Source organism: Engystomops pustulosus, chromosome 6 (assembly GCF_040894005.1).
Source record: "Engystomops pustulosus chromosome 6, aEngPut4.maternal, whole genome shotgun sequence".
NCBI classification, from domain to species: domain Eukaryota; kingdom Metazoa; phylum Chordata; class Amphibia; order Anura; family Leptodactylidae; genus Engystomops; species Engystomops pustulosus.
Genome location: NC_092416.1, coordinates 3004258 through 3076346, shown reverse-complemented (window position 1 = coordinate 3076346; position 72089 = coordinate 3004258). Strand labels below are relative to the sequence as shown.

The 72089-nt window shown below is 52.6% G+C and overlaps 2 protein-coding genes across 9 annotated transcripts in view; one reads left to right on the top strand and one right to left on the bottom strand.

Moving 5' to 3' along the window:
• The window catches only part of CIC (capicua transcriptional repressor), an 89854-nt gene extending 61893 nt beyond the window's left edge, over nt 1–27961 (bottom strand). For 5 of the 8 annotated variants that reach the window (XR_011848168.1, XR_011848169.1, XM_072113761.1 and 2 more), the window contains exons 1-2: nt 27818–27961; nt 9066–11863 (exon numbers count right to left, since the gene is read on the bottom strand). Coding sequence is in view for 6 of the 8 variants with exons in the window: in XM_072113761.1 (XP_071969862.1) it covers nt 9066–11832 (2767 nt within the window). In the remaining 2 variants the exon portion in view is untranslated. Of the gene's footprint in view, nt 1–9065; nt 11864–27224; nt 27721–27817 lie in introns of those variants that run through there. The other 3 variants (XM_072113763.1, XM_072113764.1, XM_072113758.1) reach the window with 2 other exon arrangements.
• A 16341-nt stretch (nt 27962–44302) lies between these two features.
• LOC140065252 (uncharacterized) lies at nt 44303–67214 on the top strand. Its single transcript, XM_072112850.1, has 2 exons — nt 44303–44926; nt 67035–67214. Exons 1-2 carry the CDS (start codon nt 44303–44305, stop codon nt 67212–67214), a joined length of 804 nt encoding a protein of 267 aa, XP_071968951.1.
• The last annotated feature ends 4875 nt before the right edge of the window (nt 67215–72089 follow it).

Here is a 72089-nt window from a genome sequence, read left to right as displayed (position 1 = left end):
GCAGAGAGCACAGAGCACAGCAGTGTGAGGTCTGATTACACATCTCTCCAGGGACAATACATAACACTGGCTGCAGAGAGCACAGAGCACAGCAGTGTGAGGTCTGATTACACTTCTCTCCAGGGACAATACATAACACTGGCTGCAGAGAGCACAGATCACAGCAGTGTGAGGTCTGATTACACATCTCTCCAGGGACAATACATAACACTGGCTGCAGAGAGCACAGAGCACAGCAGTGTGAGGTCTGATTACACATCTCTCCAGGACAATACATAACACTGGCTGCAGAGAGCACAGAGCACAGCAGTGTGAGGTCTGATTACACATCTCTCCAGGGACAATACATAACACTGGCTGCAGAGAGCACAGAGCACAGCAGTGTGAGGTCTGATTATACATCTCTCCAGGGACAATACATAACACTGGGTGCAGAGAGCACAGAGCACAGCAGTGTGAGGTCTGATTACACATCTCTCCAGGGACAATACATAACACTGGCTGCAGAGAGCACAGAGCACAGCAGTGTGAGGTCTGATTACACATCTCTCCAGGGACAATACATAACACTGGCTGCAGAGAGCACAGAGCACAGCAGTGTGAGGACTGATTACACATCTCTCCATGGACAGTACATAACACTGGCTGCAGAGAGCACAGAGCACAGCAGTGTGAGGACTGATTACACATCTCTCCAGGGACAATACATAACACTGGCTGCAGAGAGCACAGAGCACAGCAGTGTGAGGTCTGATTACACATCTCTCCAGGGACAATACATAACACTGGCTGCAGAGAGCACAGAGCACAGCAGTGTGAGGTATGATTATGTATCTCTCCATGGACAATACATAACACTGGCTGCAGAGAGCACAGAGCACAGCAGTGTGAGGACTGATTACACATCTCTCCAGGGACAATACATAACACTGGCTGCAGAGAGCACAGAGCACAGCAGTGTGAGGTCTGATTACACATCTCTCCAGGGACAATACATAACACTGGCTGCAGGGAGCACAGAGCACTGCAGTGTGAGGTCTGATTACACATCTCTCCAGGGACAATACATAACACTGGCTGCAGAGAGCACAGAGCACAGCAGTGTGAGGTCTGATTACACATCTCTCCAGGGACAATACATAACACTGGCTGCAGAGAGCACAGAGCACAGCAGTGTGAGGTCTAATTACACATCTCTCCAGGGACAATACATAACACTGGCTGCAGAGAGCACAGAGCACAGCAGTGTGAGGTCTGATTACACATCTCTCCAGGGACAATACATAACACTGGCTGCAGAGAGCACAGAGCACAGCAGTGTGAGGTCTGATTACACATCTCTCCAGGGACAATACATAACACTGGCTGCAGAGAGCACAGAGCACAGCAGTGTGAGGTCTGATTACACATCTCTCCAGGGACAATACATAACACTGGCTGCAGAGAGCACAGAGCACAGCAGTGTGAGGTCTAATTACACATCTCTCCAGAGACAATACATAACACTGGCTGCACAGAGCACAGGGCACAGCAGTGTGAGGTCTAATTACACATCTCTCCAGAGACAGTACATAACACTGGCTGCAGAGAGCACAGAGCACAGCAGTGTGAGGTCTGATTACACATCTCTCCAGGGACAATACATAACACTGGCTGCAGAGAGCACAGAGCACAGCAGTGTGAGGTCTAATTACACATCTCTCCAGAGACAATACATAACACTGGCTGCACAGAGCACAGGGCACAGCAGTGTGAGGTCTAATTACACATCTCTCCAGAGACAGTACATAACACTGGCTGCAGAGAGCACAGAGCACAGCAGTGTGAGGTCTGATTACACATCTCTCCAGGGACAATACATAACACTGGCTGCAGAGAGCACAGAGCACAGCAGTGTGAGGTCTAATTACACATCTCTCCAGGGACAATACATAACACTGGCTGCAGAGAGCACAGAGCACAGCAGTGTGAGGTCTGATTACACATCTCTCCAGGGACAATACATAACACTGGCTGCAGAGAGCACAGAGCACAGCAGTGTGAGGTCTGATTACACATCTCTCCAGGGACAATACATAACACTGGCTGCAGAGAGCACAGAGCACAGCAGTGTGAGGTCTGATTACACATCTCTCCAGGGACAATACATAACACTGGCTGCAGAGAGCACAGAGCACAGCAGTGTGAGGTCTAATTACACATCTCTCCAGAGACAATACATAACACTGGCTGCACAGAGCACAGGGCACAGCAGTGTGAGGTCTAATTACACATCTCTCCAGAGACAGTACATAACACTGGCTGCAGAGAGCACAGAGCACAGCAGTGTGAGGTCTGATTACACATCTCTCCAGGGACAATATCCAACACGGACTGGAATATGAATCCATTTCCACAGTCCTGCTGTTACTAACAACATACACAGAGGTTTAGTTACACCTATTTCAAAGGACAATATATAACACAGGCTGCAGGGAGCACAGAACACAGCAGTGTTAGGACACAGCCCTAGTGTCAGAGCCGAGGGTCCCCCTGTCAGAGCCGAGGGTCCCCCTGTCAGAGCCGAGGGTCCCCCTGTCAGAGCCGAGGGTCCGCCTGTCAGAGCCGAGGGTCCCCCTGTAAATACTTAGCAGGAAACTTCCTAAAGTCGGGTGATGAGGACATGGACAAAACAAGAGCCCAGAAAATGACCTTGTGCCCGACCAGGCGCTGACCCTGACCCGGGGTCAATATGTAAATGCATCTGCAATGACCTCTGGGCACCTGCATTAATACTACGAGTAAAAATGGAACCTACTGGGCGGAGGACGGAAGGGGGCGCCTCCGTTTCAAGCTTTTTTCGGAAACAGTCGCCCCAGTTACCTGTTGCCGAGAAACAGATTTGCTAGTGATGACGGCAACATGGATCCCTTAACCCCCGCTCTGCCGCACAGACACCCACGGGGCAGAGCTCAAAGAAGAGCATTATAAGCTCACATATAACAACGAGCCGCCATCCAGAGAGCCGGCCAGGGGCACACCAGAACCATGAGCCGCCATCCAGAGAGCCGGCCAGGGGCACACCGGAACAATAAGCCGCCATCCAGAGAGCCGGCCTGGGACACACCGGAACAATAAGCCGCCATCCAGAGAGCCGGCCAGGGGCACACCAGAACCATGAGCCGCCATCCAGAGAGCCGGGACACACCGGAACAATAAGCCGCCATCCAGAGAGCCGGCCAGGGGCACACCGGAACAATAAGCCGCCATCCAGAGAGCCGGCCTGGGACACACCGGAACAATAAGCCGCCATCCAGAGAGCCGGCCAGGGGCACACCAGAACCATGAGCCGCCATCCAGAGAGCCGGGGCACACCGGAACAATAAGCCGCCATCCACAGAGCCGGCCAGGGGCACACCAGAACCATGAGCCGCCATCCAGAGAGCCGGGGCTCACCGGACAATGAGCCGCCATCCACAGAGCCGGGGCACAGCGGAACAATAAGCCGCCATCCAGAGAGCCGGGGCACTTCAGAACAATGAGCCGCCATCCACAGAGCCGGTCCGGGGCACACCAGAACCATGAGCCGCCATCCACAGAGCAGGAGCACACCGGAACAATAAGCCGCCATCCACATAGCCGGCCAGGGGCACACCAGAACCATGAGCCGCCATCCAGAGAGCCGGGGCTCACCGGACAATGAGCCGCCATCCAGAGAGCCGGCCAGGGGCACACCAGAACCATGAGCCGCCATCCAGAGAGCCGGGGCTCACCGGACAATGAGCCGCCATCCACAGAGCCGGCTAGGGGCACACCAGAACCATGAGCCGCCATCCAGAGAGCCGGGGCTCACCGGACAATGAGCCGCCATCCACAAAGCCGGCCAGGGGCACACCAGAACCACGAGCCGCCATCCAGAGAGCCGGGGCACACCGAAACCATGAGCCGCCATCCAGAGAGCCGGGGCACACCAGAGCAATAAGCCGCCATCCAGAGAGCCGGGGCACACCGGAACCATGAGCCGCCATCCAGAGAGCCGGGGCACACCAGAACCACGAGCTGCCATCCAGAGAGCCAGGGGCACACCGGAACCATGAGCCGCCATCCAGAGAGCCGGGGCACACCGGAACCATGAGCCGCCATCCAGAGAGCCGGGGCTCACCGGAACCATGAGCCACCGTCCAGAGAGCCGGGGGCACACCAGAACCATGAGCTGCCATCCAGAGAGCCGGGGCACACCAGAACCATGAGCCGCCATCCAGAGAGCCGGGGCACACCAGAACCATGAGCTGCCATCCACAGAGCCAGGGCACACCGGAACCATGAGCCGCCATCCACAGAGCCAGGGCACACCGGAACCATGAGCCACCATCCATAGAGCCGGGGGCACACCAGAACCATGAGCTGCCATCCAGAGAGCCGGGGCACACCGGAACCATGAGCCGCCATCCAGAGAGCCGGGGCACACCAGAGCAATAAGCCGCCATCCAGAGAGCCGGGGCACACCGGAAGCATGAGCCGCCATCCAGAGAGCCGGGGCACACCAGAACCATGAGCCGCCATCCAGAGAGCCGGGGCACACCGCAACCATGAGCCGCCATCCAGAGAGCCGGGGCACACCGGAACCATGAGCCGCCATCCAGAGAGCCGGGGCACACCGGAACCATGAGCCGCCATCCAGAGAGCCGGGGCACACCAGAACCACGAGCTGCGGTACACGGAGCCGGGGCACACCGGAACAATAAACCGCCATCCAGAGAGCCGGCCCAGGGCACACCAGAGCAATAAGCCGCCATCCAGAGAGCCGGCCCGGGGCACACCGGAACATTGCGCCGCCCCCAGAACAATGTTGCAAAACTACAATTCCCAGTATGTCCTGACAACTACAACTCCCAGCAAACCTTCGTATCTACGGATCGCAGCTCGTCATGACAACCACCGGGTCCCCTGAAAGAAGTGACTAGATTCAATGTAAATGCAGAACTCAGCGAGACACCATTCAGGAGCCCGGGAAAGCTGGGTGATAACAGGAATATAGGCTTCCAAGTCACATCCATAGGTGCAGCATGAGGACAGGCTCTTAGGCTGTGCCATGGGATGTTCTGGCCGCACCTACACTGCTGTGCTCTGAGCTCTGTGCAATGAGCTTCTCACTGCTTTTACTCTTCACCCTTCCTAAAAGCTACAGCAGGGGAGAGGAACGGACTACGGAGCAGTTCTGAACACAGAGCACAGCAGTGTGAGGAGACGCCCGCAGTACTCTCGTGAATTATATATCCATGTATAACAGTCCTGCTGCTACTAACAACATTCACGAAGATACAATTATACATGTCTGCGGAGAGAATACCCAACAATGGCTGCAAGGTTCACAGAGCACAGCAGTGTGAGGTCTGATTACACATCTCTCCAGGGACAATACATAACACTGGCTGCAGAGAGCACAGAGCACAGCAGTGTGAGGTCTGATTACACATCTCTCCAGGGACAATACATAACACTGGCTACAGAGAGCACAGAGCACAGCAGTGTGAGGTCTGATTACACATCTCTCCAGGGACAGTACATAACACTGACTGCAGAGAGCACAGAGCACAGCAGTGTGAGGTCTGATTACACATCTCTCCAGGGACAATACATAACACTGGCTGCAGAGAGCACAGAGCACAGCAGTGTGAGGTCTGATTACACATCTCTCCAGGGACAATACATAACACTGGCTGCACAGAGCACAGAGCACAGCAGTGTGAGGTCTGATTACACATCTCTCCAGGGACAATACATAACACTGGCTGCAGAGAGCACAGAGCACAGCAGTGTGAGGTCTGATTACACATCTCTCCAGGGACAATACATAACACTGGCTACAGAGAGCACAGAGCACAGCAGTGTGAGGTCTGATTACACATCTCTCCAGGGACAGTACATAACACTGACTGCAGAGAGCACAGAGCACAGCAGTGTGAGGTCTGATTACACATCTCTCCAGGGACAATACATAACACTGGCTGCAGAGAGCACAGAGCACAGCAGTGTGAGGTCTGATTACACATCTCTCCAGGGACAATACATAACACTGGCTGCACAGAGCACAGAGCACAGCAGTGTGAGGTCTGATTACACATCTCTCCAGGGACAATACATAACACTGGCTGCAGAGAGCACAGAGCACAGCAGTGTGAGGTCTGATTACACATCTCTCCAGGGACAATACATAACACTGGCTGCAGAGAGCACAGAGCACAGCAGTGTGAGGTCTGATTACACATCTCTCCAGGGACATTACAGAACACTGGCTGCAGAGAGCACAGAGCACAGCAGTGTGAGGTCTGATTATACATCTCTCCAGGGACAATACATAACACTGGCTGCACAGAGCACAGAGCACAGCAGTGTGAGGACTGATTACACATCTCTCCAGGGACAATACATAACACTGGCTGCACAGAGCACAGAGCACAGCAGTGTGAGGTCTGACTACACATCTCTCCAGGGACAATACATAACACTGGCTGCAGAGAGCACAGAGCACAGCAGTGTGAGGTCTGATTACCCATCTCTCCAGGGACAATACATAACGCTGGCTGCAGAGAGCACAGAGCACAGCAGTGTGAGGTCTGATTACACATCTCTCCAGGGACAATACATAACACTGGCTGCAGAGAGCACAGAGCACAGCAGTGTGAGGTCTGATTATACATCTCTCCAGGGACAATACATAACACTGGCTGCACAGAGCACAGAGCACAGCAGTGTGAGGTCTGATTACACATCTCTCCAGGGACAATACATAACACTGGCTACAGAGAGCACAGAGCACAGCAGTGTGAGGTCTGATTACACATCTCTCCAGGGACAGTACATAACACTGACTGCAGAGAGCACAGAGCACAGCAGTGTGAGGTCTGATTACACATCTCTCCAGGGACAATACATAACACTGGCTGCAGAGAGCACAGAGCACAGCAGTGTGAGGTCTGATTACACATCTCTCCAGGGACAATACATAACACTGGCTGCAGAGAGCACAGAGCACAGCAGTGTGAGGTCTGATTACACATCTCTCCAGGGACAATACATAACACTGGCTGCACAGAGCACAGAGCACAGCAGTGTGAGGTCTGATTACACATCTCTCCAGGGACAATACATAACACTGGCTGCACAGAGCACAGAGCACAGCAGTGTGAGGTCTGATTACACATCTCTCCAGGGACAGTACATAACACTGGCTGCAGAGAGCACAGAGCACAGCAGTGTGAGGTCTGATTACACATCTCTCCAGGGACAATACATAACACTAGCTGCAGAGAGCACAGAGCACAGCAGTGTGAGGTCTGATTACACATCTCTCCAGGGACAGTACATAACACTGGCTGCAGAGAGCACAGAGCACAGCAGTGTGAGGTCTGATTACACATCTCTCCAGGGACAATACATAACACTGGCTGCAGAGAGCACAGAGCACAGCAGTGTGAGGTCTGATTACACATCTCTCCAGGGACAATATATAACACTGGCTGCAGGGAGCACAGAGCACAGCAGTGTGAGGTCTGATTACAAATTCCCCAGGGACAATACATAACAGTCTGGATGGTCACACCTGCTGTCAATCACACAGTAGCCCCTCCCACATCCACCGCTCAGGATTGTAAGCATCTGGTGCTCCCTGTACTCCCTTGTACGGTGGATTTTCTAGGGAACACATGTCACCCCTCAGCTCTGTACCCTCCTGCAGCGGCGGTGTCACCCTCTACAGAAATAGATGGGTAACGCTCCTCGTATGGCGCCCGCACCCACACCTCCTCTACAGGGTGAGATCTCACTCCCAGCCTCGTCACATTCACAGCTCAGGGTCACGAGCCCAAAACTGGAGGGAAGAGAAGATTTAGTGGGAGAAACGCCAACCACAACACAGGGGGCGCCACTGAGAAGGTATCAGCCACGTAACGGGGGCACAGACACAATGTAATCCCACAAAATCAAACAGGGAAAAAATGGGAAACAAAAACCATAATGTAGAAAGCATAAAATGTTACAATAAAAGTGTTATGTAATACTACAATACATCAAATCAATAAAATTATCCATTTTTCATCACCTTACCTTTTGTGCGACCCTCCCCAGTGCCACAGTCCTGCGCTACGGCAAGGCTTTTAGACAGTGTCAAATACCTACCTACAATATATATGTCTTTCAATGGAACCTGCTTTACATCATCAGTCTCCTAATCCCCTCTGGCAGCTGCTGCGGGCACACTACACAGAATCAGTCTCCTCCTCCCTCTGGCAGCTGCTGCAGGCACACTACACAGAGTCAGACTCCTCCTCCCTCGGGCAGCTGCTGCGGGTGCACTCTACACAGGATCAGACTCCTCCTCCCTCTGGCAGCTGCTGGGATCACTCTACAGAGGATCAGACTCCTCCTCCCTCGGGCAGCTGCTGCGGGTGCACTCTACACAGGATCAGACTCCTCCTACCTCTGGCAGCTGCTGGGAGCACACTACACAGAATCAGTCTCCTCCTACCTCTGGCAGCTGCTTGGAGCACTCTACACAGAATCAGACTCCTCCTCCCTCTGGCAGCTGTTGGGATCACTCTACAGAGAATCAGACTCCTCCTCCCTCTGGCAGCTGCTGGGGGCACTCTACAGAGAATCAGACTCCTCCTTCCTCTGGCAGCTGCTGCTGCTGCTGCTCTACACAGGATCAGTCTCCTCCTCCCTCTGGCAGCTGCTGGGAGCACTCTACACAGAATCAGACTCCTCCTCCCTCTGGCAGCTGCTGGGAGCACTCTACAGAGAATCAGACTCCTCCTCCCTCTGCCGGCTGCTGGAGAGAACTATCCCTATTGGCTACCCTGTAGTTAGCAGAGGTTCACAATGCAGAGACCTGACTGTGGGAGGATGGACTGAGCATGTGTGACCCCCCCCCCCCTCCCCGGCAAGAAGGAGGAGGGGTACAGGGAATACACTGCGTACCCCAGAGGGCACATACTGTGTAAGACAATGAACCCCAGGAGCAGATTACATAACTTGGCTGACAAGGACCCCACTATTACCCCAACATGTCTGAGGACGTCTCTTACCTGTGCCCGGCCGTCCCATGATGATCTCCTTCTTGGGTGCAGGGTGGCTGCTGTAGTCACTGGGGACAATGACTGGCAGCAGGGCGGCAGGGGATGGATGGAAGGCGACAGGCTGGAATGGTGAGGAGACGCTGAAAACAGCCGGAGGGTGATCAGAGGTCCCAGACGAGGTGCAAGGGGGCGACTCTCCGGTGCTGCTCTGCCCAGATGAGCGTGCCATGTTCTGGATCTGGGTGGCGTTGATGGGCACTGGGATCTGTAGCTGAGTCTTACATGGATGCTCCTTGGAGCAGACTTTTACCAGCCTGGGACTCCCACCTCCTGTGACTGCTCCCCCCATGGCACGAGGTCCCCCATCAGAAGGCTTTTCCACAAACTTTGAAGGTAGCGGGACATCCGGGTTACGGACAATAACAGGAGAGTCTCTCTGCACAGCTGGAACCCTGCGGACAGTGGGGCTGGGGTCAGAGGTCAGGCCAGCAGGGGGCGACAGGAGCAAAGACGGGGAGGCCTGCTGGGATCGGTAAGAGATGGCGGGTGACACAGATCGAAATCCGGCAGGTGTAGAGGGGGTTGGGGTGTGAGAGACAGAGTCCACCCCCGAGTCCATGCTATCGGTCTTCTGGAAGTCTGCAGCGGAGCTGGTGCTGCCATGGTGGGAGTCTGGCTTCCTCTTGCTGGGGCTCATGGGCACGGTGAAGGTGAGGTTGGTCTGGAATGAGGGCAGGATGCCGGCCGGCTGCCTCTCTCGGTGGTGGGAGTGGTGCAGCATCTCTGGGGTCAGCACAGCTTGCCCTTTGGGGGTACTGGCGCTGACGTGCCGGCTGCGAGCCGCTCGCTGTATGACAGGGGAGGCATTGATGGGACTGAAATTGGCGGGTCTGAAGCCGAAAAGAGGTGATGGTGACGGGGAGGGCGTCGGGGAGAATGGAGACTGGTTGGAGACAGGTGAGAACGATGGCGTTCCGGAGCGGGAACTTCCCAGAGACACTAACATATTTGCAGCTTCGCACTCGTCAAAGTCAAATCGGGAGAGGTCTGCGGGAGCCACCAGTCGGGGGCGCGAGTCGGTGCGGATGCTGCTGACTTCACTGTCCCGCGAGGTATCGTCCCACTCAAACTCTGCGCTCCCCTCGCGGCCGCCCCGTCCTTCGGACAGGCCCTCCATCTCCTTTGTCCTCATGGACAGATGGCGGGAGCAGTAGCCCCTGCGCTGCGACTCCTTCATGCAGCCGTCCCGGGAGCACAGCCGCCTCCACTGCTTCCCATTAAACTTCTTCCGGATCCCGTTGGGGGTGCAGACGACGTCTCCTTTCTTGTACTTCTGTTGTGCTGCAGTTAGAGGTGTGCGGGAGCGGGATCCGGGCGTACTACACTTATCTAAGGACACGCTGCTGCAGCTGCTGCGGCTGCCTGCATCTGGGCTCAGTAACGGGGACGGCTGCTCCGGCAGGCGCCCGATGATGCCATACGCCGGGGACTTGGGTGGAGAGAGGATGCAGTGCTGTACAGAGGACAACTTCTCCTCACTGACCGGCATGCTGAAGCTGATGGTGGAGACCTCAGCGTCCTCCAGGTGCTTCTGTTCTGACACCGCCATCTCCGCTGACCCGCCGGGCGGTGGCTCGATGGAGTGAGTTGTGGGGAATCTTCCCAGGCTTTGCTGTGGCTTCTCTTCTGTGGCCGCTCGGGGAACCATCAGTATGGTCTCTTTACACCAGGGGAAGCGCACGAGCCGGATACTATTGTGGGGGACCCAGCCGTAGTCCCGCTCCCTTCTCCCCGGGCTCTGCTGAAAGCACACTTTATAAGACAGCGGATTCTGAATAATTTCTACAACAGTCCCTTCCCGGAAAGTCGTGCTCTCCGGTCCCACACAGGCACAAACCGCAGAGCCCACTTCTACCTCCCCGGGATTCGGGATCTGGTCTTGGAGAACAGGTTCCTGCATGATGTTCAGGAATGTTATGGTCTGCGATCCTGGGAACAGAACTCCGAGCTCCTGGTTCCGGCGGACTTGTTTTACTTGGCAGAGATGGAAGGCATCCTCTTTCCTGGCCAGGACCTTCTGGGGTTGTAGACCTCGCACTTCAATCTCTGGCCATGACACGGCTGGTGGCTCCAGCTCTGTCTGGACCTTCTCAGGCTCCTCTTCTAGATCTCCAGAGTGCTCGCTGGCCGTGTCTGTACTAGAAGACCTCACTGAGGGGCAGATGTCCTCCGTTTCTATGGCCGGTGTTGCTGACTGTTCCAGGATGCACTCCGGTGGTGGTGGAGGACCCTCACTGCTACTAGAGGAATCTTCTTGGCCGTCTTGTGACCCTTGGCCCTCCACGTACTTTCTCTTGGGTGCTTTGGACTTGAAGGTTGCAGTCTTCCTGCTCAGGGGCATGTCCCAGCGGGGCGGCTCGTACACCCCTTTACTTATCACTTGCTCGTTGTTGGATGTCTCCATGCACACCTGTGATGTTCCCGCCTGCGTCTTGGCCTCCATGGTCTGCTCCGGGTTATGTGACGGCAGCTCCTGCTCTGTGGCCCGGGTCCCGCTTAGATCTGTGGCTGTAGCTTCCACCTTCACCTGCATCTTCCGTGCACCTACAAATGTCAGGTGGTGCGGGGGCTCCTCGGCAGCTCCCTCTGATGCCTCCTCCTCGGTGGCCTCTTCCTCCTGCCTCCCTTCCTCCAGCTTTCTCTTCTGTTTCTTGCTGCGGGTGGAGTTTGTTGCTTTGCTGCTTCCTGGGCCTGCAGCTTTCTTTATTGGTTTCATCTTTGGGGGATCTCTCTCAGAAAGACGGCACCTGCAGAGGAAAAAGACAGAAATCAGATACTTAGAGCAAAGAAGAAAAAGAGGGACATAAAGTACAGGCGGGTCACCCCTGCCCACTGCCCCTGCAGGACCCCCAAACCCGGAGAAAGATGGATGCAGTCACCAGGTAGATCATCCATAGAACAAGACTGTCCAGCACAACTCAAAAGTGTAGCCCACCCTCAATTATGGGTCCTAGGTGTCACATCTCAGGATAGGAGGGGTCCTAGGTGTCACAGCTCAGCATAGGAGGGGGTCCTAGGTGTCACAGCTCAGGATAGGAGGGGTCCTAGGTGTCACAGCTCAGCATAGGAGGGGTCCTAGGTGTCACAGCTCAGGATAGGAGGGGTCCTAGGTGTCACAGCTCAGGATAGGAGGGGTCCTAGGTGTCACAGCTCAGGAGAGCAGGGGTCCTAGGTGTCACAGCTCAGGATAGGAGGGGTCCTAGGTGTCACAGCTCAGGATAGGAGGTGGTCCTAGGTGTCACAGCTCAGCATAGGAGGGGTCCTCGGTGTCACAGCTCAGGATAGGAGGGGTCCTAGGTGTCACAGCTCAGGATAGGAGGGGTCCTAGGTGTCACAGCTCAGGATAGAAGGGGTCCTAGGTGTCACAGCTCAGCATAGGAGGGGTCCTAGGTGTCACAGCTCAGGATAGGAGGGGGTCCTAGGTGTCACAGCTCAGCATAGGAGGGGGTCCTAGGTGTCACAGCTCAGCATAGGAGGGGGTCCTAGGTGTCACAGCTCAGGATAGGAGGGGTCCTAGGTGTCACAGCTCAGGATAGGAGGGGTCCTAGGTGTCACAGCTCAGGATAGAAGGGGTCCTGGGTGTCACAGCTCAGGATAGGAGGGGTCCTAGGTGTCACAGCTCAGGATAGGAGGGGTCCTAGGTGTCACAGCTCAGGATAGGAGGGGTCCTAGGTGTCACAGCTCAGCATAGGAGGGGGTCCTAGGTGTCACAGCTCAGGATAGGAGGGGTCCTAGGTGTCACAGCTCAGGATAGGAGGGGTCCTAGGTGTCACAGCTCAGGATAGGAGGGGTCCTAGGTGTCACAGCTCAGGATAGGAGGGGTCCTAGGTGTCACAGCTCAGCATAGGAGGGGTCCTAGGTGTCACAGCTCAGCATAGGAGGGGTCCTAGGTGTCACAGCTCAGCATAGGAGGGGTCCTAGGTGTCACAGCTCAGGATAGGAGGGGTCCTAGGTGTCACAGCTCAGCATAGGAGGGGTCCTAGGTGTCACAGTTCAGGATAGGAGGGGTCCTAGGTGTCACAGCTCAGGATAGGAGGGGTCCTAGGTGTCACAGCTCAGGATAGGAGGGGTCCTAGGTGTCACAGCTCAGCATAGGAGGGGGTCCTAGGTGTCACATCTCAGGATAGGAGGGGTCCTAGGTGTCACAGCTCAGCATAGGAGGGGGTCCTAGGTGTCACAGCTCAGCATAGGTGGGGGTCCTAGGTGTCACAGTTCAGGATAGGAGGGGTCCTAGGTGTCACAGCTCAGGATAGGAGGGGTCCTAGGTGTCACAGCTCAGGATAGGAGGTGGTCCTAGGTGTCACAGCTCAGCATAGGAGGGGTCCTAGGTGTCACAGCTCAGCATAGGAGGGGGTCCTAGGTGTCACAGCTCAGGATAGGAGGGGTCCTAGGTGTCACAGCTCAGCATAGGAGGGGTCCTAGGTGTCACAGCTCAGCATAGGAGGGGTCCTAGGTGTCACTGCTCAGGATAGGAGGGGTCCTAGGTGTCACAGCTCAGCATAGGAGGGGTCCTAGGTGTCACTGCTCAGGATAGGAGGGGTCCTAGGTGTCACAGCTCAGCATAGGAGGGGTCCTAGGTGTCACAGCTCAGGATAGGAGGGGTCCTAGGTGTCACAGCTCAGGATAGAAGGGGTCCTAGGTGTCACAGCTCAGGATAGGAGGGGTCCTAGGTGTCACAGCTCAGCATAGGAGGGGTCCTAGGTGTCACTGCTCAGGATAGGAGGGGTCCTAGGTGTCACAGCTCAGCATAGGAGGGGTCCTAGGTGTCACAGCTCAGCATAGGAGGGGTCCTAGGTGTCACAGCTCAGCATAGGAGGGGTCCTAGGTGTCACAGCTCAGCATAGGAGGGGTCCTAGGTGTCACAGCTCAGCATAGGAGGGGTCCTAGGTGTCACAGCTCAGGATAGGAGGGGTCCTAGGTGTCACAGCTCAGGATAGAAGGGGTCCTAGGTGTCACAGCTCAGGATAGGAGGGGTCCTAGGTGTCACAGCTCAGCATAGGAGGGGTCCTAGGTGTCACTGCTCAGGATAGGAGGGGTCCTAGGTGTCACAGCTCAGCATAGGAGGGGTCCTAGGTGTCACAGCTCAGCATAGGAGGGGTCCTAGGTGTCACAGCTCAGCATAGGAGGGGTCCTAGGTGTCACAGCTCAGCATAGGAGGGGTCCTAGGTGTCACAGCTCAGCATAGGAGGGGTCCTAGGTGTCACAGCTCAGGATAGGAGGTGGTCCTAGGTGTCACAGATCAGGACTGCTCTGTTGAAGCCCCTGCACTGGTGAATTGTGACCCCAGTGACCGCCCTTGGAGTTTCCAATATCTCTGCTTCCTGTCAGTGAATGCCTCCATTTGTGCTCTGAGAGGTGAGCCTGGCGCCGGTCACATGATCATCACGAAACTGCATGAAATCTGCTAAAATTGTCAATTTGTCCTGACACCAGCCGTGCGGACAACTACCCCCAGCAGGCACATCACGGGATCTCGTATCATTGGGTTGGGGATGAATATGGCGCCATATAGTGCACCCTACGGGCAGTCTACACTCCCGCTGCCACCTCTGCCTCCATATCCAGCTCATCCATAATAAATGACTATTATTTTCTTGTCCCATTGATGCATTTTTTACCCCGGTTCGGTCCACGCTGCGGGGGGGAAGGGGGGGGTGATGTAAGAATGGCGCGCGGTGGTGGTATATCGGATGAGCCGTGTCCTGTATATGACGGCTGTGCCCCCACGTCTGTAAGTGCAGACAGGGCTGAAGGCAGGAGCCCATCCCCCCGCTCCCCTCCCCCAGCTCTTCTCTGCCAGGATCTGGAGCAGCAGGGAAGGGGTTAAGTATATGATACGACTGGGGGGGGGATATGTTATCGCTCGGCTAGTCATACACACGCCGCAGCGGTCCCACACACGCATGTACATACATACACGGATGTATACCTGAGCGCAGCCTCCACGTAGCGATGCCGCACACGCCGCTAAGATGGCTGCACGGACCCCCAGCCACGCGTTTCAGACACCTGATTGGCAGCTGTACAGCCGGGATGAGGATAGCCATAGTGCGGGGGTCTGCGCTCCCACCCCCCATGATGTAATCACCAGGTTGATAGATGTCGGCCATCGCAGACAATCTGAGGCTACGAAACACCTGGGAGCGCGCCCCCCCCCCCCACAACGCCAGGAGGTCTCACGTCACAGAGGGGCACAGAGCACGCGTGTGCCGTACACGGAGGGCAGGCTCATCCTCATACTAAGATGCAGATGGGGACACGCACCCACGCACCCGACGCCAAGACACCCACACAGACTGCCGAGATGTGAGCACCCGCAACCACACCGCATCACACAGACATGTAGGGGGGGACACGGCATCACACAGACATGTAGGGGGGGACACGGCATCACACAGACATGTAGGGGGGGACACGGCATCACACAGACATGTAGGGGGGAGGACACGGCATCACACAGACATGTAGGGGGGAGGACACGGCATCACACAGACATGTAGGGGGGAGGACACGGCATCACACAGACATGTAGGGGGGAGGACACGGCATCACACAGACATGTAGGGGGGAGGACACGGCATCACACAGACATGTAGGGGGGGGACACGGCATCACACAGACATGTAGGGGGAGGACACGGCTTCACACAGACATGTAGGGGGGACAAGGCATCACACAGACATGTAGGGGGACACGGCATCACACAGACATGTAGGGGGGACACGGCATCACACAGACATGTAGGGGGGGACACGGCATCACACAGACATGTAGGGGAGGACACGGCATCACACAGACATGTAGGGGGAGGACACGGCATCACACAGACATGTAGGGGGGAGGACACGGCATCACACAGACATGTAGGGGGGACACGGCATCACACAGACATGTAGGGGGGGACACGGCATCACACAGACATGTAGGGGGGGACACGGCATCACACAGACATGTAGGGGGGACACGGCATCACACAGACGTGTAGGGGGAGGACACGGCATCACACAGACATGTAGGGGGGGACACGGCATCACACAGACATGTAGGGGGGGACACGGCATCACACAGACATGTAGGGGGGGACACGGCATCACACAGACATGTAGGGGGGGACACGGCATCACACAGACATGTAGGGGGGGACACGGCATCACACAGACATGTAGGGGGGGACACGGCATCACACAGACATGTAGGGGGACACGGCATCACACAGACATGTAGGGGGAGGACACGGCATCACACAGACATGTAGGGGGGACACGGCATCACACAGACATGTAGGGGGAGGACACGGCATCACACAGACATGTAGGGGGAGGACACGGCATCACACAGACATGTAGGGGGAGGACACGGCATCACACAGACATGTAGGGGGAGGACACGGCATCACACAGACATGTAGGGGGGACACGGCATCACACAGACATGTAGGGGGGGACACGGCATCACACAGACATGTAGGGGGGGACACGGCATCACACAGACATGTAGGGGGGACACGGCATCACACAGACATGTAGGGGGAGGACACGGCATCACACAGACATGTAGGGGGGGACACGGCATCACACAGACATGTAGGGGGGACACGGCATCACACAGACATGTAGGGGGAGGACACGGCATCACACAGACATGTAGGGGGAGGACAAGACATCACACAGACATGTAGGGGGAGGACACGGCATCACACAGACATGTAGGGGGGGACACGGCATCACACAGACATGTAGGGGGGGACACGGCATCACACAGACATGTAGGGGGGGACACGGCATCACACAGACATGTAGGGGGGGACACGGCATCACACAGACATGTAGGGGGGGACACGGCATCACACAGACATGTAGGGGGGGACACGGCATCACACAGACATGTAGGGGGGGACACGGCATCACACAGACATGTAGGGGGGGACACGGCATCACACAGACATGTAGGGGGGGACACGGCATCACACAGACATGTAGGGGGGGACACGGCATCACACAGACATGTAGGGAGGACACGGCATCACACAGACATGTAGGGGGGGACACGGCATCACACAGACATGTAGGGGGAGGACACGGCATCACACAGACATGTAGGGGGGGACACGGCATCACACAGACATGTAGGGGGGGACACGGCATCACACAGACATGTAGGGGGGAGGACACGGCATCACACAGACATGTAGGGGGGGACACGGCATCACACAGACATGTAGGGGGGGACACGGCATCACACAGACATGTAGGGGGGACACGGCATCACACAGACATGTAGGGGGGGACTCGGCATCACACAGACATGTATGGGGGGACACGGCATCACGGCATAGTAGTATTGGGGTCACCAGTATAGTAGTATTGGGGTCACCAGTATAGTAGTATTGGGGGTCACTAGAATAGTAGTATGGGGGTCACTAGTACAGTAGTATTGGGGTCACCAGTATAGCAGTATTGGGGGTCACCAGTATAGTAGTATTGGGGGTCACCAGTATAGTAGTATTGGGGGTCACCAGTATAGTGGTATTGGGGTCACCAGTATAGTAGTATTGGGGTCACTAGTATAGTAGTATTGGGGGTCACCAGTATTGCAGTATTGGGGTCACCAGTATTGCAGTATTGGGGTCACCAGTATAGTAGTATTGGGGGTCACCAGTATAGTAGTATTGGGGGTCACTAGAATAGTAGTATGGGGGTCACTAGTACAGTAGTATTGGGGTCACCAGTATAGCAGTATTGGGGGTCACCAGTATAGTAGTATTGGGGGTCACCAGTATAGTAGTATTGGGGGTCACCAGTATAGTGGTATTGGGTTCACCAGTATAGTAGTATTGGGGTCACTAGTATAGTAGTATTGGGGGTCACCAGTATTGCAGTATTGGGGTCACCAGTATTGCAGTATTGGGGTCACCAGTATAGTAGTATTGGGGGTCACCAGTATAGAAGTATTGGGGTCACTAGTATAGCAGTATTGGGGGTCACCAGTATAACAGTATTGGGGGTCACCAGTATAGTAGTATTGGGGTCACTAGTATAGTAGTATTGGGGTCACCAGTATAGTAGTATTAGGGTCACTAGTATAGTAGTATTGGGGTCACTAGTACAGTAGTATTGGGGTCACCAGTATAGTAGTATTGGGGTCACTAGTACAGTAGTATTGGGGTCACCAGTATAGTAGTATTGGGGATCACCAGTATAGCAGTATTGGGGTCACCAGTATAGTAGTATTGGGGTCACCAGTACAGTAGTATTGGGGTCACCCGTATAGTAGTATTGGGGCCACCAGTATAGTAGTATTGGGGCCACCAGTATAGTAGTATTGGGGTCACCAGTATAGTAGTATTGGGGCCACCAGTATAGAGCACAGTGATTATATGTAGTGAGCCCTAGTATAGCAGTATTGGGGTCACCAATATAGTAGCATTGGGGTCAGCAGTATATTAGCATTGGGGTCACCAGTATAGTAGTATTGGGGTCACCAGTATAGTAGTATGGGGGTCACCAGAATAGTAGTATGGGGGTCACCCGTATAGTAGTTTTAGGGTCACCAGTATAGTAGTATTGGGGGTCACCAGTATAGTAGTATTGGGGTCACCAGTATAGTAGTATTGGGGTCACCAGTATAGTGGTATTGGGGTCACCAGTATAGCAGTATTGGGGGTCACCAGTATAGTAATATGGGGGTCACCAGTATAGTAGTATTGGGGTCACCAGTATAGCAGTATTGGGGGTCACCAGTATAGTAATATGGGGGTCACCAGTATAGTAGTATTGGGGTCACCAGTATAGTAGTATTGGGGTCACCAGTATAGTAGTATTGGGGTCACCAGTATAGGGGTCACCAGTATAGCAGTATTGGGGTCACCAATATAGTAGCATTGGGGTCAGCAGTATATTAGCATTGGGGTCACCAGTATAGTAGTATTGGGGTCACCAGTATAGTAGTATGGGGGTCACCAGAATAGTAGTATGGGGGTCACCCGTATAGTAGTTTTAGGGTCACCAGTATAGTAGTATTGGGGGTCACCAGTATAGTAGTATTGGGGTCACCAGTATAGCAGTATTGGGGGTCACCAGTATAGTAATATGGGGGTCACCAGTATAGTAGTATTGGGGTCACCAGTATAGCAGTATTGGGGGTCACCAGTATAGTAATATGGGGGTCACCAGTATAGTAGTATTGGGGTCACCAGTATAGTAGTATTGGGGTCACCAGTATAGTAGTATTGGGGTCACCAGTATAGGGGTCACCAGTATAGTAGTATTGGGGTCACCAGTATAGTAGTATTGGGGTCACCAGTATAGTAGTATTGGGGTCACCAGTATAGTAGTATTGGGGTCACCAGTATAGGGGTCACCAGTATAGTAGTATTGGGGTCACCAGTATAGTAGTATTGGGGTCACCAGTATAGTAGTATTGGGGTCACCAGTATAGTAGTATTGGGGTCACCAGTATAGTAGTATTGGGGTCACCAGTATAGTAGTATTGGGGTCACCAGTACAGTAGTATTGGGGCACCAGTATAGGGGTCACCAGTATAGTAGTATTGGGGTCACCAGTATAGAAGTATTGGGGTCACCAGTATAGTAGTATTGGGGTCACCAGTATAGTAGTATTGGGGTCACCAGTATAGTAGTATTGGGGCATCAGTATAGTAGTATTGGGGTCACCAGTATAGAAGTATTGGGGTCACTAGTATAGTAGTATTGGGGTCACCAGTATAGTAGTATTGGGGTCACCAGTATGGCAGTATTGGGGTCACTAGTATAGTAGTATTGGGGGTCACCAGTATTGCAGTATTGGGGTCACCAGTATATTAGCATGGGGGTCACCAGTATAGTAGTATTGGGGGTCACTAGAATAGTAGTATGGGGGTCACTAGTACAGTAGTATTGGGGTCACCAGTACAGTAGTATTGGGGTCACCCGTATAGTAGTATTGGGGTCACCAGTATAGTAGTATTGGGGTCACCAGTATAGTAGTATTGGGGTCACCAGTATTGTAGTATTGGGGCACCAGTATAGTAGTATTGGGGGTCACCAGTATAGTAGTATTGGGGGTCACCAGTATAGTAGTATTGGGGGTCACCAGTATAGTAGTATTGGGGGTCACTTGTATAGTAGTATTGGGGTCACCAGTATAGTAGTATTGGGGGTCACCAGTATAGTAGTATTGGGTTCACCAGTATAGTAGTATTGGGGGCACCAGTATAGTAGTATTGGGGGTCACCAGTATAGTAGTATTGGGGTCACCAGTATAGTAGTATTGGGGTCACCAGTATAGTAGTATTGGGGGTCACCAGTATAGTAGTATTGGGGGTCACCAGTATAGTAGTATTGGGGGTCACCAGTATAGTAGTATTGGGGGTCACCAGTATAGTAGTATTGGGGGTCACCAGTATAGTAGTATTGGGGGTCACCAGTATTGCAGTATTGGGGTCACCAGTATTGCAGTATTGGGGGTCACCAGTATTGCAGTATTGGGGTCACCAGTATAGTAGTATTGGGGGTCACCAGTATAGTAGTATTGGGGTCACCAGTATAGTAGTATTGGGGTCACCAGTATAGTAGTATTGGGGTCACCAGTATAGTAGTATTTGGGTCACCAGTATAGTAGTATTGGGGTCACCAGTATAGTAGTATTGGGGGTCACTAGAATAGTAGTATGGGGGTCACTAGTACAGTAGTATTGGGGTCACCAGTACAGTAGTATTGGGGTCAGCAGTATATTAGCATTGGGGTCACCAGTATAGCAGTATTGGGGGTCACCAGTATAGTAGTATTGGGGGTCACCAGTATAGTAGTATTGGGGGTCACTAGTATAGTAGTATTGGGGTCACCAGTATAGTAGTATTGGGGGTCACCAGTATAGTAGTATTGGGGGTCACCAGTATAGTAGTATTGGGGGTCACCAGTATAGTAGTATTGGGGGTCACCAGTATAGTAGTATTGGGGTCACCAGTATAGGGGTCACCAGTATAGTAGTATTGGGGTCACCAGTATAGTAGTATTGGGGTCACCAGTATAGTAGTATTGGGGTCACCAGTATAGTAGTATTGGGGGTCACCAGTATAGTAGTATTGGGGGTCACCAGTATAGTAGTATTGGGGGTCACCAGTATAGTAGTATTGGGGTCACCAGTATTGCAGTATTGGGGTCACCAGTATTGCAGTATTGGGGTCACCAGTATTGCAGTATTGGGGTCACCAGTATAGTAGTATTGGGGGTCACCAGTATAGTAGTATTGGGGTCACCAGTATAGTAGTATTGGGGTCACCAGTATAGTAGTATTGGGGTCACCAGTATAGTAGTATTTGGGTCACCAGTATAGTAGTATTGGGGTCACCAGTATAGTAGTATTGGGGGTCACCAGTATAGTAATATTGGGGGTCACCAGTATAGTAGTATTGGGGTCAGCAGTATATTAGCATTGGGGTCACCAGTATAGCAGTATTGGGGTCACCAGTTTAGCAGTATTGGGGGTCACCAGTATAGCAGTATAGGGGTCACCAGTATAGCAGTATTGGGGATCACCAGTACAGTAGTATTGGGGCACCAGTATAGGGGTCACCAGTATAGTAGTATTGGGGATCACCAGTACAGTAGTATTGGGGCACCAGTATAGGGGTCACCAGTATAGTAGTATTGGGGTCACCAGTATAGGGGTCACCAGTATAGTAGTATTGGGGTCACCAGTATAGTAGTATTGGGGTCACCAGTATAGTAGTATTGGGGATCACTAGTATAGTAGTATTGGGGTCACCAGTATAGTAGTATTAGGGGTCACCAGTATAGTAGTATAGGGGTCACCAGTATAGTGGTATTGGGGTCACCAGTATTGCAGTATTGGGGTCACCAGTATTGCAGTATTGGGGTCACCAGTATAGTAGTATTGGGGTCACCAGTATAGCAGTATTGGGGGTCACCAGTATAGTAGTATTGAAGTCACTAGTATAGCAGTATTGGGGGTCACCAGTATAGTAGTATTGGGGTCAGCAGTATATTAGCATTGGGGTTACCAGTATAGCAGTATTGGGGGTCACCAGTATAGTAGTATTGGGGGTCACCAGTATAGTAGTATTGGGGTCACCCGTATAGTAGTATTGGGGTCACCAGTATAGTAGTATTGGGGGTCACCAGTATAGTAGTATTGGGGGTCACCAGTATAGTAGTATTGGGGGTCACCAGTATAGTAGTATTGGGGGTCACCAGTATAGTAGTATTGGGGGTCACCAGTATAGTAGTATTGAAGTCACCAGTATAGCAGTATTGGGGTCACCAGTATAGTAGTATTGGGGGTCACTAGTATAGCAGTATTGGGGTCACCAGTATAGCAGTATTGGGGGTCACCAGTATAGTAGTATTGGGGGTCACCAGTATAGTAGTATTGGGGTCACCAGTATAGTAGTATCGGGGTCACCAGTATAGTAGTATTGGGGGTCACCAGTATAGTAGTATTGGGGGTCACCAGTATTACAGTATTGGGGGTCACCAGTATAGGGGTCACCAGTATAGTAGTATTGGGGGTCACCAGTATAGTAGTATTGGGGGTCACCAGTATTGCAGTATTGGGGGTCACCAGTATAGGGGTCACCAGTATAGCAGTATTGGGGTCACCAGTATAGCAGTATTGGGGTCACCAGTATAGTAGTATTGGGGGTCACCAGTATAGTAGTATTGGGGTCACCAGTATAGTAGTATTGGGGGTCACCAGTATTGCAGTATTGGGGGTCACCAGTATAGGGGTCACCAGTATAGCAGTATTGGGGTCACCAGTATAGCAGTATTGGGGTCACCAGTATAGTAGTATTGGGGTCACCAGTATAGTAGTATTGGGGGTCACCAGTATAGTAGTATTGGGGGTCACCAGTATAGTAGTATTGGGGGTCACCAGTATAGTAGTATTTGGGTCACCAGTATAGCAGTATTGGGGGTCACCAGTATAGTAGTATTGGGGGTCACCAGTATAGTAGTATTGGGGTCACCAGTATAGTGGTATTGGGGTCACCAGTATAGTAGTATTGGGGTCACCAGTATAGTAGTATTGGGGTCACCAGTATAGGGGTCACCAGTATAGTAGTATTGGGGTCACCAGTATAGTAGTATTGGGGTCACCAGTATAGTAGTATTGGGGGTCACCAGTATAGTAGTATTGGGGGTCACCAGTATAGTAGTATTGGGGGTCACCAGTATAGTAGTATTGGGGGTCACCAGTATAGTAGTATTGGGGCACCAGTATAGTAGTATTGGGGCACCAGTATAGTAGTATTGGGGGTCACCAGTATAGCAGTATTGGGGTCACCAGTATTGCAGTATTGGGGTCACCAGTATAGTAGTATTGGGGGTCACCAGTATAGTAGTATTGGGGGTCACCAGTATAGTAGTATTGGGGTCACCAGTATAGTAGTATTTGGGTCACCAGTATAGTAGTATTGGGGTCACCAGTATAGTAGTATTGGGGGTCACCAGTATAGTAATATTGGGGGTCACCAGTATAGTAGTATTGGGGTCAGCAGTATATTAGCATTGGGGTCACCAGTATAGCAGTATTGGGGTCACCAGTTTAGCAGTATTGGGGGTCACCAGTATAGTAGTATAGGGGTCACCAGTATAGCAGTATTGGGGGTCACCAGTATAGGAGTATTGGGGGTCACCAGTATAGTAGTATTGGGGATCACCAGTACAGTAGTATTGGGGCACCAGTATAGGGGTCACCAGTATAGTAGTATTGGGGTCACCAGTATAGTAGTATTGGGGATCACTAGTATAGTAGTATTGGGGGTCACCAGTATAGTAGTATTGGGGATCACTAGTATAGTAGTATTGGGGTCACCAGTATAGTAGTATAGGGGTCACCAGTATAGTAGTATAGGGGTCACCAGTATAGTAGTATTGGGGTCACCAGTATAGTAGTATTAGGGGTCACCAGTATAGTAGTATAGGGGTCACCAGTATAGCAGTATTGGGGTCACCAGTATTGCAGTATTGGGGTCACCAGTATAGTAGTATTGGGGTCACCAGTATAGCAGTATTGGGGTCACCAGTATTGCAGTATTGGGGGTCACCAGTATAGTAGTATTGGGGGTCACCAGTATAGTAGTATTGAAGTCACTAGTATAGCAGTATTGGGGTCACCAGTATAGTAGTATTGGGGTCAGCAGTATATTAGCATTGGGGTCACCAGTATAGCAGTATTGGGGGTCACCAGTATAGTGGTATTGGGGTCACCAGTATAGTAATATGGGGGTCACCAGTATAGTAATATGGGGGTCACCAGTATAGTGGTATTGGGGGTCACTAGAGTAGTGCACAGTGATTATATGTAGTGAGCCCTAGTATAGTAGTATTGGGGTCACCAGTATTGTAGTATTGGGGTCACCAGTATTGTAGTATTGGGGTCACCAGTTTAGCAATATGGGGGTCACCAGTTTAGTAATATGGGGGTCACCAGTTTAGTAATATGGGGGTCACCAGTTTAGTAGTATTGGGGGTCACCAGTGTAGTGCATAATATTCCTCCCCCCTAGTGATGTTATACTGGTGATCTCTTGCGGGGGGCTCCCTGCATGATGTCCCCCCCAGTCACTCTGCCCCCGTGGCCCTACATGTCGGTATGTAAGTGACCCCGGCGTGGGCCCTGCCACTAGTGATACACGGCTCCCCACATCCTGTCTATCAGCGTCACATCCTCTCCCCACATAGGAATGTAGCAGATGTAGCAGAGCTGAGTGTGCGGGAGATGTAGTAGTGAGATGACTTGCAGTCCTATGTAAATCTGGGGCACAGGACAAGCCCCTTCCCATACACAGGGGACACCCCACCACCACGGATTATTTATTCCGAGCAGATTGGCGGGTGGCGGCATTCATGACTTAACCCCTGGCATCCTGCAGCTGGGCAGAGACAAGGGCCGTGTGTGTAAGGACTACACCCACATTCCTGGGCCCGTGGCACGGCCGGGGTGCGGGGGAGATGATGATGATGTCATCACCATAACAGAGACCCAGCTTTCCCTGCATCCTGAGAGGGGACCCTTCCCTTTCCATCACACGGGGGATGTACCCTGCACCCAGGATAACACTGCGGGGGCAGACGCTATCCTACATCCAGCCCCCCCCCCCCAGGAACACGTCAGATCATATGTGCTTCACACGTGTCATAGGAATCCAGCATGTGAGATATATGTGCCCTGGTCATGGATAATACATGTCATATGTGAGATATTCAGAACACGTATGAGCTACGTGCGAAAGTCATGGCGAGTAACAGACCCAGGAGACCATGTGAGAACACATCCGCTGTATGATCAACTACACACGTGTATGAACCAAGTGTCTTATATGTCACATGTGATACAGAACGTCAGGCACAAACTAGCTGTAACACGCAGCGGAGCGGCAGCGCTGCCACATATATGTGGTTATATTCCTCCGGTATGTAGAACTACATGTAACATGTGATGTATGTGCCGTGTGATACAGATCACCAGAGGCGGCAGCGCTGCCACATATATGTGATTATACTGCACCGCTATGTAGAACTACATGTAACATGTGATATGTGATGTGTAGCGTGTGCGGTGTGATACAGATCACCATGTATCAGTCATGTAACACGCACAGGAGGCGGCAGTGCAGACCTCGTACATGAGATTAGATACCTCATGTATATTACACATGTAATGTATGTGGCAAGTATGTAGTATGTGACGTGCTGTCCCAGGTCAGGCACATAACATGTGACACACAGAATCCTCATACATGTGATTATAGGCCCCTGTGTACATGTAATGTATATGACGTGTAGATTGCGCTGTGATACAGATCCCTCCGTGTCAGTCATGTAACACACACACATGTGTATGTGACGTGTAGCGTGCGCCGTGTACATGTAATGTGTGTAGTCTGTGACGTGTAGCGTGCGCCGTGTACATGTAATGTGTGTAGTCTGTGACGTGTAGCGTGCGCCGTGTACATGTAATGTGTGTAGTCTGTGACGTGTAGCGTGCGCCGTGTACATGTAATGTGTGTAGTCTGTGACGTGTAGCGTGCGCCGTGTACATGTAATGTGTGTAGTCTGTGACGTGTAGCGTGCGCCGTGTACATGTAATGTATGTAGTCTGTGACGTGTAGCGTGCGCCGTGTACATGTAATGTATGTAGTCTGTGACGTGTAGCGTGCGCCGTGTACATGTAATGTATGTAGTCTGTGACGTGTAGCGTGCGCCGTGTACATGTAATGTATGTAGTCTGTGACGTGTAGCGTGCGCCGTGTACATGTAATGTATGTGGTCTGTGACGTGTAGCGTGCGCTGTGTACATGTAATGTATGTAGTCTGTGACGTGTAGCGTGCGCTGTGTACATGTAATGTATGTAGTCTGTGACGTGTAGCGTGCGCTGTGTACATGTAATGTATGTAGAATGAGATGTGTTAGGCACATAACATGTAACACACAGAACCCTTGCACATGTGATTACATGCCCCTGTGTACATGTAATGTATGTGACGTGTAGGGTGCGCTGTGTACATGTAATCTATGTGACGTGTAGCGTGCGCTGTGTACATGTAATGTATGTAGTCTGTGACGTGTAGCGCGCGCTGTGTACATGTAATGTATGTGACGTGTAGCGTGCGCTGTGTACATGTAATGTATGTGACGTGTAGCGTGCGCTGTGTAATAGAGATCCCTCCATTTCAGTCATACAACATGTAACACGCACAAGTGGCAGTACAGGATCCCCTGTCAGTCATGTAACACACACATGTACATGTAATGTATGTAGAATGAGATGTGTCAGGCACATAACATGTAACACACAGAACCCTTGTACATGTAATTACATGCCCCTGTAATGTATGTGACGTGTCAGTCATACATGATGTAACACGCTCAGGGGGTGGCAGTACAGGATCCCCTGTGTACATGTAATGTATGTAGTATGTGACACATAACATGTAACACTCGTATCCCTGGTACATGTGATCCTGACTCCCATGTTACATGTATGTGCTGTGTCATGTGCCCTGCAGGAGGAGGGCAGCCGCAGGGGGGCGCACACACACACGGCCAGCGGGGAGGAGAGCGGAGGGGGAGCGGCGGACACTCACCTGGCCCGCACTCCCGGACATCCACACACTGCTGCCTGGCCCCTTACTCCAGGAGACAAAATGGTGAATGAAGCAGGAACAGCTGGAGGAGGCAGCCAATCACAGCCCACAACTAGCCCAGTGACAGAGTCCACAGCCAATGAGCAGCGAGCGGAGGCGGGCCACAATGACAAGGGGGCAGAAAGAGACTTGAGCGACACATACAGTAGCCAATCACAAGCGGCTAACGGTGAAAAGTAGGCGGCGGCCAAATAATAACAGGTGACAGGCTGGTACAGTAACCAGTAGGAGGAAGCGAAGGGCGTGTCCGGAGTCCACCAACCACACTGCGAGATGAAGTGCCTTGTTTATCAAGAGCCGAGTCTTCCACAAGGCATGCCGGGAGTTGTAGTTCGACATGGAAAAGGTTCGCCTAGACAGGAAGCGTAAACTACACGAGAGAGAACTACAACTACCAGCAAGTACAGCGAGGAGAAGCTGGCGAGAAGCAGGAGGAGGAAGAGCCGCGGGAATCCCTCTGGCTGCCATGCGTGAGCTCGGAGTTAGTGAGTGAGTCGAGCACAGGTGCTGAGAGCGGCTGCACAGTGACTCACCCCTCTTCCCCCTCTCCCGGCTCTTCATCAGAAACCGGCAGCTCCAAGCCGTCTCTTCCCACACAGCAACAGCAAGAGCCCGTCACGATCCACCAATCGCCGTCCGCCTCTGGAGTGACGTCATGGCCAGGAGGGCGGGGAGACGATTAGGGGGATCCACTCACCGCCCGAGCCGGCCACGCCTCCCCTCTCGTCGCGCGTGCCGGGGGATGGTTGCTAAGCTGATGTCACCTCAGCGGTCGCTGATTGGCTGCCGGGCTCCGGAGCGGCGGCCAATGGCGAGGGGCAGAGGTGACGTCTGGAAGCGTGTTGCCATCAAACTGGAAGTTGTAGGCGGGGCTCGGCCGGCGATAAGGGACTTGTTACACACGGAGGGGCGGGGTTAACCAGGGCCAATCATGGAGCAGCTAGTGAACATTGAGCCAATAAGCGCGGGGAGGTGGAGACTTTGGAGCGTTCAGGAGTTGGATAACCCTTCCATTGGCGGCTCTGTGGTAAGGGCGGGGTTTATTCTCCTCAGAGTTGTGGGGGCGGGGACATGACTGAGGGTTCAGAGGGGTAAGTACCAGGACCCAGCCTGACCTGTACCTCTCCAGAGCCATGCATAACTACACATGAACCAGGTCCTCATTATGTTATATATGAGGAGCGCCGTATACTCTGTGTAACTCTGCCCCTGAGGAGCGCTGTATACTCTGTGTAACTCTGCCCCTGAGGAGCGCTGTATTTGTATCCCCCACCCCAGAGGAGCGCTGTATACTCCATATAATCCCGCCCCTGAGGAGCGCTGTATACTCCATGTAACCCCTCCCCTGAGGAGTGCTGTATACTCCATGTAATCCCGCCCCTGAGCAGCGCTGTATACTCCATGTAACCCTGCCCCAGAGGAGCGCTGTATACTCCATGTAACCCTGCCCCAGAGGAGCGCTGTATACTCCATGTAACCCCTCCCCTGAGGAGTGCTGTATACTCCATGTAACCCTGCCCCAGAGGAGCGCTGTATACTCCATGTAACCCCTCCCCTGAGGAGTGCTGTATACTCCATGTAATCCCGCCCCTGAGGAGTGCTGTATACACCATGTAACCCTGCCCCTGAGGAGCGCTGTATACACCATATAACCCCGCCCCTGAGGAGTGCTGTATACTCTGTGTAACTCTGCCCCTGAGGAGCGCTGTATACTCCATGTAACCCCGCCCCTGAGGAGCGCTGTATATTCCATGTAACCCTGCCCCTGAGGAGCGCTGTATACTTCATGTAACCCTGCCCCTGAGCAGCGCTGTATACTCCATGTAACCCCGCCCCTGAGGAGCGCTGTATACTCCATGTAACCCTGCCCCTGAGGAGCGCTGTATACTCCATGTAACCCCTCCCCTGAGGAGTGCTGTATACTCCATGTAACTCCGCCCCTGAGGAGCGCTGTATACTCCATGTAACTCCGCCCCTGAGGAGCGCTGTATACTTCATGTAACCCCGCCCCTGAGGAGCGCTGTATACTCCATGTAACCCTGCCCCTGAGGAGCGCCGTATACTCTGTGTAACTCTGCCCCTGAGGAGCGCTGTATTTGTACCCCCCACCCCAGAGGAGCGCTGTATACTCCATGTAACCCTGCCACTGAGGAGCGCTGTATTTCCCCCACCCCAGAGGAGTGCTGTATACTCCATGTAACCCTGCCACTGAGGAGCGCTGTATACTCCATGTAACCCCGCCCCTGAGGAGTGCTGTATACTCCATGTAACCCCCTCCCCAGAGGAGCGCTGTATACTCCATGTAACCCTGCCCCTGAGGAGTGCTGTATACTCCATGTAACCCCGCCCCTGAGGAGTGCTGTATACTCCATGTAACCCCGCCCCTGAGGAGTGCTGTATACTCCATGTAATCCCGCCCCTGAGGAGTGCTGTATACTCCATGTAACCCCCTCCCCAGAGGAGTGCTGTATACTCCATGTAACCCTGCCACTGAGGAGCGCTGTATACTCCATGTAACCCCCTCCCCTGAGGAGTGCGGTATACTCAATGTAATCCCGCCCCTGAGGAGTGCTGTATACTTCATGTAACCCTGCCACTGAGGAGTGCTGTATACTCCATGTAACCCCGCCTCTGAGGAGTGCAGTATACTCCATGTAACCCTGCCACTGAAGAGCGCTGTATACTCCATGTAACCCTGCCACTGAGGAGCGCTGTATACTCCATGTAACCCTGCCCCTGAGGAGTGCTGTATACTCCATATAATCCCGCCCCTGAGGAGTGCTGTATACTCCATGTAACCCCGCCACTGAGGAGCGCTGTATACTCCATGTAACCCCGCCCCTGAGGAGCGCTGTATACTCCATGTAAACCCGCCACTGAGGAGCGCTGTATACTCCATGTAACCCCTTCCACGAGGAGCGCTGTATGCTCCATGTAACCCCTTCCACGAGGAGCGCTGTATACTCCATGTAACCCCACCCCTGAGGAGTGCTGTATACTCCATGTAACCCCACCCCTTAGGAGCTCTGTATACTTCATATAACCCCGCCCACGAGGAGTGCTGTATACTCCATGTAACCTGCCCCTGAGGAGCTCTGTATACCCACCCCTGAGGAGCGCTGTATACTCCATGTAACCCCACCCCTAAGGAGCTTTGTATACTCCATATAACCGGGTCCACGAGGAGTGCTGTATACTCCATGTAACCCCGCCCCTGAGGAGCTCTGTGTACCCACCCCTGAGGAGCGCAGTATACTCCATGTAACCCCACCCCTGAGGAGCGCTGTATACTCCCCCTGGTGCCCATACAGTACAGACCAAAAAACAAAAAGAAAACAGTTTTTTTTTGTGTGCTCACCCTTCCAAATCTCCGTTCCATGTAACTGCTGTGCTGGATTAGAAGATCTCTTGGTCTGCAAGGTAAGAATGTTTCAAGCAAATTGGGAAAAGTTAAAAGAAAATCCGCACAAGCAACTTGTTAAAGCTCAAAAACTTTATGAAATACAAAGTTAGAAAAGTGACGCGTTTCGGACAATGGCGGTTAGTCCTTAGTCATAACTATTAGAACAAACATCAGGAATGGTTTCATGGAGGAGGACGCCACCGGAAACATTATGGTGATGGGCAGGGAGGAGGTCCTAAAACAAGTCACATGATGCTACGAGTAGGGGACACCCTGATGTAATAGTCAGGGAACACAAGAGACACAAGAGAGGTGCATGGAGGCCAAAAATGGGAATAAGGTGATGTAGGATGTGCTAATACACCGACACAAGAGCCTTGCTAATAGCATAATCCAATATTCTTCACGCATGGGAAGTTTTTTAGTGCGATTACCTCCTCGTTTGGGAGCAGGATATGATCCTTTATGATGATCCCGAAAGAGTTCAGACCCCCGGATACATTGCGGGTGCTTGTTATGTTACTTGGATTAGCTCCAGTTATATGTTCAGACTTTTAGTTCTCTGGTTGTGCACCCAATGTATTGAGAATCTCTTATACTCCAGCTCCTTGTGCTGTGGTCACTGCTCTGCACAGTCTCTTATACTCCAGGTCCTTGTGCTGTGGTCACTGCTCTGCACAGTCTCTTATATTCCAGGTCCTTGTGCTGTGATCACTGCTCTGCACAGTCTCTTATACTCCAGGTCCTTGTGCTGTGATCACTGCTCTGCACAGTCTCTTATATTCCAGGGCCTTGTGCTGTGATCACTGCTCTGCACAGTCTCTTATACTCCCGCTCCTTGTGCTGTGGTCACTGCTCTGCACAGTCTCTTATACTCCAGGTCATTGTGCTGTGATCACTGCTCTGCACAGTCTCTTATACTCCAGGTCCTTGTGCTGTGGTCACTGCTCTGCACAGTCTCTTATACTCCAGCTCCTTGTGCTGTGGTCACTGCTCTGCACAGTCTCTTATACTCCAGGTCCTTGTGCTGTGGTCACTGCTCTGCACAGTCTCTTATACTCCAGGTCCTTGTGCTGTGGACACTGCTCTGCACAGTCTCTTATACTCCAGGTCCTTGTGCTGTGGTCACTGCTCTGCACAGTCTCTTATACTCCAGGTCCTTGTGCTGTGGTCACTGCTCTGCACAGTCTCTTATACTCCAGCTCCTTGTGCTGTGATCACTGCTCTGCACAGTCTCTTATACTCCAGCTCCTTGTGCTGTGGTCACTGCTCTGCACAGTCTCTTATACTCCAGCTCCTTGTGCTGTGGTCACTGCTCTGCACAGTCTCTTATATTCCAGGTCCTTGTGCTGTGATCACTGCTCTGCACAGTCTCTTATACTCCAGGTCCTTGTGCTGTGGTCACTGCTCTGCACAGTCTATTATATTCCAGGTCCTTGTGCTGTGGTCACTGCTCTGCACAGTCTCTTATATTCCAGGGCCTTGTGCTGTGGTCACTGCTCTGCACAGTCTCTTATACTCCAGCTCCTTGTGCTGTGGTCACTGCTCTGCACAGTCTCTTATACTCCAGGTCCTTGTGCTGTGATCACTGCTCTGCACAGTCTCTTATACTCCAGCTCCTTGTGCTGTGGTCACTGCTCTGCACAGTCTCTTATACTCCAGGTCCTTGTGCTGTGATCACTGCTCTGCACAGTCTCTTATACTCCAGCTCCTTGTGCTGTGGTCACTGCTCTGCACAGTCTCTTATACTCCATGTCCTTGTGCTGTGATCACTGCTCTGCACAGTCTCTTATACTCCAGCTCCTTGTGCTGTGGTCACTGCTCTGCACAGTCTCTTATACTCCAGGTCCTTGTGCTGTGGTCACTGCTCTGCACAGTCTCTTATATTCCAGGTCCTTGTGCTGTGGTCACTGCTCTGCACAGTCTCTTATATTCCAGGTCCTTGTGCTGTGGTCACTGCTCTGCACAGTCTATTATATTCCAGGTCCTTGTGCTGTGGTCACTGCTCTGCACAGTCTCTTATATTCCAGGGCCTTGTGCTGTGGTCACTGCTCTGCACAGTCTCTTATACTCCAGCTCCTTGTGCTGTGGTCACTGCTCTGCACAGTCTCTTATACTCCAGGTCCTTGTGCTGTGATCACTGCTCTGCACAGTCTCTTATACTCCAGCTCCTTGTGCTGTGGTCACTGCTCTGCACAGTCTCTTATACTCCAGGTCCTTGTGCTGTGATCACTGCTCTGCACAGTCTCTTATACTCCAGCTCCTTGTGCTGTGGTCACTGCTCTGCACAGTCTCTTATACTCCATGTCCTTGTGCTGTGATCACTGCTCTGCACAGTCTCTTATACTCCAGCTCCTTGTGCTGTGGTCACTGCTCTGCACAGTCTCTTATACTCCAGGTCCTTGTGCTGTGGTCACTGCTCTGCACAGTCTCTTATATTCCAGGTCCTTGTGCTGTGGTCACTGCTCTGCACAGTCTCTTATATTCCAGGTCCTTGTGCTGTGGTCACTGCTCTGCACAGTCTCTTATATTCCAGCTCCTTGTGCTGTGGTCACTGCTCTGCACAGTCTCTTATACTCCATGTCCTTGTGCTGTGATCACTGCTCTGCACAGTCTCTTATACTCCAGCTCCTTGTGCTGTGGTCACTGCTCTGCACAGTCTCTTATACTCCAGGTCCTTGTGCTGTGGTCACTGCTCTGCACAGTCTCTTATACTCCCGCTCCTTGTGCTGTGGTCACTGCTCTGCACAGTCTCTTATACTCCAGGTCCTTGTGCTGTGGTCACTGCTCTGCACAGTCTCTTATACTCCAGGTCCTTGTGCTGTGGACACTGCTCTGCACAGTCTCTTATACTCCAGGTCCTTGTGCTGTGGTCACTGCTCTGCACAGTCTCTTATACTCCAGGTCCTTGTGCTGTGGTCACTGCTCTGCACAGTCTCTTATACTCCAGCTCCTTGTGCTGTGATCACTGCTCTGCACAGTCTCTTATACTCCAGCTCCTTGTGCTGTGGTCACTGCTCTGCACAGTCTCTTATACTCCAGCTCCTTGTGCTGTGGTCACTGCTCTGCACAGTCTCTTATATTCCAGGTCCTTGTGCTGTGATCACTGCTCTGCACAGTCTCTTATACTCCAGGTCCTTGTGCTGTGGTCACTGCTCTGCACAGTCTATTATATTCCAGGTCCTTGTGCTGTGGTCACTGCTCTGCACAGTCTCTTATATTCCAGGGCCTTGTGCTGTGGTCACTGCTCTGCACAGTCTCTTATACTCCAGCTCCTTGTGCTGTGGTCACTGCTCTGCACAGTCTCTTATACTCCAGGTCCTTGTGCTGTGATCACTGCTCTGCACAGTCTCTTATACTCCAGCTCCTTGTGCTGTGGTCACTGCTCTGCACAGTCTCTTATACTCCAGGTCCTTGTGCTGTGATCACTGCTCTGCACAGTCTCTTATACTCCAGCTCCTTGTGCTGTGGTCACTGCTCTGCACAGTCTCTTATACTCCATGTCCTTGTGCTGTGATCACTGCTCTGCACAGTCTCTTATACTCCAGCTCCTTGTGCTGTGGTCACTGCTCTGCACAGTCTCTTATACTCCAGGTCCTTGTGCTGTGGTCACTGCTCTGCACAGTCTCTTATATTCCAGGTCCTTGTGCTGTGGTCACTGCTCTGCACAGTCTCTTATATTCCAGGTCCTTGTGCTGTGGTCACTGCTCTGCACAGTCTATTATATTCCAGGTCCTTGTGCTGTGGTCACTGCTCTGCACAGTCTCTTATATTCCAGGGCCTTGTGCTGTGGTCACTGCTCTGCACAGTCTCTTATACTCCAGCTCCTTGTGCTGTGGTCACTGCTCTGCACAGTCTCTTATACTCCAGGTCCTTGTGCTGTGATCACTGCTCTGCACAGTCTCTTATACTCCAGCTCCTTGTGCTGTGGTCACTGCTCTGCACAGTCTCTTATACTCCAGGTCCTTGTGCTGTGATCACTGCTCTGCACAGTCTCTTATACTCCAGCTCCTTGTGCTGTGGTCACTGCTCTGCACAGTCTCTTATACTCCATGTCCTTGTGCTGTGATCACTGCTCTGCACAGTCTCTTATACTCCAGCTCCTTGTGCTGTGGTCACTGCTCTGCACAGTCTCTTATACTCCAGGTCCTTGTGCTGTGGTCACTGCTCTGCACAGTCTCTTATATTCCAGGTCCTTGTGCTGTGGTCACTGCTCTGCACAGTCTCTTATATTCCAGGTCCTTGTGCTGTGGTCACTGCTCTGCACAGTCTCTTATATTCCAGCTCCTTGTGCTGTGGTCACTGCTCTGCACAGTCTCTTATACTCCATGTCCTTGTGCTGTGATCACTGCTCTGCACAGTCTCTTATACTCCAGCTCCTTGTGCTGTGGTCACTGCTCTGCACAGTCTCTTATACTCCAGGTCCTTGTGCTGTGGTCACTGCTCTGCACAGTCTCTTATACTCCCGCTCCTTGTGCTGTGGTCACTGCTCTGCACAGTCTCTTATACTCCAGGTCCTTGTGCTGTGGTCACTGCTCTGCACAGTCTCTTATACTCCAGGTCCTTGTGCTGTGGTCGCTGCTCTGCACAGTCTCTTATACTCCAGGTCCTTGTGCTGTGGTCGCTGCTCTGCACAGTCTCTTATACTCCAGGTCCTTGTGCTGTGGTCACTGCTCTGCACAGTCTCTTATACTCCAGCTCCTTGTGCTGTGGTCACTGCTCTGCACAGTCTCTTATACTCCATGTCCTTGTGCTGTGATCACTGCTCTGCACAGTCTCTTATACTCCAGCTCCTTGTGCTGTGGTCACTGCTCTGCACAGTCTCTTATACTCCAGGTCCTTGTGCTGTGGTCACTGCTCTGCACAGTCTCTTATACTCCAGGTCCTTGTGCTGTGGTCACTGCTCTGCACAGTCTCTTATATTCCAGGTCCTTGTGCTGTGGTCACTGCTCTGCACAGTCTCTTATATTCCAGGTCCGTGTGCTGTGGTCACTGCTCTGCACAGTCTCTTATATTCCAGCTCCTTGTGCTGTGGTCACTGCTCTGCACAGTCTCTTATACTCCATGTCCTTGTGCTGTGATCACTGCTCTGCACAGTCTCTTATACTCCAGCTCCTTGTGCTGTGGTCACTGCTCTGCACAGTCTCTTATACTCCAGGTCCTTGTGCTGTGGTCACTGCTCTGCACAGTCTCTTATATTCCAGGTCCTTGTGCTGTGATCACTGCTCTGCACAGTCTCTTATACTCCAGGTCCTTGTGCTGTGATCACTGCTCTGCACAGTCTCTTATATTCCAGGGCCTTGTGCTGTGATCACTGCTCTGCACAGTCTCTTATACTCCCGCTCCTTGTGCTGTGGTCACTGCTCTGCACAGTCTCTTATACTCCAGGTCATTGTGCTGTGATCACTGCTCTGCACAGTCTCTTATACTCCAGGTCCTTGTGCTGTGGTCACTGCTCTGCACAGTCTCTTATACTCCAGCTCCTTGTGCTGTGGTCACTGCTCTGCACAGTCTCTTATACTCCAGGTCCTTGTGCTGTGGTCACTGCTCTGCACAGTCTCTTATACTCCAGGTCCTTGTGCTGTGGACACTGCTCTGCACAGTCTCTTATACTCCAGGTCCTTGTGCTGTGGTCACTGCTCTGCACAGTCTCTTATACTCCAGGTCCTTGTGCTGTGGTCACTGCTCTGCACAGTCTCTTATACTCCAGCTCCTTGTGCTGTGATCACTGCTCTGCACAGTCTCTTATACTCCAGCTCCTTGTGCTGTGGTCACTGCTCTGCACAGTCTCTTATACTCCAGCTCCTTGTGCTGTGGTCACTGCTCTGCACAGTCTCTTATATTCCAGGTCCTTGTGCTGTGATCACTGCTCTGCACAGTCTCTTATACTCCAGGTCCTTGTGCTGTGGTCACTGCTCTGCACAGTCTATTATATTCCAGGTCCTTGTGCTGTGGTCACTGCTCTGCACAGTCTCTTATATTCCAGGGCCTTGTGCTGTGGTCACTGCTCTGCACAGTCTCTTATACTCCAGCTCCTTGTGCTGTGGTCACTGCTCTGCACAGTCTCTTATACTCCAGGTCCTTGTGCTGTGATCACTGCTCTGCACAGTCTCTTATACTCCAGCTCCTTGTGCTGTGGTCACTGCTCTGCACAGTCTCTTATACTCCAGGTCCTTGTGCTGTGATCACTGCTCTGCACAGTCTCTTATACTCCAGCTCCTTGTGCTGTGGTCACTGCTCTGCACAGTCTCTTATACTCCATGTCCTTGTGCTGTGATCACTGCTCTGCACAGTCTCTTATACTCCAGCTCCTTGTGCTGTGGTCACTGCTCTGCACAGTCTCTTATACTCCAGGTCCTTGTGCTGTGGTCACTGCTCTGCACAGTCTCTTATATTCCAGGTCCTTGTGCTGTGGTCACTGCTCTGCACAGTCTCTTATATTCCAGGTCCTTGTGCTGTGGTCACTGCTCTGCACAGTCTATTATATTCCAGGTCCTTGTGCTGTGGTCACTGCTCTGCACAGTCTCTTATATTCCAGGGCCTTGTGCTGTGGTCACTGCTCTGCACAGTCTCTTATACTCCAGCTCCTTGTGCTGTGGTCACTGCTCTGCACAGTCTCTTATACTCCAGGTCCTTGTGCTGTGATCACTGCTCTGCACAGTCTCTTATACTCCAGCTCCTTGTGCTGTGGTCACTGCTCTGCACAGTCTCTTATACTCCAGGTCCTTGTGCTGTGATCACTGCTCTGCACAGTCTCTTATACTCCAGCTCCTTGTGCTGTGGTCACTGCTCTGCACAGTCTCTTATACTCCATGTCCTTGTGCTGTGATCACTGCTCTGCACAGTCTCTTATACTCCAGCTCCTTGTGCTGTGGTCACTGCTCTGCACAGTCTCTTATACTCCAGGTCCTTGTGCTGTGGTCACTGCTCTGCACAGTCTCTTATATTCCAGGTCCTTGTGCTGTGGTCACTGCTCTGCACAGTCTCTTATATTCCAGGTCCTTGTGCTGTGGTCACTGCTCTGCACAGTCTCTTATATTCCAGCTCCTTGTGCTGTGGTCACTGCTCTGCACAGTCTCTTATACTCCATGTCCTTGTGCTGTGATCACTGCTCTGCACAGTCTCTTATACTCCAGCTCCTTGTGCTGTGGTCACTGCTCTGCACAGTCTCTTATACTCCAGGTCCTTGTGCTGTGGTCACTGCTCTGCACAGTCTCTTATACTCCCGCTCCTTGTGCTGTGGTCACTGCTCTGCACAGTCTCTTATACTCCAGGTCCTTGTGCTGTGGTCACTGCTCTGCACAGTCTCTTATACTCCAGGTCCTTGTGCTGTGGTCGCTGCTCTGCACAGTCTCTTATACTCCAGGTCCTTGTGCTGTGGTCGCTGCTCTGCACAGTCTCTTATACTCCAGGTCCTTGTGCTGTGGTCACTGCTCTGCACAGTCTCTTATACTCCAGCTCCTTGTGCTGTGGTCACTGCTCTGCACAGTCTCTTATAGTCCATGTCCTTGTGCTGTGATCACTGCTCTGCACAGTCTCTTATACTCCAGCTCCTTGTGCTGTGGTCACTGCTCTGCACAGTCTCTTATACTCCAGGTCCTTGTGCTGTGGTCACTGCTCTGCACAGTCTCTTATACTCCAGGTCCTTGTGCTGTGGTCACTGCTCTGCACAGTCTCTTATATTCCAGGTCCTTGTGCTGTGGTCACTGCTCTGCACAGTCTCTTATATTCCAGGTCCGTGTGCTGTGGTCACTGCTCTGCACAGTCTCTTATATTCCAGCTCCTTGTGCTGTGGTCACTGCTCTGCACAGTCTCTTATACTCCATGTCCTTGTGCTGTGATCACTGCTCTGCACAGTCTCTTATACTCCAGCTCCTTGTGCTGTGGTCACTGCTCTGCACAGTCTCTTATACTCCAGGTCCTTGTGCTGTGGTCACTGCTCTGCACAGTCTCTTATACTCCCGCTCCTTGTGCTGTGGTCACTGCTCTGCACAGTCTCTTATACTCCAGGTCCTTGTGCTGTGGTCACTGCTCTGCACAGTCTCTTATACTCCAGGTCCTTGTGCTGTGGTCACTGCTCTGCACAGTCTCTTATACTCCAGGTCCTTGTGCTGTGATCACTGCTCTGCACAGTCTCTTATACTCCAGCTCCTTGTGCTGTGGTCACTGCTCTGCACAGTCTCTTATACTCCAGGTCCTTGTGCTGTGGTCACTGCTCTGCACAGTCTCTTATACTCCAGGTCCTTGTGCTGTGGTCACTGCTCTGCACAGTCTCTTATACTCCAGGTCATTGTGCTGTGATCACTGCTCTGCACAGTCTCTTATACTCCAGGTCCTTGTGCTGTGGTCACTGCTCTGCACAGTCTCTTATACTCCAGCTCCTTGTGCTGTGGTCACTGCTCTGCACAGTCTCTTATACTCCAGGTCCTTGTGCTGTGGTCACTGCTCTGCACAGTCTCTTATACTCCAGGTCGTTGTGCTGTGATCACTGCTCTGCACAGTCTCTTATACTCCAGGTCCTTGTGCTGTGATCACTGCTCTGCACAGTCTCTTATATTCCAGGGCCTTGTGCTGTGATCACTGCTCTGCACAGTCTCTCATATTCCAGGTCCTTGTGCTGTGGTCACTGCTCTGCACAGTCTCTTATATTCCAGCTCCTTGTGCTGTGGTCACTGCTCTGCACAGTCTCTTATATTCCAGCTCCTTGTGCTGTGGTCGCTGCTCTGCAGAGTCTCTTATATTCCAGCTCCTTGTGCTGTGATCACTGCTCTGCACAGTCTCTTATCATCCAGGTCCTTGTGCTGTGGTCACTGCTCTGCACAGTCTCTTATACTCCAGGTCCTTGTGCTGTGATCACTGCTCTGCACAGTCTCTTATACTCCAGGTCCTTGTGCTGTGGTCACTGCTCTGCACAGTCTCTTATACTCCAGCTCCTTGTGCTGTGGTCACTGCTCTGCACGGTCTGGGCTTCTCTTCATCAGATACAAGAGGTAGTCACCTGGAGAGATACAAGAGGTAGTCACCTGAAATGGTCTCCCACAGTCTTGAAGGAGATCCTAGAGATACTCAGCACTTATTAGCCCTTTTGCCTTCACTCTGCGGTCCAGCTCACCCCAAACCATCCGGATTAGGTTCAGGTCTGGTGACTGTGGAGAGCAGATCATCTGGCGGAGCCTCCCATAACTCTCATACACACAGCCCTTACACAGCTTGGAGGATGGTTCAACTAAACACAAACTGGATGGAAAAGCAGCCACTGCAAGATGCTGTGGTCATCCTGCTGGTCCAATATTACCCCCAACAGTGTCACCAGCACAGCCCCCCACAACATCAGACCCAACAGTGTCACCAGCAGAGCCCCCACACCATCACACGCAACAGTGTCACCAACCCCACCAAACCCTCACACCCAACAGTGTCACCAACACAGCCTCCCGCACCATCACACCCAACAGTGTCACCAGCACAGCCCCCCACACCATCAGACCCAACAGTGTCACCAACCCCACCACACCGTCACACCCAACAGTGTCACCAGCACAGCCCCCCACACCGTCACACACAACAGTGTCACCAGCACAGCCCCCCCCCCACACCATCACACCCAACAGTGTCACCAGCAAAGCCCCCCACACCATCACACCCACCAGTGTCACCAGCAAAGCCCCCCACACCATCACACCCAACAGTGTCACCAGCACAGCCCCCACACCATCACACCCAACAGTGTCACCAGAAAAGCCCCCCCCCACACCATCACACCCAACAGTGTCACCAGCAAAGCCCCCCACACCCTCACACCCACCAGTGTCACCAGCAAAGCCCCCACACCATCACACCCAACAGTGTCACCAGCACAGCCCCCCACACCATCACACCCAACAGTATCACCAGCACAGCCCCCCCCACACCATCACACCCAACAGTGTCACCAGCACAGCCCCCCCCACACCATCACACCCAACAGTGTCACCAGCACAGCCCCTCCCACACCATCACACCCAACAGTGTCACCAACACAATCCCACCACACCATCACACCCACCAGGGTCACCAGCAAAGCCCCCCCACACCATCACACCCACCAGTGTCACCAGCGAAGCCCCCCCACACCATCACACCCAACAGTGTCACCAGCAAAGCCCCCCCACACCCTCACACCCACCAGTGTCACCAGCACAGTCCCCCCACACCATCACACCCAACAGTGTCATCACCACAGCCCCCCCACACCATCACACCCAACAGTGTCACCAGCAAAGACCCCCCCCCACTATCACACCCAACAGTGTCAACAGCACAGCTCCCCACACCATCACACCCAACAGTGTCACCAGCACAGCCCCCCACACACCATCACACCCAACAGTGTCACCAGCACAGCTCCCCCACACAATCACACCCAACAGTGTCACCAGCACAGCCCCCCACACACCATCACACCCAACAGTGTCACCAGCAAAGCCCCCCACACCATCACACCCAACAGTGTCACCAGCACAGCCCCCCACACCATCACACCCAACAGTGTCACCTGCAAAGCCCCCACACCATCACACCCAACAGTGTCACCAGCAAAGCCCCCAACACCATCACACCCAACAGTGTCACCAGCAAAGCCCCCCACACCCTCACACACAACAGTGTCACCAGCAAAGCCCCCCCCCCACACTATCACACCCAACAGTGTCAACAGCACAGCTCCCCACACCATCACACCCAACAGTGTCACCAGCACAGCTCCCCCACACCATCACACCCAACAGTGTCACCAGCACAGCCCCCCACACCATCACACCCAACAGTGTCACCTGCAAAGCCCCCACACCATCACACCCAACAGTGTCACCAGCACAGCCCCCCAAACTATACCATTCAACAGTGTCACCAGCAAAGCCACCACAACCACACATCCAGCAGTGTCACCAGCACAGCCCCCCACACCATCACACCCAACAGTGTCACCAGCAAAGCCCCAACACCATCACACCCAACATTGTCACCAGCACAGCTCCCCCACACCATCACACCCAACAGTGTCACCAGCACAGCTCCCTCACACCATCACACCCAACAGTGTCACCAGCAAAGCCCCCCACACCCTCACATCCAACAGTGTCACCAGCACAGCCCCCCACACCATACCATTCAACAGTGTCACCAGCAAAGCCCCCCACACCATCACATCCAACAGTGTCACCAGCACAGCCCCCCACACCATACCATTCAACAGTGTCACCAGCACAGCCCCCCACAACATCACACCCAACATTGTCACCAGCACAGCTCCCCCACACCATCACACCCAACAGTGTCACCAGCACAGCTCCCCCACACCATCACACCCAACAGTGTCACCAGCAAAGCCCCCCACACCCTCACATCCAACAGTGTCACCAGCACAGCCCCCCACACCATACCATTCAACAGTGTCACCAGCAAAGCCCCCCACACCATCACATCCAACAGTGTCACCAGCACAGCCCCCCACACCATCACACCCAACAGTGACACCAGCACAGCTCCACCACACCATCACACCCAACAGTGTCACCAGCAAACACCCCCCACACCATACCATTCACCAGAGTCACCAGCACAGCCCTCCACACCATCACACCCAAGAGTGTCACCAGCACAGCCCCCCCCCCACCATCACACTCAACAGTGTCACCAGCAAAGCCCCCCACACCATCACACCCAACAGTGTCACCAGCAAAGCCCCCACACCATCACACCCAACAGTGCACCAGCAAAGCCCCCCACACCATCACACCCAACAATGTCACCAGCACAGCCCCCCCCCACACCATCACACCCAACAGTGTCACCAGCAAAGCCCCCCACACCATCACACCCAACAGTGTAACCAGCAGAGCCCCCCACACCATCACACCCAACAATGTCACCAGCAAAGCCCCCCACACCCTCACATCCAACAGTGTCACCAGAACAGCCCCCCACACCATCACATCCAACAGTGTCACCAGCACAGCCCCCCACACCATACCATTCAACAGTGTCACCAGCAAAGCCCCCCACACCATCACACCCAACAGTGTCACCAGCAAAGCCCCCCACACCCTCACATCCAACAGTGTCACCAGCACAGCCCCCCACACCATACCATTCAACAGTGTCACCAGCAAAGCCCCCCACACCCTCACACCCAACAGTGTCACCAGCAAAGCCCCCCACACCCTCACACCCAACAGTGTCACCAGCAAAGCCCCCCACACCATCACACCCACCAGTGTCACCAGCAAAGCCCCCCACACCCTCACATCCAACAGTGTCACCAGCACAGCCCCCCACACCATCACACCCAACAGTGTCACCAGCACAGCCCCCCACACCATCACACCCAACAGTGTCATCAACACAGCCCCCTACACCATCACACCCAACAGTGTCACCAGCAAAGCCCCCTACACCATCACACCCAACAGTGTCACCAGCAAAGCCCCCCACACCATCACACACAACAGTGTCACCAGCACAGCTCCCCACACCATCACACCCAACAGTGTTACCAGCAAAGCCACCCACACCATCACACCCAACAGTGTCACTAGCACAGTCCCCCACACCATCACTCCCACCAGTGTCACCAGCACAGCCCCCCCCCCACACCATCACACTCAACAGTGTCACCAGCACAGCCCCCCCACACCATCACACCCAACAGTGTCACCAGCACAGCCCCCCACACCATCACATCCAACAGTGTCACCAGCAAAGCCCCCCACACTGTCACACCCAACAGTGTCACCTGCAAAGCCCACACACCATCACACCCAACAGTGTCACCAGCAAAGCCCCCCACACCATCACACCCAACAGTGTCACCAGCAAAGCCCCCCACACCCTCACATCCAACAGTGTCACCAGCACAGCCCCCCACACCATACCATTCAACAGTGTCACCAGCAAAGCCCCCCACACCCTCACACACAACAGTGTCACCAGCAAAGCCCCCCAAACCATCACACACACCAGTGTCACCAGCAAAGCCCCCCACACCATCACATCCCACAGTGTTACCAGCACAGCCCCCCACACCATACCATTCAACAGTGTCACCAGCAAAGCCCCCCACACCATCACACCCAACAGTGTCACCAGCACAGCCCCCCCCACACCATCACACCCAACAGTGTCACCAGCACAGCTCCCCACACCATCACACCCAACAGTGACACCAGCACAGCCCCCCACACCATCACACCCAACAGTGACACCAGCACAGCTCCACCACACCATCACACCCAACAGTGTCACCAGCACAGCCCCCCACACCATCACACCCAACAGTGTCACCAGCACAGCCCCCCACACCATCACACCCAACAGTGTCACCAGCAAAGCCCCCCACACTGTCACACCCAACAGTGTCACCAGCAAAGCCCCCACACCCAACAGTGTCACCAGCACAGCCCCCAACACCATCACACCCAACAGTGTCATCAGCAAAGCCCCCCACACCATCACACCCACCAGTGTCACCAGCAAAGCCCCCCCACCCTCACACCCAACAGTGTCACCAGCAATGCCTCCCACACCATCACACCCAACAGTGTCACCAGCAATGCCCCCCACACCATCACACCCAACAATGTCACCAGCAAAGCCCCCCACACCCTCACATCCAACAGTGTCACCAGAACAGCCCCCCACACCATCACATCCAACAGTGTCACCAGCACAGCCCCCCACACCATACCATTCAACAGTGTCACCAGCAAAGCCCCCCACACCATCACACCCAACAGTGTCACCAGCAAAGCCCCCCACACCCTCACATCCAACAGTGTCACCAGCACAGCCCCCCACACCATACCATTCAACAGTGTCACCAGCAAAGCCCCCCACACCCTCACACCCAACAGTGTCACCAGCAAAGCCCCCCACACCCTCACACCCAACAGTGTCACCAGCAAAGCCCCCCACACCATCACACCCACCAGTGTCACCAGCAAAGCCCCCCACACCCTCACATCCAACAGTGTCACCAGCACAGCCCCCCACACCATCACACCCAACAGTGTCACCAGCACAGCCCCCCACACCATCACACCCAACAGTGTCATCAACACAGCCCCCCACACCATCACACCCAACAGTGTCACCAGCAAAGCCCCCTACACCATCACACCCAACAGTGTCACCAGCAAAGCCCCCCACACCATCACACACAACAGTGTCACCAGCACAGCTCCCCACACCATCACACCCAACAGTGTCACCAGCAAAGCCACCCACACCATCACACCCAACAGTGTCACTAGCACAGTCCCCCACACCATCACTCCCACCAGTGTCACCAGCACAGCCCCCCCCCACACCATCACACTCAACAGTGTCACCAGCACAGCCCCCCCACACCATCACACCCAACAGTGTCACCAGCACAGCCCCCCACACCATCACATCCAACAGTGTCACCAGCAAAGCCCCCCACACCGTCACACCCAACAGTGTCACCTGCAAAGCCCCCACACCATCACACCCAACAGTGTCACCAGCAAAGCCCCCCACACCATCACACCCAACAGTGTCACCAGCAAAGCCCCCCACACCCTCACATCCAACAGTGTCACCAGCACAGCCCCCCACACCATACCATTCAACAGTGTCACCAGCAAAGCCCCCCACACCCTCACACACAACAGTGTCACCAGCAAAGCCCCCCAAACCATCACACACACCAGTGTCACCAGCAAAGCCCCCCACACCATCACATCCCACAGTGTTACCAGCACAGCCCCCCACACCATACCATTCAACAGTGTCACCAGCAAAGCCCCCCACACCATCACACCCAACAGTGTCACCAGCAAACACCCCCCACACCATACCATTCAACAGTGTCACCAGCACAGCCCTCCACACCATCACACCCAACAGTGTCACCAGCACAGCCCCCCCCCCACACCATCACACCCAACAGTGTCACCAGCACAGCCCCCCACACCATCACACCCAACAGTGACACCAGCACAGCCCCCCACACCATCACACCCAACAGTGACACCAGCACAGCTCCACCACACCATCACACCCAACAGTGTCACCAGCACAGCCCCCCACACCATCACACCCAACAGTGTCACCAGCACAGCCCCCCACACCATCACACCCAACAGTGTCACCAGCAAAGCCCCCCACACTGTCACACCCAACAGTGTCACCAGCAAAGCCCCCACACCCAACAGTGTCACCAGCACAGCCCCCGACACCATCATACCCAACAGTGTCATCAGCAAAGCCCCCCCACCCTCACACCCAACAGTGTCACCAGCAATGCCTCCCACACCATCACACCCAACAGTGTCACCAGCACAGCTCCCCCACACCATCACACCCAACAGTGTCACCATCACACCTCCTCCTTCAGGCTTCAAGGTGGGAACTAAGTATGCAGAGTCCTTCCTTCTCAATTTCTGGTGGTGGGAATCAAAGATCTCACATTTGTAGTCATCAGACAAAGTCCAGATCTCCCCTGGTGATTATACACCACCACTAGGGGGAGATCACTGCATACAGATTATACATCACCACTAGGGGGATATCACTACATACAGATTATACACCACCACTAGGGGGAGATCACTACATACAGATTATACACCACCACTAGGGGGAGATTACTACATACATATTATACACCACCACTAGGGGGAGATCACTACATACAGATTATACACCACCACTAGGAGGAGATCACTACATACATATTATACACCACCACTAGGGGGAGCTCACTACATACACATTATACACCACCACGAGGGGGAGATCACTACATACATATTATACACCACCACTAGGAGGAGATCACTACATACACATTATACACCACCACTAGGGGGAGATCACTACATACACATTATACACCACCACTAGGAGGAGATCACTACATACACATTATACACCACCACTAGGAGGAGATCACTACATACACATTATACACCACCACTAGGAGGAGATCACTACACACACATTATACACCACCACTAGGGGGAGATCACTACATACAGATTATACACCACTACTAGGAGGAGATCACTACATACACATTATACACCACCACTAGGGGGAGATCACTACATACACATTATACACCTCCACTAGGGGGAGATCACTACATACAGATTATACACCACCACTAGGGGGAGATCACTACATACAGATTATACACCACCACTAGGGGGAGATCACTACATACACATTATACACCACCACTAGGAGGAGATCACTACATACACATTATACACCACCACTAGGGGGAGATAACTACATACATATTATACACCACCACTAGGAGGAGATCACTACATACACATTATACACCACCACTAGGAGGAGATCACTACATACACATTATACACCACCACTAGGAGGAGATCACTACATACACATTATACACCACCACTAGGGGGAGATCACTACATACACATTATACACCACCACTAGGAGGAGATCACTACATACACATTATACACCACCACTAGGAGGAGATCACTACATACACATTATACACCACCACTAGGAGGAGATCACTACATACACATTATACACCACCACTATGGGGAGCTCACTACATACACATTATACACCACCACTAGGAGGAGATCACTACATACAGATTATACACCACCACTAGGAGGAGATCACTACATACACATTATACACCACCACTAGGGGGAGATCACTACATACACATTATACACCACCACTAGGGGGAGATCACTACATACACATTATACACCACCACTAGGGGGAGATCACTACATACACATTATACACCACCACTAGGAGGAGATCACTACATACAGATTATACACCACCACTAGGGGGAGATCACTACATACAGATTATACACCACCACTAGGGGGAGATAACTACATACACATTATACATCACCACTAGGAGGAGATCACTACATACAGATTATACACCACCACTAGGGGGAGATAACTACATACACATTATACATCACCACTAGGAGGAGATCACTACATACAGATTATACACCACCACTAGGAGGAGATCACTACATACACATTATACACCACCACTAGGGGGAGATCACTACATACAGATTATACACCACCACTAGGGGGAAATCACTACATACACATTATACACCACCACTAGGAGGAGATCACTACATACACATTATACACCACCACTAGGAGGAGATCACTACATACACATTATACACCACCACTAGGAGATCACTACATACACATTATACACCACCACTAGGGGGAGATCACTACATACAGATTATACACCACCACTAGGAGGAGATCACTACATACACATTATACACCACCACTAGGGGGAGATAACTACATACACATTATACACCACCACTAGGAGGAGATCACTACATACAGATTATACACCACCACTAGGGGGAGATAACTACATACAGATTATACACCACCACTAGGGGGAGATCACTACATACACATTATACATCACCACTAGGAGGAGATCACTACATACAGATTATACACCACCACTAGGAGGAGATCACTACATACAGATTATACACCAACACTAGGAGGAGATCACCACATACACATTATACACCACCACTAGGGGGAGATCACTACATACAGATTATACACCACCACTATGAGGAGATCACTACATACAGATTATACACCATCACTAGGGGGAGATCACTACATACTGATTATACACCACCACTAGGAGGAGATCACTACATACAGATTATACACCACCACTAGGGGGAGATCACTACATACAGATTATACACCACCACTAGGGGGAGATCACTACATACAGATTATACACCACCACTAGGGGGAGATCACTACATACTGGTCATACACCACCACTAGGGGGAGATCACTACATACAGATTATACACCACCACTAGGGGGAGATCACTACATACAGATTATACACCACCACTAGGGGGACATCACTACATACAGATTATACACTACCACTAGGAGGAGCTCACTACATACACATTATACATCACCACTAGGGGGAGATCACTACATACAGATTATACATCACCACTAGGAGGAGATCACTACATACACATTATACACCACCACTAGGGGGAGCTCACTACATACAGATTATACACCACCACTAGGGGGAGATCACTACATACAGATTTTACACCACCACTAGGGGGAGATCACTACATACAGATTATACACCACCACTAGGGGGAGATCACTACATACAGATTATACACCACCACTAGGGGGAGATCTCTACATACAGATTATACACCACCACTAGGAGGAGCTGACTACATACACATTATACACCACCACTAGGGGGAGATCACTACATACAGATTATACACCACCACTAGGAGGAGATCACTACATACACATTATACACCACCACTAGGGGGAGATCACTACATACAGATTATACACCACCACTAGGAGGAGATCACTACATACAGATTATACACCACCACTAGGAGGAGATCACTACATACAGATTATACACCACCACTAGGGGGGATCACTACATACAGATTATACACCACCACTAGGAGGAGATCACTACATACAGATTATACACCACCACTAGGGGGGATCACTACATACAGATTATACACCACCACTAGGAGGAGATCACTACATACAGATTATACACCACCACTAGGAGGAGATCACTACATACAGATTATACATCACCACTAGGGGGAGATTACTACATACAGATTATACACCACCACTAGTGGGAGATCACTACATACACATTATACACCACCACTAGGGGGAGCTCACTACATACACATTATACACCACCACTAGGGGGAGATCACTACATACAGATTATACACCACCACTAGGGGGAGATCACTACATACAGATTATACACCACCACTAGGGGGAGATCACTACATACACATTATATACCACCACTAGGGGGAGATCACTACATACAGATTATACATCACCACTAGGGGGAGATCACTACATACAGATTATACACCACCACTAGGGGGAGATCACTACATACACATTATACACCACCACTAGGGGGAGATCACTACATACACATTATACACCACCACTAGGAGGAGATCACTACATACAGATTATACACCACCACTAGGAGGAGATCACTACATACAGATTATACACCACCACTAGGAGGAGATCACTACATACACATTATACACCACCACTAGGGGGAGATCACTACATACACATTATACACCACCACTAGGGGGAGATCACTACATACACATTATACACCACCACTAGGAGGAGATCACTACATACAGATTATACACCACCACTAGGAGGAGATCACTACATGCAGATTATACACCACCACTAGGGGGAGATCACTACATACAGATTATACACCACCACTAGGGGGACATCACTACATACAGATTATACACCACCACTAGGGGGAGATCACTACATACACATTATACACCACCACTAGGAGGAGATCACTACATACAGATTATACACCACCACTAGGAGGAGATCACTACATACACATTATACACCACCACTAGGGGGAGATCACTACATACAGATTATACACCACCACTAGGGGGACATCACTACATACAGATTATACACCACCACTAGGGGGAGATCACTACATACAGATTATACACCACCACTAGGAGGAGCTCACTACATACACATTATACACCACCACTAGGGGGAGATCACTACATACAGATTATACACCACCACTAGGAGGAGATCACTACATACAGATTATACACCACCACTAGGGGGAGATCACAACATACAGATTATACACCACCACTAGGGGGAGATCACTACATACACATTATACACCACCACTAGGGGGAGATCACTACATACACATTATACACCACCACTAGGGGGAGATCACTACATACACATTATACACCACCACTAGGGGAGATCACTACATACACATTATACACCACCACTAGGGGAGATCACTACATACAGATTATACACCACCACTAGGGGGAGATCACTACATACACATTATACACCACCACTAGGGGGAGATCACTACATACACATTATACACCACCACTAGGAGGAGATCACTACATACAGATTATACACCACCACTAGGAGGAGATCACTACATACACATCATACACCACCACTAGGAGGAGCTCACTACATACACATTATACACCACCACTAGGGGGAGATCACTACATACACATTATACACCACCACTAGGGGGAGATCACTACATACAGATTATACACCACCACTAGGGGGAGCTCACTACATACACATTATACACCACCACTAGGGGTAGATCACTACATACGCATTATACACCACCACTAGGGGGAGATCACTACATACAGATTATACACCACCACTAGGGGGAGATCACTACATACAGATTATACACCACCACTAGGAGGAGATCACTACATACAGATTATACACCACCACTAGGGGGAGATCACTACATACACATTATACACCACCACTAGGAGGAGATCACTACATACAGATTATACACCACCACTAGGGGGAGATCACTACATACACATTATACACCACCACTAGGGGGAGATCACTACATACACATTATACACCACCACTAGGAGGAGCTCACTACATACACATTATACACCACCACTAGGGGGAGATCACTACATACAGATTATACACCACCACTAGGAGGAGATCACTACATACAGATTATACACTACCACTAGGGGGAGATCACTACATACAGATTATACACCACCACTAGGGGGAGCTCACTACATACACATTATACACCACCACTAGGGGTAGATCACTACATACACATTATACACCACCACTAGGGGGAGATCACTACATACAGATTATGCACCACCACTAGGAGGAGATCACTACATACAGATTATACACCACCACTAGGGGGAGATCACTACATACACATTATACACCACCACTAGGAGGAGATCACTACATACAGATTATACACCACCACTAGGGGGAGATCACTACATACACATTATACATCACCACTAGGGGGAGATCACTACATACACATTATACACCACCACTAGGGTGAGATCACTACATACACATTATACACCACCACTAGGGGGAGATCACTACATACACATTATACACCACCACTAGGGGGAGATCACTACATACACATTATACACCACCACTAGGGGGAGGTCACTACATACAGATTATACACCACCACTAGGAGGAGATCACTACATACACATTATACACCACCACTAGGGGGAGGTCACTACATACACATTATACACCACCACTAGGGGGAGATCACTACATACATATTATACACCACCACTAGGAGGAGATCACTACATACACATTATACACCACCACTAGGGGGAGATCACTACATACAGATTATACACCACCACTAGGGGGAGATCACTACATACAGATTATACACCACCACTAGGAGGAGATCACTACATACACATTATACACCACCACTAGGGGGAGATCACTACATACAGATTATACACAACCACTAGGGGGAGATCACTACATACACATCATACACCACCACTAGGGGGAGATCACTACATACACATTATACACCACCACTAGGGGGAGATCACTACATACAGATTATACACCACCACTAGGAGGAGATCACTACATACACATTATACACCACCACTAGGGGGAGATCACTACATACAGATTATACACCACCACTAGGGGGAGATCACTACATACAGATTATACACCACCACTAGGAGGAGATCACTACATACACATTATACACCACCACTAGGGGGAGCTCACTACATACAGATTATACACCACCACTAGGAGGAGATCACTACATACACATTATACACCACCACTAGGGGGAGATCACTACATACTCATTATACACCACCACTAGGGGGAGATCACTACATACACATTATACACCACCACTAGGGGGAGATCACTACATACACATTATACACCACCACTAGGGGGAGATCACTACATACAGATTATACACCACCACTAGGGGGAGATCACTACATACAGATTATACACCACCACTAGGAGGAGATCACTACATACACATTATACACCACCACTAGGGGGAGATCACTACATACACATTATACACCACCACTAGGAGGAGCTCACTACATACACATTATACACCACCACTAGGGGGAGATCACTACATACAGATTATACACCACCACTAGGGGGAGATCACTACATACACATTATACACCACCACTAGGGTGAGATCACTACATACACATTATACACCACCACTAGGGGGAGATCACTACATACACATTATACACCACCACTAGGGGGAGATCACTATATATAGATTATACACCACCACTAGGGTGAGATCACTACATACACATTATACACCACCACTAGGGGGAGATCACTACATACACATTATACACCACCACTAGGGGGAGATCACTACATACTCATTATACACCACCACTAGGGGGAGATCACTACATACACATTATACACCACCACTAGGGGGAGATCACTACATACACATTATACACCACCACTAGGGGGAGATCACTACATACAGATTATACACCACCACTAGGGGGAGATCACTACATACAGATTATACACCACCACTAGGAGGAGATCACTACATACACATTATACACCACCACTAGGGGGAGATCACTACATACACATTATACACCACCACTAGGAGGAGCTCACTACATACACATTATACACCACCACTAGGGGGAGATCACTACATACAGATTATACACCACCACTAGGGGGAGATCACTACATACACATTATACACCACCACTAGGGTGAGATCACTACATACACATTATACACCACCACTAGGGGGAGATCACTACATACACATTATACACCACCACTAGGGGGAGATCACTATATATAGATTATACACCACCACTAGGGTGAGATCACTACATACACATTATACACCACCACTAGGGGGAGATCACTACATACACATTATACACCACCTGAGTACGGAAAAGTATCGGGTATCAGAATGTGGCGACATGAAATTATTTATTAATGCAAAGTTTTTTGTTTGTTTATAACAGATTATAAGAGATTGCGTTATCTCTGTGATCTTACGGACCAATAGAATAAAGGGGAGGAGTCATCCGGACAGGTATCAGGACACTATATACTTGGGTTGTCTCTCCTGTCCCACCACATTTGTCACTATTTTTCCTGTTTTCCTGGAATATTACACGGCGCCACTAGGGAACGCAAACCTAACCACAAATAACAAGCCCTGATACTGCTGGAAAATATACGGATACGGGAAAAACGGGAACAGACCTGGTGTTAAAGGATAGTAATGTGATAGAGCATCCACCTGTGCAGTTACCAGCGGTGAGCAGCAGGTGGCGCCGCTCTTCTCCTGATCTCTGCTTGGGTGATGCTGGCAGAGGTTTAGTCAGTGACTAATCCCTGTGTAGGACATGATGGGTGCCGGGTGCAGATCCACCGCACTGATCCCACCACATTCCCTTTAAGGACAGAGACAATCACTCTCATCATCTGTCGTCTGACGGAGAGACCCTGAACCCCCAAGATCTACCTGAGCTGACATTGGAGTTATCAGACGATAGAATTCATCAGACATTGCTGAGGGCTGGAGCGCCCCGTATAGGGCTGCACCCCACTATTTCACCACCAGTATTACCTCCAGAAACAGCGCCCCCATCTAGTCCATGGACTGTCAATGATACTGCAGTACCGGATGCAGCCTGTACACTAGGGGGGCGCTGTTTGTGGGAAAGACGCTGATCATTACCCGACCCTGTGGAAGTGCTTGTTATGTACAATGTGATTACTTTTTGTGTTGATGAAGGTGGCGCCATTATGTCCCCTCCATAGGACGTAGGACCTTTGTACTTGTGACCTTTAGGGAAGGGTGGTCCCCCCAGTGCCCTCTGATTGGCTGCGGTGGGGTCCTAGGGGTCTCTATTATAACATTGGATCATCTCCCTCGCACTTTCCCTGGAAACTTCTTGCTGACCTTCCTCCTCCCTTCAGATGACCAGGTGACTTTTGGGTCATGAACTGCTGACCCTGGGGTCACGGCTAGGGCTCAGACTGCCTTTCATGTGTCTCTGCGGGGGTCCTGGCCATTGTATGTCTGGGGGCAGTGGCTGATACTGTGTCTATCTGCTTTATCTCCCGGGTCTATTGTATGTGACTGTGTGGAGGGGTCTGGGGGCCGTTATGGACCCCCCCTCCTTCTCGGCCATGAGTGGTCACCATGAATCTCTGACAACCAGAGCGCCAGAGTGTGACCCTGACAACCTCCTATTATACAGGCAGGTCGGGTCATGTGGTCTTAGAAATGGGGGGGCGGGGTTGTCAGGGGTTTCATCATTAATAACCATGGGTCATATATTAAAGGGGCGGTCTGGATAAATATGAGATTGTGCAGTGCAGACCCTGATCGCATCCTGTGCCAGAAGAGGCTCCATACACTGCGCAGTGGCCATGCTGTGCAATTGCAGCTCACCTCCCATTCAAGCAAATAGAGGAATAAACAGCTGCAGTACCCAGCACCACCACTATACGGGGGATGGAGCCGTCTGGTCTCTGCCTCCTGGAACAGCTGAGCAGTTCTCTGAAGAAAAAGTGGAAACTGCTCACACATGTTATAATATAATTGCTGCACCACAAAATTCTGCAGATAAAGGGGCGTCTGGGGCAGAGTCGCACCGAGCTCCACATGTATTACTGCGACTTGACAGCAATGTGGCAAACGCTGTATAGTAAAGGGGAACCAAAAAAAACCCCGGTGTCACTCTGCAAGCACAGCAGGGGGCGCCAGATGATGGAGACCAAGCCCAGTATTCACTAATCTGCTGCACAATACACAGGAAGCTGCATACAGTACAGACTGCACAGGAGGGAGGACACTGCACATAGTACAGACTGCACAGGAGGGAGGACACTGCACTTAGTACAGACTGCACAGGAGGAGGACACTGCACATAGTACAGACTGCACAGGAGGGAGGAGACTGCACATAGTACAGACTGAACAGGAGGATGACACTGCACATAGTACAGACTGCACAGGAGAGAGGACACTGCACATAGTACAGACTGCACAGGAGAGAGGACACTGCACATAGTACAGACTGCACAGGAGGGAGGACACTGCACATAGTACAGACTGCACAGGAGGGAGGACGCTGCACATAGTACAGACTGCACAGGAGGGAGGACGCTGCAAATAGTACAGACTGCACAGGAGGGAGGACACTGCACATAGTACAGACTGTACAGGAGGGAGGACACTGCACATAGTACACACTGCACAGGAGGAGGACACTGCACATAGTACACACTGCACAGGAGGAGGACACTGCACATAGTACAGACTGCACAGGAGGGAGGACACTGCACATAGTACAGACTGCACAGGAGAGAGGACACTGCACATAGTACAGACTGCACAGGAGGGAGGACACTGCACATATTACAGACTGCACAGGAGGGAGGACACTGCACATAGTGCAGACTGCACAGGAGGGAGGACACTGCACATAGTACAGACTGCACAGGAGGGAGGACACTGCACATAGTACAGACTGCACAGGAGGGAGGACACTGCACATAGTACAGACTGCACAGGAGGAGGACACTGCACATAGTACAGACTGCACAGGAGGGAGGAGACTGCACATAGTACAGACTGCACAGGAGAGAGGACACTGCACATAGTACAGACTACACAGGAGAGAGGACACTGCACATAGTACAGACTGCACAGGAGGGAGGACACTGCAAATAGTACAGACTGCACAGGAGAGAGGACACTGCACATAGTACAGACTACACAGGAGGGAGGACACTGCACATAGTACAGACTGCACAGGAGGGAGGACACTGCACATAGTACAGACTGCACAGGAGGGAGGACACTGCACATAGTACAGACTGCACAGGAGAGAGGACACTGCACATAGTACAGACTGCACAGGAAGGGGACACTGCACATAGTACAGACTGCACAGGAAGGAGGACATTGCACATAGTACAGACTGCACAGGAGGGAGGAGACTGCACATAGTACAGACTGCACAGGAGGGAGGACGCTGCACATAGTACAGACTGCACAGGAGGGAGGACACTGCACATAGTACAGACTGCACAGGAGGGAGGACACTGCACATAGTACAGACTGCACAGGAGGGAGGACACTGCACATAGTACAGACTGCACAGGAGGGAGTAGACTGCACATAGTACAGACTGCACAGGAGGGAGGACGCTGCACATAGTACAGACTGCACAGGAGAGAGGACACTGCACATAGTACAGACTGCACAGGAGAGAGGACACTGCACATAGTACAGACTGCACAGGAGGGAGGACACTGCACATAGTACAGACTGCACAGGAGGGAGGACACTGCACATAGTACAGACTGCACAAGAGGGAGGACACTGCACATAGTACAGACTGCACAGGAGAGAGGACACTCCACATAGTACAGACTGCACAGGAGAGAGGACACTGCGCATAGTACAGACTGCACAGGAGAGAGGAGACTGCACATAGTACAGACTGCACAGGAGGAGGACACTGCACATAGTACAGACTGCACAGGAGGGAGGACACTTCACATAGTACAGACTGCACAGGAGGGAGGAGACTGCACATATTACAGACTGCACAGGAGGGAGGACACTGCACATAGTACAGACTGCACAGGAGGGAGGACACTGCACATAGTACAGACTGCACAGGAGGGAGGACACTGCACATAGTACCGACTGCACAGGAGGGAGGGCACTGCACAGGAGGGAGGACACTGCACATAGTACAGACTGCACAGGAGGGAGGACACTGCACATAGTACAGACTGCACAGGAGAAGGGGCACTGCACATAGTACAGACTGCACAGGAGGGAGGACACTGCACATAGTAAAGACTGCACAGGAGAGAGGAGACTGCACATAGTACAGACTGCACAGGAGGGAGGACACTGGATATAGTACAGACTGCACAGGAGGGAGGACACTGCACATAGTACAGACTGCACAGGAGGGAGGAGACTGCACATAGTACAGACTGCACAGGAGGGAGGACATTGCACATAGTACAGACTGCACAGGAGAGAGGACACTGCACATAGTACAGACTGCACAGGAGGGAGGACACTGCACATAGTACAGACTGCACAGGAGGGAGGACACTGCACATAGTACAGACTGCACAGGAGGGAGGACACTGCACATAGTAAAGACTGCACAGGAGAGAGGAGACTGCACATAGTACAGACTGCACAGGAGGGAGGACACTGGATATAGTACAGACTGCACAGGAGGGAGGAGACTGCACATAGTACAGACTGCACAGGAGGGAGGAGACTGCACATAGTACAGACTGCACAGGAGGGAGGACACTGCACATAGTACAGACTGCACAGGAGAGAGGACACTGCACATAGTACAGACTGCACAGGAGGGAGGACACTGCACATAGTACAGACTGCACAGGAGGGAGGACACTGCACATAGTACAGACTGCACAGGAGGGAGGACACTGCACATAGTACAGACTGCACAGGAGGGAGGACACTGCACATAGTACAGACTGCACAGGAGGGAGGACACTGCACATAGTACATACTGCACAGGAGGGAGGACACTGCACATAGTACAGACTGCACAGGAGGGAGGACACTGCACATAGTACAGACTGCACAGGAGGAGGACACTGCACATAGTACAGACTGCACAGGAGGGAGGACACTGCAGATAGTACAGACTGCACAGGAGGGAGGACACTGCACATAGTACAGACTGCACAGGAGGGAGGAGACTGCACATAGTACAGACTGCACAGGAGGGAGGAGACTGCACAGGAGGAGGACATTGCACATATTACAGACTGCACAGGAGGAGGACATTGCACATATTACAGACTGCACAGGAGGAGGACATTGCACATATTACAGACTGCACAGGAGGAGGACACTGCACATAGTACAGACTGCACAGGAGGGAGGACTCTGCACATAGTACATACTGCACAGGAGGGAGGATTCTGCACATAGTACAGACTGCACAGGAGGGAGGATACTGCACATAGTACAGACTGCACAGGAGGAGGACATTGCACATATTACAGACTGCACAGGAGGAGGACACTGCACATAGTACAGACTGCACATGAGGGAGGACGCTGCACATAGTACAGACTGCACAGGAGGGAGGACACTGCACATAGTACAGACTGCACAGGAGGGAGGACACTGCAGATAGTACAGACTGCACAGGAGGGAGGACACTGCACATAGTACAGACTGCACAGGAGGGAGGAGACTGCACAGGAGGAGGACATTGCACATATTACAGACTGCACAGGAGGAGGACATTGCACATATTACAGACTGCACAGGAGGAGGACATTGCACATATTACAGACTGCACAGGAGGAGGACATTGCACATATTACAGACTGCACAGGAGGAGGACACTGCACATAGTACAGACTGCACAGGAGGGAGGACTCTGCACATAGTACATACTGCACAGGAGGGAGGATACTGCACATAGTACAGACTGCACAGGAGGGAGGATACTGCACATAGTACAGACTGCACAGGAGGAGGACACTGCAAATAGTACAGACTGCACATGAGGGAGGACGCTGCACATAGTACAGACTGCACAGGAGGGAGGAGACTGCACCTAGTACAGACTGCACAGGAGGGAAGAGACTGCACATATTACAGACTGCACAGGAGGGAGGAGACTGCACATATTACAGACTGCACAGGAGGGAGGAGACTGTACATAGTACAGACTGCACAGGAGGGAGGACACTGCACATAGTACAGACTGCACAGGAGGGAGGAGACTGCACATAGTACAGACTGCACAGGAGGGAGGAGACTGCACATAGTACAGACTGCACAGGAGGGAGGAGACTGCACATAGTACAGACTGCACAGGAGGGAGGACACTGCACATAGTACAGACTGCACAGGAGAGAGGACACTGCACATAGTACAGACTGCACAGGAGAGAGGACACTGCACATAGTACAGACTGCACAGGAGGGAGGACACTGCACATAGTACAGACTGCACAGGAGGGAGGACACTGCACATAGTACAGACTGCACAGGAGGGAGGACACTGCACATAGTACAGACTGCACAGGAGGGAGGACACTGCACATAGTACAGACTGCACAGGAGGGAGGACACAGCACATAGTACAGACTGCACAGGAGGGAGGACACTGCACATAGTACAGACTGCACAGGAGGGAGGACACTGCACATAGTACAGACTGCACAGGAGGGAGGACACTGCACATAGTACAGACGGCACAGGAGGGAGGACACTGCACATAGTACAGACTGCACAGGAGGGAGGACACTGCACATAGTACAGACTGCACAGGAGGGAGGATACTGCACATAGTAAAGACTGCACAGGAGAGAGGAGACTGCACATAGTACAGACTGCACAGGAGGGAGGACACTGGATATAGTACAGACTGCACAAGAGGGAGGACACTGCACATAGTACAGACTGCACAGGAGAGAGGAGACTGCACATAGTACAGACTGCACAGGAGGGAGGAGACTGCACATAGTACAGACTGCACAGGAGGGAGGACACTGCACATAGTACAGACTGCACAGGAGAGAGGACACTGCACATAGTACAGACTGCACAGGAGGGAGGACACTGCACATAGTACAGACTGCACAGGAGGGAGGACACTGCACATAGTACAGACTGCACAGGAGGGAGGACACTGCACATAGTACAGACTGCACAGGAGGGAGGACACTGTACATAGTACAGACTGCACAGGAGGGAGGACACTGCACATAGTACAGACTGCACAGGAGGGAGGACACTGCACATAGTACAGACTGCACAGGAGGAGGACACTGCACATAGTACAGACTGCACAGGAGGGAGGACACTGCACATAGTACAGACTGCACAGGAGGGAGGACACTGCACATAGTACAGACTGCACAGGAGGGAGGACACTGTACATAGTACAGACTGCACAGGAGGGAGGACACTGCACATAGTACAGACTGCACAGGAGGGAGGACACTGCACATAGTACAGACTGCACAGGAGGAGGACACTGCACATAGTACAGACTGCACAGGAGGGAGGACACTGCACATAGTACAGACTGCACAGGAGGGAGGACACTGCACATAGTGCAGACTGCACAGGAGGGAGGACACTGCACATAGTACAGACTGCACAGGAGGAGGACACTGCACATAGTACAGACTGCACAGGAGAGAGGACACTCCACATAGTACAGACTGCACAGGAGAGAGGACACTGCGCATAGTACAGACTGCACAGGAGAGAGGACACTGTGCATAGTACAGACTGCACAAGAGGGAGGACACTGCACATAGTACAGACTGCACAGGAGAGAGGACACTCCACATAGTACAGACTGCACAGGAGAGAGGACACTGCGCATAGTACAGACTGCACAGGAGAGAGGAGACTGCACATAGTACAGACTGCACAGGAGGAGGACACTGCACATAGTACAGACTGCACAGGAGGGAGGACACTTCACATAGTACAGACTGCACAGGAGGGAGGAGACTGCACATTGTACAGACTGCACAGGAGGGAGGACACTGCACATAGTACAGACTGCACAGGAGGGAGGACACTGCACATAGTACAGACTGCACAGGAGGAGGACACTGCACATAGTACAGAGTGCACAGGAGGGAGGATACTGCACATAGTAAAGACTGCACAGGAGAGAGGACACTGCACATAGTAAAGACTGCACAGGAGGGAGGAGACTGCACATAGTACAGACTGCACAGGAGAGAGGACACTGCACATAGTACAGACTGCACAGGAGGGAGGACACTGCACATAGTACAGACTGCACAGGAGGGAGGACACTGCACATAGTACAGACTGCACAGGAGGGAGGACACTGCACATAGTAAAGACTGCACAGGAGAGAGGAGACTGCACATAGTACAGACTGCACAGGAGGGAGGACACTGGATATAGTACAGACTGCACAGGAGGGAGGAGACTGCACATAGTACAGACTGCACAGGAGGGAGGAGACTGCACATAGTACAGACTGCACAGGAGGGAGGACACTGCACATAGTACAGACTGCACAGGAGAGAGGACACTGCACATAGTACAGACTGCACAGGAGGGAGGACACTGCACATAGTACAGACTGCACAGGAGGGAGGACACTGCACATAGTACAGACTGCACAGGAGGGAGGACACTGCACATAGTACAGACTGCACAGGAGGGAGGACACTGCACATAGTACAGACTGCACAGGAGGGAGGACACTGCACATAGTACATACTGCACAGGAGGGAGGACACTGCACATAGTACAGACTGCACAGGAGGGAGGACACTGCACATAGTACAGACTGCACAGGAGGAGGACACTGCACATAGTACAGACTGCACAGGAGGGAGGACACTGCAGATAGTACAGACTGCACAGGAGGGAGGACACTGCACATAGTACAGACTGCACAGGAGGGAGGAGACTGCACATAGTACAGACTGCACAGGAGGGAGGAGACTGCACAGGAGGAGGACATTGCACATATTACAGACTGCACAGGAGGAGGACATTGCACATATTACAGACTGCACAGGAGGAGGACATTGCACATATTACAGACTGCACAGGAGGAGGACACTGCACATAGTACAGACTGCACAGGAGGGAGGACTCTGCACATAGTACATACTGCACAGGAGGGAGGATTCTGCACATAGTACAGACTGCACAGGAGGGAGGATACTGCACATAGTACAGACTGCACAGGAGGAGGACATTGCACATATTACAGACTGCACAGGAGGAGGACACTGCACATAGTACAGACTGCACATGAGGGAGGACGCTGCACATAGTACAGACTGCACAGGAGGGAGGACACTGCACATAGTACAGACTGCACAGGAGGGAGGACACTGCAGATAGTACAGACTGCACAGGAGGGAGGACACTGCACATAGTACAGACTGCACAGGAGGGAGGAGACTGCACAGGAGGAGGACATTGCACATATTACAGACTGCACAGGAGGAGGACATTGCACATATTACAGACTGCACAGGAGGAGGACATTGCACATATTACAGACTGCACAGGAGGAGGACATTGCACATATTACAGACTGCACAGGAGGAGGACACTGCACATAGTACAGACTGCACAGGAGGGAGGACTCTGCACATAGTACATACTGCACAGGAGGGAGGATACTGCACATAGTACAGACTGCACAGGAGGGAGGATACTGCACATAGTACAGACTGCACAGGAGGAGGACACTGCAAATAGTACAGACTGCACATGAGGGAGGACGCTGCACATAGTACAGACTGCACAGGAGGGAGGAGACTGCACCTAGTACAGACTGCACAGGAGGGAAGAGACTGCACATATTACAGACTGCACAGGAGGGAGGAGACTGCACATATTACAGACTGCACAGGAGGGAGGAGACTGTACATAGTACAGACTGCACAGGAGGGAGGACACTGCACATAGTACAGACTGCACAGGAGGGAGGAGACTGCACATAGTACAGACTGCACAGGAGGGAGGAGACTGCACATAGTACAGACTGCACAGGAGGGAGGAGACTGCACATAGTACAGACTGCACAGGAGGGAGGACACTGCACATAGTACAGACTGCACAGGAGAGAGGACACTGCACATAGTACAGACTGCACAGGAGAGAGGACACTGCACATAGTACAGACTGCACAGGAGGGAGGACACTGCACATAGTACAGACTGCACAGGAGGGAGGACACTGCACATAGTACAGACTGCACAGGAGGGAGGACACTGCACATAGTACAGACTGCACAGGAGGGAGGACACTGCACATAGTACAGACTGCACAGGAGGGAGGACACAGCACATAGTACAGACTGCACAGGAGGGAGGACACTGCACATAGTACAGACTGCACAGGAGGGAGGACACTGCACATAGTACAGACTGCACAGGAGGGAGGACACTGCACATAGTACAGACGGCACAGGAGGGAGGACACTGCACATAGTACAGACTGCACAGGAGGGAGGACACTGCACATAGTACAGACTGCACAGGAGGGAGGATACTGCACATAGTAAAGACTGCACAGGAGAGAGGAGACTGCACATAGTACAGACTGCACAGGAGGGAGGACACTGGATATAGTACAGACTGCACAGGAGGGAGGACACTGCACATAGTACAGACTGCACAGGAGGGAGGAGACTGCACATAGTACAGACTGCACAGGAGGGAGGAGACTGCACATAGTACAGACTGCACAGGAGGGAGGACACTGCACATAGTACAGACTGCACAGGAGAGAGGACACTGCACATAGTACAGACTGCACAGGAGGGAGGACACTGCACATAGTACAGACTGCACAGGAGGGAGGACACTGCACATAGTACAGACTGCACAGGAGGGAGGACACTGCACATAGTACAGACTGCACAGGAGGGAGGACACTGTACATAGTACAGACTGCACAGGAGGGAGGACACTGCACATAGTACAGACTGCACAGGAGGGAGGACACTGCACATAGTACAGACTGCACAGGAGGAGGACACTGCACATAGTACAGACTGCACAGGAGGGAGGACACTGCACATAGTACAGACTGCACAGGAGGGAGGACACTGCACATAGTGCAGACTGCACAGGAGGGAGGACACTGCACATAGTACAGACTGCACAGGAGGAGGACACTGCACATAGTACAGACTGCACAGGAGAGAGGACACTCCACATAGTACAGACTGCACAGGAGAGAGGACACTGCGCATAGTACAGACTGCACAGGAGAGAGGACACTGTGCATAGTACAGACTGCACAAGAGGGAGGACACTGCACATAGTACAGACTGCACAGGAGAGAGGACACTCCACATAGTACAGACTGCACAGGAGAGAGGACACTGCGCATAGTACAGACTGCACAGGAGAGAGGAGACTGCACATAGTACAGACTGCACAGGAGGAGGACACTGCACATAGTACAGACTGCACAGGAGGGAGGACACTTCACATAGTACAGACTGCACAGGAGGGAGGAGACTGCACATTGTACAGACTGCACAGGAGGGAGGACACTGCACATAGTACAGACTGCACAGGAGGGAGGACACTGCACATAGTACAGACTGCACAGGAGGAGGACACTGCACATAGTACAGAGTGCACAGGAGGGAGGATACTGCACATAGTAAAGACTGCACAGGAGAGAGGACACTGCACATAGTAAAGACTGCACAGGAGGGAGGAGACTGCACATAGTACAGACTGCACAGGAGGGAGGACACTGCACATAGTACAGACTGCACAGGAGGGAGGACACTGCACATAGTACAGACTGCACAGGAGAGAGGAGACTGCACATAGTACAGACTGCACAGGTGGGAGGACACTGCATATAGTACAGACTGCACAGGAGGGAGGACACTGCACATAGCACAGACTGCACAGGAGGGAGGACACTGCACATATTACAGACTGCACAGGAGGGAGGACACTGCACATAGTACAGACTGCACAGGAGGGAGGACACTGCACATAGTACAGACTGCACAGGAGGGAGGACACTGCACATAGTACCGACTGCACAGGAGGGAGGGCACTGCACAGGAGGGAGGACACTGCACATAGTACAGACTGCACAGGAGGGAGGACACTGCACATAGTACAGACTGCACAGGAGGGAGGGCACTGCACATAGTACAGACTGCACAGGAGGGAGGAGACTGCACATAGTACAGACTGAACAGGAGGAGGACGCTGCACATAGTACAGACTGCACAGGGGGAGGACACTGCACATAGTACAGACTGCACAGGAGGGAGGACACTGCACATAGTACAGACTGCACAGGAGGGAGGACACTGCACATAGCACAGACTGCACAGGAGGGAGGACACTGCACATAGTACAGACTGCACAGGAGGAGGACACTGCACATAGTACAGACTGCACAGGAGGGAGGACACTGCACATAGTACAGACTGCACAGGAGGGAGGACACTGCACATAGTACAGACTGCACAGGAGGGAGGACACTGCACATAGTACAGACTGCACAGGAGGAGGACACTGCACATAGTACAGACTGCACAGGAGGGAGGACACTGCACATAGTACAGACTGCACAGGAGGAGGACACTGCACATAGTACAGACTGCACAGGAGGGAGGACACTGCACATAGTACAGACTGCACAGGAGGGAGGACACTGCACATAGTACAGACTGCACAGGAGGGAGGTCACTGCACATAGTACAGACTGCACAGGAGGGAGGACACTGCACATAGTACAGACTGCACAGGAGGGAGGACACTGCACATAGTACAGACTGCACAGGAGAGAGGACACTGCACATAGTACAGACTGCACAGGAGGGAGGACACTGCACATAGTACAGACTGCACAGGAGGGAGGACACTGCACATAGTACAGACTGCACAGGAGGGAGGACACTGCACATAGTACAGACTGCACAGGAGAGAGGACACTGCACATAGTACAGACTGAACAGGAGGAGGACGCTGCACATAGTAGTGTGTAATGTGTATAGTGTGTATAGTGTGTAATGTGTGTAATGCTTCATTTCAGATAGCTCTTGCTTTTGGGTTGCAGTGCAGATGTCTGGTATGTTGTGGCCCCCCATCCCTGTAGGAGGGCTCTGTGTGTGGTGCCCCGTGTGCCCGCCAGTGTCCTGTCTGTCAGTGTTCTGGCTCCTGTGCCAGTGTCACCCGCTCGCCTGGATATAAACACTGTGACACGTCCCGCCAGTCTCGGGGCTGTATTTAAGGAGTAGGAAGCTGTCCTGACCCATCTATAAATAGCGGCGGCCGGTTTATTCTGAACTCTTTCTATATCCTGACTTAGGAACAAACTTTTCCTCTGGCCCTCCCACATGGCTGATATATGTGTCTCCCGCCGGCGCCCCCTCCCCTTCCCCTGGCGTCCTTCATCTTTGGAGCTAGAGTTGGGCCTGGCATTCTGCCGCAAAGTCTGTCAAACAAGAACCGCACCCTGGGACCGGGGATCGGCTGTGAGAGCGAGGGAGACTTCTAAAAATACCCTTCCCAAAAAGAAAAAGTGTCCCTTGTGTGGAGCCCCCCCCCCCTCCCTCGGCCGCCTCGCTTCCCATCTATAACGCTTCTCTTTCGGGATATATCCCTCCAGGGTCTGATGGTTCCTCGGACTCTCCCTCCCGTAGGTTCTGGTTCTTTTCCTGCCATGTTTGTGGTGATAGGGGCCCGGCGGGTGTCAGCTGCTGCGGCGCACCATGTGGCCTGGCAAAGAGACAACCGTGCAAAACATTGTTAGAGCCAGAGCCAAGTTCTTGGAGGAGAAGGTCCCGGAGAACATGTCACGGCTTCCATTGCAGAGATACCACGCAGAGTGGAGTAAATCCCCCCCTCACGGTCCGTAATACTATGACAACACCGCCTGGCACGGCTGGGAGCAATGACTCATGAGACGGAGGAGATAAAAGTGCCCCAGTCATGTGGGAACCCTCTCACAGATCCATAAATTATAACTAGTGGCTTCATCCAGGAGCTCAAGGATTGACAGTCCTAAATCTCCGGAGGTCCCACAGGCTTCAGGTTCTAATCCCGGGCTGGGAAATCCTGGAGACACGGAGAATAACTCGAGGAACTAAAGTGAGAATAACGGCAAATGTTCAGTAGCTAATAAATGTCTTTAGGGCGTTATAACCCGATTAGGTGACACACAAGATGATGAAAGAAGGGCATCAATGTTTTTGTAGTCGTAGTCAGACGTACAGGAAGTGACTTCACACAGGTAACAGAACTGAGATGGCAAAACTCAGGACAAAACCGATACATTGTATTACACATAGTGCAGGACCTGAGGGGTGGAGCATGGAGAAGGCTTAACAGAGGGTGAAGAATTTCACAGAATGACTAGGTTCCCCCTCTGCCCTCTCAGACCCTGCACCACACACATTGTAGCTTATATGATTGGTCCACCTCTCTATTTCAAACTTCCCTCTGTCTCTTACAAAGCACTGTGCCCTCTGCCCTCCTCCTCCAGACTCCTCTGTCCTCCTCCTCCTACAGACTCCTCTGTGCTCCTCCTCCTCCAGACTCCTCTGTTCTCGTCCTCCAGACTCCTCTGTCCTGCTCCTCCTCCAGACTCCTCTGTGCTCCTCCTCCTCCAGACTCCTCTGTCCTTGTCCTCCAGACTCCTCTGTCCTGCTCCTCCTCCAGACTCCTCTGTCCTCGTCCTCCAGACTCCTCTGTCCTCCTCCAGTCCCCTCTGTCCTCCTCCTCCTCCAGACCCCTCTGTCCTCCTCCTCCTCCAGACTCCTCTGTCCCCCTCCTCCTCCTCCAGACTCCTCTGTCCTCCTCCTCCTCCAGACTCCTCTGTCCTGCTCCTCCTCCAGACTCCTCTGTCCTCCTCCTCCAGACCCCTCTGTCCTCCTCCTCCAGACCCCTCTGTCCTCCTCCTCCAGACTCCTCTGTCCTCCTCCTTCTCCAGACTCCTCTGTCCTCCTCCTCCTCCAGACCCCTCTGTCCTCCTTCTCCTCCAGACTCCTCTGTCCACCTCCTCCTCCAGAGCCCTTTGTCCTCCTCCTCCAGACTCCTCTGTCCTCCTCCTCCTCCAGACCGCTCTGTCCTCCTCCTCCAGACCCCTCTGTCCTCCTCCTCCTCCAGACCCCTTTGTCCTCCTCCTCCAGACTCATCTGTTCTCCTCCTCCTCCAGACTCCTCTGTCCTCCTCCAGACTCCTCTGTCTTCCTTCTCCTCCAGACTCCTCTGTCTTCCTCCTCCTCCAGACTCCTCTGTCCTCCTCCAGACCCCTCTGTCCTCCTCCACCTCCAGACTCCTCTGCCCTCCTCCTCCTTTAGACTCCTCTGTCCTCCTCCTCCTCTAGACTCCTCTGTCCTCCTCCTCCTTCAGACTCCTCTGTCCTCCTCCTCCTCCAGACTCCTCTGTCCTCCTCCTCCTCCAGACTCCTCTGTCCTCCTCCTCCTACAGACTCCTCTGTGCTCCTCCTCCTCCAGACTCCTCTGTCCTCGTCCTCCAGACTCCTCTGTCCTGCTCCTCCTCCAGACTCCTCTGTGTTCCTCCTCCTCCAGACTCCTCTGTCCTTGTCCTCCAGACTCCTCTGTCCTGCTCCTCCTCCAGACTCCTCTGTCCTCGTCCTCCAGACTCCTCTGTCCTCCTCCAGTCCCCTCTGTCCTCCTCCTCCTCCAGACCCCTCTGTCCTCCTCCTCCTCCAGACTCCTCTGTCCCCCTCCTCCTCCTCCAGACTCCTCTGTCCTCCTCCAGACTCCTCTGTCCTGCTCCTCCTCCAGACTCCTCTGTCCTCCTCCTCCAGACCCCTCTGTCCTCCTCCTCCAGACCCCTCTGTCCTCCTCCTCCAGACTCCTCTGTCCTCCTCCTCCTCCAGACTCCTCTGTCCTCCTCCTCCTCCAGACCCCTCTGTCCTCCTTCTCCTCCAGACTCCTCTGTCCACCTCCTCCTCCAGAGCCCTTTGTCCTCCTCCTCCAGACTCCTCTGTCCTCCTCCTCCTCCAGACCCCTCTGTCCTCCTCCTCCAGAACCCCTGTCCTCCTCCTCCTCCAGACCCCTTTGTCCTCCTCCTCCAGACTCATCTGTCCTCCTCCTCCTCCAGACTCCTCTGTCTTCCTTCTCCTCCAGACTCCTCTGTCTTCCTCCTCCTCCAGACTCCTCTGTCCTCCTCCAGACCCCTCTGTCCTCCTCCACCTCCAGACTCCTCTGCCCTCCTCCTCCTTTAGACTCCTCTGTCCTCCTCCTCCTCTAGACTCCTCTGTCCTCCTCCTCCTCCAGACTCCTCTGTCCTCCTCCTCCTCCAGACTCCTCTGTCCTCCTCCTCCTCCAGACTCCTCTGTCTTCCTCCTCCTCCAGACTCCTCTGTCCTCCTCCAGACCCCTCTGTCCTCCTCCACCTCCAGACTCCTCTGCCCTCCTCCTCCTTTAGACTCCTCTGTCCTCCTCCTCCTCTAGACTCCTCTGTCCTCCTCCTCCTTCAGACTCCTCTGTCCTCCTCCTCCTCCAGACTCCTCTGTCCTCCTCCTCCTCCAGACTCCTCTGTCCTCCTCCTCCTAAAGACTCCTCTGTGCTCCTCCTCCTCCAGACTCCTCTGTCCTCGTCCTCCAGACTCCTCTGTCCTGCTCCTCCTCCAGACTCCTCTGTGTTCCTCCTCCTCCAGACTCCTCTGTCCTTGTCCTCCAGACTCCTCTGTCCTGCTCCTCCTCCAGACTCCTCTGTCCTCGTCCTCCAGACTCCTCTGTCCTCCTCCAGTCCCCTCTGTCCTCCTCCTCCTCCAGACTCCTCTGTCCCCCTCCTCCTCCTCCAGACTCCTCTGTCCTCCTCCTCCTCCAGACTCCTCTGTCCTGCTCCTCCTCCAGACTCCTCTGTCCTCCTCCTCCAGACCCCTCTGTCCTCCTCCTCCAGACCCCTCTGTCCTCCTCCTCCAGACTCCTCTGTCCTCCTCCTCCTCCAGACTCCTCTGTCCTCCTCCTCCTCCAGACCCCTCTGTCCTCCTTCTCCTCCAGACTCCTCTGTCCACCTCCTCCTCCAGAGCCCTTTGTCCTCCTCCTCCAGACTCCTCTGTCCTCCTCCTCCTCCAGACCCCTCTGTCCTCCTCCTCCAGAACCCCTGTCCTCCTCCTCCTCCAGACCCCTTTGTCCTCCTCCTCCAGACTCATCTGTCCTCCTCCTCCTCCAGACTCCTCTGTCTTCCTTCTCCTCCAGACTCCTCTGTCTTCCTCCTCCTCCAGACTCCTCTGTCCTCCTCCAGACCCCTCTGTCCTCCTCCACCTCCAGACTCCTCTGCCCTCCTCCTCCTTTAGACTCCTCTGTCCTCCTCCTCCTCTAGACTCCTCTGTCCTCCTCCTCCTCCAGACTCCTCTGTCCTCCTCCTCCTCCAGACTCCTCTGTCCTCCTCCTCCTCCAGACTCATCTGTCTTCCTCCTCCTCCAGATTCCTCTGTCCTCTTCCTCCTCCAGACCCCTCTGTCCTCCTTCTCCTCCAGACTCCTCTGTCCCCCTCCTCCTCCAGAGCCCTTTGTCCTCCTCCTCCAGACTCCTCTGTCCTCCTCCTCCTCCAGACCCCTCTGTCCTCCTCCTCCAGACCCCCCTGTCCTCCTCCTCCTCCAGACCCATTTGTCCTCCTCCTCCAGACTCATCTGTTCTCCTCCTCCTCCAGACTCCTCTGTCCTCCTCCAGACTCCTCTGTCTTCCTTCTCCTCCAGACTCCTCTGTCTTCCTCCTCCTCCAGACTCCTCTGTCCTCCTCCAGACCCCTCTGTCCTCCTCCACCTCCAGACTCCTCTGTCCTCCTCCTCCTCTAGACTCCTCTGTCCTCCTCCTCCTCTAGACTCCTCTGTCCTCCTCCTCCTCCAGACTCCTCTGTCCTCCTCCTCCTCCAGACTCCTCTGTCCTCCTCCAGACTCATCTGTCTTCCTCCTCCTCCAGACTCCTCTGTCCCCCTCCTCCTTCTCCAGACCCCTCTGTCCTCCTCCTCCCTAAGACCCCTCTGTTCTCCTCCTCCCCCAGACTCCTCTGTCCTCCTCCTCCAGACCCTTCTGTCCTCCTCCTCCTCCTCCAGACCCCTCTGTCCTCCTCCTCCCCAGACTCCTCTGTCCTCCTTCAGACTCCTCTGTCCTCCTCCTCCAGACCATTCTGTCCTCCTCTTCCTCCGGACTCCTCTGTCCTCCTCCTCCTCCAGACTCCTCTGTCCTCCTCCTCCTCCTCCTCCAGACCCCTCTGTCCTCCTCCTCCAGACCCCCCTGTCCTCCTCCTCCTCCAGACTCCACTGTCTCCCTCCAGACCCCTTTGTCCTCCTCCTCCAGACTCATCTGTTCTCCTCCTCCTCCAGACTCCTCTGTCCTCCTCCAGACTCCTCTGTCTTCCTTCTCCTCCAGACTCCTCTGTCTTCCTCCTCCTCCAGACTCCTCTGTCCTCCTCCTCCTCCAGACTCCTCTGTCCTCCTCCTCCTCCAGACCCCTCTGTCCTCCTCCTCCTCCAGACTCCTCTGTCCTCCTCCTCCTCCAGGCGCCTCTGTCCTCCTCCTCCTCAAGACTCCTCTGTCCTGCTCCTCCTCCAGACTCCTCTGTCCTTCTACTCCAGACTCCTCTGTCCTCCTCCTCCAGACCCTTCTGTCCTGCTCCTCCAGACTCCTCTGTCCCCCTCCTCCTCCAGACCCCTCTGTCCTCCTTCTCCTCCAGACTCCTCTGTCCTCCTCCTCCTCCAGACTCCTCTGTCCTCCTCCTCCTCCAGACCCCTCTGTCCTCCTCCTCCTCCTCCAGACTCCTCTG

Bases quoted from the DNA above. Each gene is read 5' to 3' on its own strand.
- LOC140065252 (XM_072112850.1), top strand. From the start codon at position 44,303: ATGTCACCAGCAAAGCCCCCCACACCCTCACATCCAACAGTGTCACCA. The intron at 44,927-67,034 runs GTGTCACCAGCA...TTGTGGTGATAG, and splicing joins CCACACCATCACACCCAACA to GGGCCCGGCGGGTGTCAGCT.